Source organism: Pseudopodoces humilis, chromosome 4, assembly GCF_049639895.1.
Source record: "Pseudopodoces humilis isolate 2021_Gansu_Grassland_sample_001 chromosome 4, ASM4963989v1, whole genome shotgun sequence".
In the NCBI taxonomy this organism is placed as follows: domain Eukaryota; kingdom Metazoa; phylum Chordata; class Aves; order Passeriformes; family Paridae; genus Pseudopodoces; species Pseudopodoces humilis.
In genome coordinates, this window is record NC_142203.1 from 3,370 (window position 1) to 75,458 (window position 72,089).

At 42.5% G+C, this 72,089-nt stretch overlaps 1 protein-coding gene across 5 annotated transcripts; it reads left to right on the forward strand.

The window, feature by feature from the left end:
- Window positions 1–11,857: 11,857 nt before the first annotated feature.
- Window positions 11,858–34,631, forward strand: MELK (maternal embryonic leucine zipper kinase). 5 transcript variants are annotated; one of them, XM_014258237.2, is made up of 17 exons: window positions 11,858–11,879; window positions 12,159–12,260; window positions 12,549–12,634; window positions 13,046–13,162; window positions 13,682–13,825; window positions 15,228–15,296; window positions 16,351–16,443; window positions 17,520–17,618; window positions 19,931–19,999; window positions 20,540–20,638; window positions 21,587–21,673; window positions 22,977–23,105; window positions 26,492–26,717; window positions 28,401–28,494; window positions 28,920–29,088; window positions 33,068–33,171; window positions 34,273–34,631. In XM_014258237.2, the coding sequence occupies exons 2-17, from the start codon at window positions 12,197–12,199 to the stop codon at window positions 34,448–34,450; spliced, it is 1,827 nt and encodes a 608-aa protein (XP_014113712.1). In that variant the 5' UTR covers window positions 11,858–11,879; window positions 12,159–12,196; the 3' UTR covers window positions 34,451–34,631. The 5 variants fall into 5 exon arrangements, with proteins under 5 accessions (XP_014113712.1, XP_087910442.1, XP_087910440.1 ...); XM_088054314.1 differs by lacking the exon at window positions 11,858–11,879 and adding an exon at window positions 11,914–11,930; XM_014258238.2 differs by lacking the exon at window positions 11,858–11,879 and adding an exon at window positions 11,919–11,980.
- Window positions 34,632–72,089: the final 37,458 nt, after the last annotated feature.

The following is a 72,089-nucleotide window of genomic DNA, read 5'->3' on the forward strand; positions in this document are numbered from 1 at the left end:
CAAGATAAAAGTCTTCAGGAGCTCCTAAGGGAAGCTCAAAAAGTGTACATGAGGAGAGAAGATGAGAAGCAGAAATCGCAAGCTAGAATTTTAGTAACTGCGGTAAAAGAGGTCCAGAAACAAGAACAGATGCAGGGTAAGTTTAACTCACTACCCGGGAAAGGTCGAGGTTCTCACCGGGCAGCCCCGGCCCCATGGAGAGAACCCCCTGAATGCTACTACTGTAAACAGGTAGGACACATTCAGCGGAATTGTAAAACAAAAATTAAAAGATGAGAAAATTTTTCAGGAAGACTAGGGGTGTCAGGGGCTCTTTAATTTGGGGACCAGAACATCCAAGGAGCCCTTGATAAAGTTAAAAGTGGGACCCCAACGACAGGTGGTAAGTTTTCTTGTAGATACTGGGGCAGAGAGAAGTACTCTGCAGAAATTACCATACGGATGTGTGGCTAGCAGAGAAAAAGTTTTTGTAATCGGTGCAAAGGGAGACCCCTTTGAAGTACCTATAATAAAAGATGTGGAAATAGAATCTGAAAATAAAATTTGCTTAGGGAATTTGCTATTAGTAGAAGAAGCAGATTACAATTTGCTGGGAAGGGACATGATTGTCGCTTTAAGAATTAATATCTTGATTAGAAACTCTGAATTGGTGGTAAAAATATTTAAGTTGACTCCTAAGGATGAGGAGAAAATAAACCCTAAAGTATGGCATTCAAAAGGAGAGGTAGGAAAGCTAGATATCAAACCTATCAAAATAAAAATCGAGAACTCTGAGGACCCTATAAGAGTCAAACAATATCCCATCCCGATGGAAGGGAGAAGGGGGTTGAAACAAATAATTGATGAAGCCATCTTAATCAGTTCACCCGGTTTAGAATTAAAAACTACTTCTGCACAAAATCCTGCTCAGTTTTTATTCGGTGAACCTTTAGAGAAATTAGTTCATAACTGTTCTGAGATCGTGGAGCTGCAGACCAGAATAAGACCGGACTTAGAGGATCAGGAGTTAGAAGGGGGAGAGAAGTGGTTTGTAGATGGATCCTCGAGAATTATTGAGGGAAAAAGAAAATCGGGATATGCGATAATAAATGGTGCATCTGGGGAAGTTGTGGAATCTGGTCCTTTGAAAGCAAGTTGGTCTGCACAAGCTTGCGAGCTCTATGCTCTCCTAAGAGCCCTCCGGAGGTTGAAAGGGAGGAGAGGGACCATATACACAGACTCACGGTATGCTTTCGGTGTGGTACACACTTTTGGAAAAATTTGGGAAGAGAGGGGTCTAATAAATACCAAAGGAAAAGACCTAATTCATGGGGAAATAATCAGACAGATTCTAGAGGCAGTCCGGGGGCCAAGAGAAATATCAATTGTCCATGTAAAAGGACACCAGACAGGGTTGCAGTTTCAAACCCGAGGTAACAACCTAGCCGATAAAGAGGCAAAACGAGCAGCCCTGCTTACCGTAAGTATTCCTGAGGTGACTCCGGAGGAATCACCGGAAATTCCCATGCTCCCTTCAGAGAAAGAGATTGAAGAATTCAAAAAATAGGGGGAGTCATGAAACAAGGAAAATGGTGGTTACCTGATGGGAGGGAGCTGATCCCGAGGGGGGTGGCAAGGAGGGTGTTACAAAGACTACACAAACAGACCCATTGGGGAACTCGGGCGCTGGCAGATCAGTTCCTGAAATTTTTCGGATGCAAGGGGATTTTTGAAATTGCCAAACAAGAGGTACAGGGGTGTGTGGCTTGCCAAAAAATAAATAAATCCAACTCCAAACAAACTGTTTGGGGAGGGCGGGCGGCCTCTCTCATACAGACCATTTGAGAAGATCCAGGTGGACTTCACCGAATTACCAAAAATCGGGAGATATAAATTCTTATTAGTAATAGTTGATAAACTTACGCATTGGGTAGAAGCCTTTCCCAGGGCAAGGGCTACGGCCCAAACAGTATCAAAAATTTTATTAGAAGAAATCATCCCTAGGTATGGGATAGTGGACTGTATTGATTCGGATCAAGGAACTCATTTCACTTCAAAAATTATAAAACAAACTTCAGAAGCTCTGGGTATCAGATGGCAATACCACACTCCCTGGCATCCTCAGAGTTCAGGGCAAGTGGAAAGAATGAATCAGACACTTAAATCCCAATTGTCTAAACTCATAATAGAGACAAAAATGTCATGGATTAAGTGTCTCCCTCTTGCTTTACTAAATATAAGAACAATGCCCCATTCTGAAACGGGTCTGTCCCCTTTTGAAATGTTGTACGGAATGCCATACAAACATGGAATGCCGGTGGGACACCCCCAAGTGGAGGATGTACAAATACAACCATATCTCATTGCTATCAACAAAAATTTACAGGAACTGCGAAAACGAGGACTGATTCCCCAAAGCACCACTCTGGGATTCGCAATACACCAGATACAGCCTGGGGATAAAGTCCTCGTCAAAGCGTGGAAGGAGCTTCCCCTCAACCCCCATTGGGAAGGACCTTTCCTGGTTCTCCTGACCACAGACACAGCTGTCCGGACCGCAGAAAAAGGTTGGACGCACTCATCTCGGGTAAAAAAAGTAAAGGAATACAACACCCTCCAAGTGGAAAGTCACCACCCCTCCGGGAGAACTAAAGATCAGACTACAGCGTAACCACAAATGAACAGTAACGATCAGATAAGTTGTATTCACCCTGAGTGTAATTGTTTTCCGTTTATACATTTTAAGTGCGCCTATTGTAACCAGATTTGGGTAACCCACTGTTTGGGAGGGTACAAACCTAAAGGATTGTGCACAAAGTGTCTAGAAAAGGAACAGGATTTGACTAGCCGTCTCTTAATACTTGCCACCAGGGCGGGGTTGTTGGAACTCGACTCTCCTGAGTGGTTCCTACTTTTTCAAAAGGGGATAAGAGGGAAACTAGACTCCAAGGCAGAGGCTTTGGAAATCGAGTGCTGAAAGACAGTAAAAGTACCGTGCAGGACAGACACGATTAAGTCGTCTCGGTGGGCTACCTTTAAAAGAAGATACGCCATAAGAACTACAAGGGCCCCTGAAGAATATCCTTGCTGCCGGGAAGATGGTAATCCCCGCCGTATATTTTTATACGGGCGAAGGGCAAGGCAGAGGGATACACCGGTGGGGAATCCTGATGTTCCTGAATCTAGCCATGTGCTTGACCAAGGGAATGAGCCCCGAGGTGCCTCTGGGGGATCCTCCCCTAGAGAAATGTGAGCGGTGCCAGACCGCCACAGATGCCGGACGAATAATCGACTGTCCTCCAGAACAACAAAGGGGGTTTTGTATATCCAATGGCACTCAGTATAATCTATGTGAACTAAAGGGGGAGGTCTGGTGTTACCACCCAGCGGCGAGTCTTAAGGACGGGCAGTCTAAAACTCCTATGAAAAGAAAGACTGAAACTTCCCATTTCAGGTATAGGAGGGAAGTGGGAATGATTCCTCCAATTCCAATCTGCAGTCAATGTAACAAAACTGTCTGGATAGGGGGGAAAAGACAATCCACCTTTTTGGCATATTATGCGGTTAACCCTTTATGTTACAATAAAGCGAATTTGAAAATGTGTACCATGGGAGGGAAAGTATATTGGGAAGGTAGAAATTTAAAACATGAAGAAAAAGCTTTTTTTAATAATGAACCGATAATCCTTGATTTGTTAAAAAGTAGTGATGACCGGGTATGTTTGCAATTCAACCAAGTATTCTGCTTCTCCAGGGATGAGGAAGGGGTGGACCCTGAAAACAAAATAAAACAACTAACCCTAGAGTTAAAGAGGCGAGAAGCGGAAGCTCGGAAAAAGAGGCTAGAACAGGAGAGGCTTAACTCTCTTAGTGAGCATTATGAGCAATTAGAGAAACAATACAGCAATTGGGGGTTGCCAAACCCCAACCAGAATCTTTTCATAGATCTAATGCAAGAAATAGCCACAGAATTAGGTCTATCTGACTGTTGGATCTGTGGCGGGTTAAAATCAGCTGAAAGATGGCCTTGGAAGGGAGAGGGACTAACCCCAGAGCAACTCCTAAAATGGGAAGGCTCTAAAATATCAAAAACAAAACAAAGACCAGAGGGATGGGTTATAGACCAAAGAATAATCGGTACTGTCTGCATTAGCAGAGAGGGAAAAGAATTCACTGATTTAGTAGGCTATACCCCGTGTGTAAGCACACTCACGGTGAATTCGGAAAGCAAAACTAAAACCTGGCAACCTGAACCACCCGCGGGCTATTGGAGTCGCTCCCGGGGGAATAACTGTGAATGGATGGAAATAATTGGACTTTGCTGGTACAAAAACTCTGGGGCCAATCCCTTCCATGAGCTAATAGGATTGAAGGAATATTGGGATGATCCGGCAAAGTTGAACAAGGGTTGGGAAGCTCCTGATGGTATATATTGGATATGTGGAAAAAAGGCTTACAGCGAGCTACCCAGAAAATGGAAAGGATCCTGCACACTTGGAATAATTCGGCCCTTTTTCTTTACTCTACCTAAAACAGAGAGTAAATCATTGGGAGCCCCTCTCTTTGAGACATTAAACAGACAAAGGAGGGAATTAAAACAGGAAATACCAATAGCGGGAGGCAACCAGAAGTGGAACGAGGAAGAATGGCCTGCCGAAAGGATCATTCAATATTACGGGCCCGCTACTTGGGCAAATGATGGCAGCTGGGGTTACAGAACCCCCATTTATCTCCTCAACAGACTTATCAGATTGCAAGCGGTGGTAGAGATAGTTTCCAACCACACTTCAGAAGCCCTAGAACTCCTAGCCAAACAACATTCACAAATGAGAGCTTTTGTGTACCAAAACAGACTAGCTCTCGATTATTTGCTAGCCGAGGAGGGAGGAGTGTGTGGCAGATACAACGAATCCGAGTGTTGTATGGAAATAGACGATTACGGAGAAACAATAAAAGGATTGGCTGCTGAAATTAAAAAAGTAGCTCATGTGCCAGTCCAAAAATGGAATTCAATCCTACAAGCCTCCTGGTGAGACCAGATATTCGGGCAAGGGGCTTGGTGGAAGAAGCTAGTATTTTTCATCACTTGTTCAGTTGCCGGAATCATTTTCCTTCCCTGCTTAATTCCTTGCTTCATCAGACTAATTCACTCTGTTGTGCAAGGAATGCAGATTGCCACACTTCCAATCGATTCTGAGAAAGCACAAGGGAGACCTACTCCTCTCTCTAAACTAATGAAATTAGAGGAGGAAAAGGAAAACGAAAACGCGATGAAAGCCTTAAAGAATTTTGAAAATAAACATAACCTGGCACAAACATATAGTGAGAATTCGTTAACGGACTGGGAAGAAAATGAATGTGAGTAAAAAAATTATAGTCCTTCCCCTGCAGAATTAGATGAAATAACATGAATTTTTAATGTAATGGATTATTAGGCGGGGGACTGTGAGAAATGAACTTGTAAAAATTCGTAGAAATCTAAATAAATGTATATAACAATAATGATATAAAATATAAAGTACAGTATGGCCCACAAGCCCTTCCCAGATCTAGTCGCGAATTCCCACTCAAAGGATAACGATCCTAGCCGGCGCCCATCAACGAAAAAGAATAGACAGGACAAGGCTCATCAAGCTGACAGGGACAGGCTCGGTGCCCATCAACGGAAAAGAATAGACAGGACACGAATCATCAAGCTAACAAGGAGAGGCTCCGACGAGATACTCATCACCGGACCTGAACACCCTGCCTTGCAGGCTACCGTTGGGGGAAGCCATCAGGTAGACAAAAGAAAAAAATCCAGCCGAGATATCCATCAGCTCCAACCCGGATCCAACCATCCCATCCAGATGGCCTGAACCACAGTGAAATCAAGAAACACCCAGAACTTCTTTACATATGAGGAGACTCTGTCCGGACGTCCATTTGACTCTATTCTCCAACGCCAGGAAATCAATTCATACAACAATCAAGGACCGTTGGTGAATGGTGCCTGCCTGGAATTTGGCCTCAAGGCTAAAAATCCCTATAAAAACCCCGGACAGTCTACCCTCCTTCGTGGATTTGGGAACACCTATACCTTTGGGTATAGACCCCTGTCCACCCAGCGCTGCGCTGTTTGTTTTATTGTGGTTTTTCCTCATTGTTTATTTTTTTATAGAAATTGTTTTATAATAAATTGTTTTTATTTAACCCAAATCTGCCTTTGCATTTATAACATTCCCATCTCAGCCGAGAAAGCTGTCACGGAGTCCCTGGTTCTGTTTCCTTGCTAATGCTGTAGTTATTGTTGTTTGTTTGCTTTATTATAAATACTAGTAAAGAACTGTTATTCCTATCCCCAGATCTCTGCCTGAGAGCCCCTTGATTTCAGAATTATAATAATTCAGAGGGAAGGGGTCTACATTTTTTCATTCCAAGAGAGGCTCTCCTGCCCTCCCTAGCAGACACCTGTCTTCTAAAACCAAAACATCTAGTAAAGGTCATTTCTCAGCAGAACACCATACACAGCTCCAGACTCTCTTTCCCGCGCCACCTGCTAGCTGCCGCTGGACCAAGACTACTTGCTGAGCAGAGGACATGCCTGTACTCCTGGGCAGTCCTTTTCAGGACAGCTTCTTCAGCGTAGTCGTGGCACCCCTGCCATCTACACTGCCGCGGCAGAGTGGCAAGCAGGAAGGACTCCTCTCTGGAAGGACTCCTCTCTGATCATTTGAGAGCAGCCAACAGACTCAGCAAACAGACTCAGTAGTTGGTAAGGAAGAGCATGAAGAGATCGTTTCATCCCCAATCTTATTAGCATAGTGGTGTTAAGCTTTCTCAGTTATGGTACTGACACACCATAGAGCTCAATCCTCTGTAGATTCCTTCCAATTCACAATTCTGATTCTGCATGTCACAGGCACCACATGGGGATGGATGGCATCAGGGGTTGCAACAGGCTGGAGGGAGATCTGATGGGGGATAAGGGGGACCCTATAGGGCTTTTTGTAAAGTTTGTAACAGCCTGAGAGTAGGCTTTAAGGAAATGCGGGGTGCCAGCTAAGTTTGGGGGAACATAGGGGACTGGAGGAGCCATATGAGAACAAGAGGACTTATGGGGGAGGTAACAATGACCTTCAAGCTAAGTATGTCCCCTGGCATCACCATGTTCCCCATGTCTCTGACCATATCAAGGCCATTCCCTTGTTTTCCTTCATTTTCAGAAGCATGTCTCCACAGTGGTCCATCATAAACTGATGGGAGCTCAGCCACCAGGCCAGATGGTGGGTATCCCCCAATGCCACCCCCCAGCAGCTGCCACCCCAAATGTGTTTAGGTGCTATGGGGAAACAACTAACGTTCAAAAGGAGCAGGCAGGGAAGAGCATGGGGGTGTCCCAAAATGGGCGTTGTCAGGGTCCCAGGGTGAGTACAGGACTTGACTGGTGGTTAGAGTGCTGAACTGGGGGTGTCCCCAGGCAGGGTAGTGAGAATCTGAGGTTTCTCCCCCAGTGCATTGCAGCATGGGGTACATTAGATGCCACTCCATGGACTGTGGAATGGGGCATCATTCTGCCCATGGAGACTGAGGAAGGATTCAGAACACTGCCAGCTTGTGAAGTTTCTAGCACTGGGGATGCTGGGATATTTGGACTGCCTGGGAGCCAAAGGGCAGGGCCTGGATGCTTGCAGGGTCCAGAGCTGTGTGACAGAAGCTGGTCCAGAACTGATTTTGGATGCTGGCAACATCCAAGGCTGAGTGATAGCTGGAGGGTCTGGGGCTGCAGTGGGATCCAGAACTGCTGATAGGACCTGTAGTGGGAGGTTCATGTTTCATGCCCCTTTTTCACTTACATTTCCTGACTTTTTCTCTTCATATTTCCCAAAATTTTCCTCTATGTTTCTCACTATTTTCTCCTCACATGTCCCAATCTTTTCCCCTTACATTTTCTAGGCCTTTTTCTTGTTTCTCACACTTTTCTCCCACTTCCTACACTTTTCTTCCTTCACATTTCCCTCCCTTTTTTTACCTCATGTTTCCTGTCCTTTTACATTTATCTTTAAAATTACATTACAAGAGAAAATTACATTTTCTCTTTTAAATAACTGACAGACTGTAAAGTAGTGGCATGCTTCAGCCATCCTGACCTTGATTAACAGCTCTTCTCCCATGTGAAAGTCCATACCAAAAAATCAAGTACAGCCTGTGCTTGCAACAAGTATCTGTGCTTTGACTTACAACCCAGAAAACTGGGCTGTGAATGTGTGTGGAATGAATGATAAGAGCTAGAAACATCAGCTCTTGATTTTGTGTGGTTACTTTCTCTCTCCTACTGGTTTGGCTGTGTCATTGATCCTAAAACTTGTACACAGAAGAAACATACATCCTCAAGTGTGTTTAATAAAAATGATCCTGCTTGATGAAAAAGTGGTGGTGTGTTATTCTCAATCACTACACAAAGTTAAAAACTGGCTTCTGTATCCTTGTACAGATTGACCATCATGAAGCTTGTCTCAGGACTCTGCCAAGGCAGCCACCTCCATCCCATGCTTCCACTTTCTCACAGGTGGACCTGAGGCAGACCCAGGTGAACCACACGGAGATGCAGGCAGCACCGCAAGGCAGCCAGAGCCAGGTTTCATCTCTCTGTGGGAGCAGGGTGCCAGAGCTTCTGTGCTCAGAGAGCTCATAGGACACTGGGAACATCACATTAATGTATGGAGACCGGGGCAGAGAGGACTGAACATCTTCCCACCACCAGGAACTGCTGACAGGCAGGCAGGAGGAACAAGCAGGAGACAGAAGCAAGGACCACAGTCAGGCAGCCTCCACAGCTTCTCTTGCAGATGAACAGCCTGGTGCACAGTGTGTCACTGCCTTGTCCACACCAGAGTGACACAGGAAGAGACAGCCCACCTGCCAGCAATAAAGCAGCAGCACTCCTGCACACACACGCTACCTCCTCTGCCAGCAGAAGCCAGCAGCTGACTGCTTCTGCCAGGGGCAAGAGAAAGGCCATCACCACAGCCAGCAACAGCCAGCTACTGATTGTTCCCATTGCTCAAGGCACAGTGAGCAGGGCACAGCCACAGATGTTCAGAGCTTGAGGGCTGCACCACACCACCATGAAGCCCATGTTGCAGGTGCGAAGGACAAGTACCACATCCCTATGCGTGATCTCCCTCACAAGAATTATATGGGGAGCCGGAGACAAAGCCAGCAGTCCATTCCCTGGACAGAGATGTAGGGACATGGCACTGGACAGAGCAACACCATTAAAAGCAACCTCAAGCAGCAGGTCTCTGCTGGTGCACCACAAGACTGCAAAGGATCTGAATGTTGTGTACAAGACACACCTTTGCAGAAGGTGAAGATGAGAAGCCCAGCCTGTGCAGAGCGTAGACTGTCCCTGCTCAAGAAAGTCAGACAAATTTTCCAGGATTTTGAAAAAATCATTAGTCATCAGAGGATGCCAGAGCTTCTGGAACCAAATTTTCCAAACAATTGTGCTATCTGAGGAGGAGAAAGAGTAAGATGATAGATAGCAAGAGCTGTGACAAGGAAAGACATCAAGGACAAAGAGCTGTCCCAAAATGAAGACAAGACACCAAGAACTGGCTGAAAGGGAAGATAATGAGAAAGATCTGTCTCAAGGTGAATACTGGAGGGAAGGGGTTTGCCAAGTGGGAAGATTACAGTAATAAAGAGCTGTCATAATGGGAATATAAGGACAAAGATGTGTCCCAAGGGAAAGATGGGAATGACAGAAAGATATCCCAAGGCAAATACTGGAGAGACAAAGACATGTCCAAAAGGGAAAAGGACAATGACAAAAAACTTACCCAGCATGAAGACAACGAAGACATGCTCCATGATGAAAATCACTATGACAAAGGCATGTCCCAGTACGAAATTACAATGACAGAGATCTCCTACAGGAAAGACAAGGCCCCAACAGGAATAGGAAACCAAAAGCTCTCCCAAGGAGAAAACCACATAGACCAAGACCTGTCCCAAGAGAAGACAGCAGTGACAAAGAGCTCTCCCAGAGGGAAAATGACAATGAAAGGAAACTGTCTCATTGACAGGACAAGACCAAAACCTGTCCCAATTGGAAGATGATGTCAGCTACAGCATCTGGGACAACTCCTTGGGCCCAGTGAACAATAAGGATGCTCACACTGCTACCCAGAGGAAGCCTAGCTGTCTCAGCAGCATGATCACAGAGGTAGCAGGACAGTGACCTGAGCACTTCTTGCCCCAGTGGGTGCCACAGCCTCTGAGCCATCTCTGGGCAGAGCTCTTGAGGAAGGGAGCACCCTTACTGCTGAGGCACAAGACGCAGCAATAACAACAGCTTCTCTGGTCTTCAGTGTGAAAGTGACAGGTGCAGAGAGGTGGGCAGCTGCACTGCACAGCCCCTGCTCTCACCCAGTCCTTCACCTTGCTTATTGGAAGCACATGCCCACAGCAGGCAGTGGGCAGGAACAGTTGAAGGTATCAGTCCTGTTAGTGTCAAAGACCAAGGATGGAGGCTTTATCAAGGAGAAGGAAGGGTGGAAAGACTACATCAACTAAGATCTAAGAGAGATCTGTCCCTAGAGGAAATCTACAGTGCCCAAGACCTGTCCCAGAGGAAAGATGAAAGCGACAAAAAGCTGTCCCAAGAGAACAAGATCATGTACTTCTACAGAAAAGGGGCTCCCTGATCCTTCCCCATGAGAGGCATAGGCATTTTGCCTGTGCAGCGACATACCTGTCCAAGCCTTGCCTTGCCAGATGGAAGCCTATGCCTTCAGCAAGCCATGGACTCTTTGCCAGCAATGACCATCACACTTCAGGAGGGTACTCCAGGGTCTCCACAAGCTGTTCAGTGGCTCTGCATGGTAGCACAGGGATGGACAGATGATTTTAGCGCCCGTTCCCAAGGCCAGGCTAGCCCCTGGAGATATGGCTGGCCCCAAGCCTGTGCAGAGTCCTGAGGGAGGCTTGTTTTGCTGTGGAGATTTTGATAGCAGTTGATGATTTTGCATCCTGGTTTTCCCCCCGTGTTTCCTGCCCTCCTTCCCTCACATTTGCTATACTTCCCCCTCCCCCCCCCCCTTTCTTGCACTTTCCCCATACTGTTTCCTTGCCCTTTTTTCTCCTCAGATGTCCTGTCATTTTTCCCATCATGTTTCCCAATTTCTTCCCCTGATGTTTCTCACACTTTCATCCTCACGTTTCCTGCTCTTATTCCATTCCTGTTTCCCACTCTCTCCCCGCCACATCTCCTGACCTTTCTCCTCCCGTGTTTTCTTCTTACCCCGTCCCCCTCACATCTCCTGCCTCTTTAAATAGCTGGCAGACAGAAGTACAAACGGTCTTGTGTATCTTCGCATGTACCGACCAAAGCTGCAATACTGCATTAATGCACCTATTGTCTATTACTGGTCATCTAAACATATGCCTCACAATAGAGTCCCGCATGCCCCGCGCTGCTCCGGCCCGGAGAGACGCCGTGCCCCGGGTAGTCCGGCCCCAGAAGGCCCAGGGGCTGTGCTGGGAACGGCAGGCACGGCCGGTCGGGACTTCGACGGGATAGTCCAGCGCAGCGGCGGGGACAGCACCTCCTCGGAGCAACGGCCGCCATCCTGTGCCTGGCGCCAGCCGCTGCGGCGCGGACCCCGCTCCAGTCCCGAATGCTGGTCCCGGGTACGCGCTTTCTGGGAGAGACGGAGGGATCTTCTGTCTCCGTAGGGAATAGTCTCGGCTTAGGCCACTCCCGTTAGCAGGCAGCTGCCAGCAGAGACCTTCCCACTCCGGCAGCGCCCACTCCCTCCCTCCCGGCATGCCCTTGCTTTCCCCGCCCGTTCCGGTTGGTGGCGAGCGATGATTGGTTTTTCTAACCCAGCGGCTGGAAGCGGGGCATTTGAACGGTAACGGATTCTCTAGGCCGCTCCGCTGCGGGGTCGTTGCTTCGGGACGCGGTAACACTCGGGGAGGGAGGGGATCCTGGCGGAGAGCCCTAGGAAACAGGGTGGGGCCCGAGGGTCTTCTGGCCTCTGCGACTCAGGACCGCGGCGCTCCCGCGCCTGTTGCCAGGCAGCCGTGAGAGATCCGTGGGAGCAGCAGCCACTCCACCCTCACTGGGGGCTGCTGCTGAGTCGCTTCTTGTGCCCGAAAGCATGAGCGCAATCTGTGGTCTCCCCTTGCAGGTGCTGAGAAGAGCTGTCCGAGTACTGCGGGTCGCAGAATGGCTGGAGATGACTATGAGGAAATTCTCAAGTACTATCAATTACACGGAACAATCGGCACAGGTAGGCTCAGTCTGTGAATACAAACAAGTGTGTGTGATGTGTCTGCTCACCTCGATGTTTATCTGAGAGATTAACTATTACTTCAGAGTCTGTGGGTCATGTTTTCTTGGCGTATTCTGCAGGGTGCAACTGTGGAAGTGTAACTGGAAGGTGGTGGCAGCAATTGCTTCTTTCTCTAGCAATGATACTACATGCTGTGCATATGGTGTTTTCTTCAGAGCGACTGAGATGAGCGTGAGAAAGCTTGTCACCATGCAGAGCTTTATACTTCTCTGTTTCAAATTCTAGGTGGGTTTGCAAAGGTAAAACTTGCGCGACATCGTCTTACTGGTGAAAAAGTTGCAATAAAAATCATGGACAAGCTTGCTTTACAGGTAATCCAAAAGATACTTCAGAGCTGGTAATGTGCTGTTCCTGTGGAGTTTTCAGAGGCATGAGTGCGACCTGTCACTGTTGTAGATGCTGTAGACTTGAAAGAATTTTAATGGCACCACAAATCCTGTGTCATCATGGAGGGGGCAACGTTCTTTGGCTGTAAAACTCATGCAGTTACAGCTTTAAATAACTAAATAAACCACTGTAAGTCAAACAGAGTTCTGATGAGAATAGTAGCTTTATACAGGTGTTCCTTTGGGTTTTACTGACCAGTGTTTGAGGAGGGCAGGTGAGCAGTGACAGAGCTGGTGCTGATTTGAGTTTGAGCAGTTCTTATATGCAGGTTTACTGTGTTGTACAGACTGTCAAACTACTTTGCAATTTCATACCTTGCTGTTGTGATCTTTTAGGACGACTTGCCTCGTGTTAAATTAGAAATTGATGCTATGAAGGACTTGAATCACCAGCACATTTGCCGGTTGTATCAGGTGATTGAGACACCCAAGAAAATATTCATGGTTTTAGAGGTAAGGAATGGTGTTTCTGCTATGGTAAAGATCTCTGGGTTTAGCCGTAGCAGTAGATGGTAGCAGAGTCCAAATGAAACAATTCTTAGAAAAGCATCTCAATGATGAGTGTGTCCAAGGCGCTATAGTTTAAAAATCAAGCTGACAGTGTATTCTGTCTCATTGGAAAAGCCACTTTTCACTGTTTGTAATAAGCAAACTGACTAATTCCCACCTCACACTCCATAAAACATCACAAGCAGGGTATGTGGGACCTGAGAAGTGCCACCAAGTTGTCACATCTTTGGCAGTTTCTGTCACCTGTGCTGGTAGTGTGATATGGTTATGGCAAGCATTGGGCAGGAGTTGAGCTCTTGAGCTTGTTGGATCTCTTGCACCCTGGCCTGGGGCATGCCTGGGAGCTGCTGGGATTAAGTAGAGGGAAAGAAGGAGTGCCTTCTTGCTGCCAAGTGCTCTTGTTCATGTTTATATTTCATGACTATATCCCAAACTTATTCCATTTTTCCTGCTCTCATGCAGTACTGTCCTGGAGGAGAGCTGTTTGATTACATCATTTCTAAGGACCACCTTTCTGAGGAGGAAGCTCGCCTATTTTTTCGGCAGATTGTTTCAGCAATTGCTTATGTGCACAATCAGGGATATGCCCACAGGGATCTCAAACCAGTAAGTCTGAACAGTAGCCAGATTTGCACAAATAATAAAAATAATGAAGGCCCACTTTTATTTCTCTGAATGGAGACAGTGTGAGTTGTCTTCTCTGTTCTGTGCTTAGAGCTTTTTAGTTAATATTTGCTGAAAGAGTGTTACTTCTACTTATTGCTTTGCTCCTCAACTGAGCTGGATGTAGTTGTATTTGAGGAAGGAGCTTCCTCTGGAGGAGAAGCAGAATAGTACCACTCCAGTTGAGAGTGCAGCAGACATGGATTTGATTTTGACTGTTGGTTAGGCATTTTTGCTATCCCCTTTATTCCAGCTTGTACCTAGGGAGAGTTGTTATGGTTCCTCTCTATTGTGCAAACCATTCTGTTCTGACAATCAAAGGAAAATGTGACTCCCACAATGTAAACAAATGATCACTGGGCATGGAGAGGGATGTGCCACAAGACTGATCCTGTGGCTTTGCTGTCACTACAATAATTAAGCATGGGATTAGGGAATGGAAGCCTTGAGACTGTTTCTCCTAGAAGAGGTTAGAAGTTTGCATGTACAGAGACACTGATAACTGAGAAAAACAAATTCTTAGGGTAGCTAGAGACTTGAGAGGTTCATGGGATTGTGAGATAATTTGGTTGGGAAGTGAATTCTAGTGGCTTCTGCTTTTATCTCCTGTTTAAAACAGTGTCAGACCAAACTTCTTCATCCAGTCACATCTTGGACCTCTCCCATGAGGCACCATAATGTTGCTGGGAAACCTGTTAAGCTCTTTACTTCTTTTTTTCTGGGAAAGACTTTTTCATAGTACCAGTCTGAATGTCTGCTGATGCTTGTTGATTGTCATCATCCCACCATGTGCTTCTGTGGAGGGGCTGGTGCTGTCTCTCTGCCCCCACTGTAGGAATGAAAAGGCTGCCATGAGGTCTCCACTGAAGCTTTGTCACGTAGAGGCTGAAAAACCATCTCTCCTCACAGAAAAATGCTCCAGCACCCTGGACAGGCTGATGTCCATCAATGGAACTTACCTCAGGTGTCTTTTCTGTGGTAGAGGGTGGGCAGAAACTGAATGTGCTGTCCCACTGTGGTGAACAGAGGGCAAGTGGCTTCCCCCACTTTGCCAGCTCTGCTTCTTTTCACACCATCTGGGATATCACAGCCTGCCTTTTCTGCCAGGGCAGGCTGCTGCCTCACAGTTTTTACTTTCTGTCTAGCAGCACCCTGGGCCTCTCTGAGCAGTTGGAGCTTGTATTCCCTACCTGGAATAGGATATATTCTTTAGCAACAAACCAAAATCTCCAGAGGAGAGCTTTAGGGAAATTATGGCTGGCAATGGCAAGAAGAAATAGGGTGAAAGAAATGTGGTTTCTTGGATACCTGTCGTTATGTAAGAATGAATTACCTCTTTTACTAGGAAAATTTGCTGATTGACGAGGAACATAATCTGAAGCTGATAGACTTTGGACTTTGTGCAAAGCCAAAGGTAAGGATGTCAGTTGCTCTCATAGCAGAGCTTAATCAGCTACAGTGCCCACATAAAAAATGCAGGCGTAACTTCATGGTACAGTGCATAGCCTTGCCCTGAATTCAAGCTGTTGGTGCAGTTGTCCCACTGCTAATTGCTTTGTAGGGCCTTAACAGTGTGGGACAGTTTTACATTTTTTGAGCAGAATATCAGTTTTTCTCCTCTTACACTTCATCTTTAAGGCACAAATTGCCTTGTCTGTAGAGTATCTGCTCCCACAAAGGCTTGTACTGTAAAGTTTGTGTTGGTATCCATTTGCTTTCAATAATTTTCAATGGCATGTGGCATTTTCATAGGATTTGTCTATGTGTATGGAGATTGTGGATCAAATCAAATAGATTTCCCTTTATATTTACAGAGCCTTTGGCTCCACACAGTTGTACGGAGTTGTTTAACAAGTTTAAAGTTGGTTTCTACATTGCTGCTCTGCTTATCATTTTCACATATAAGATGGGTTCTGGGAAGGAGGAATTTAATTAGAAGAAGATCTTACTGATCCAAAGTCCTCAGTTTTAGCTGACTCAAGTTAAAGCACCTTCCAGGAAATCTTGGTGGTACAATGTCATCTCGCTCTGATCTGCTTAGAGCAAAGCCCAGGCTAAGGAATAACATGTTTTTAGTAAGGAAGCATTTTAGTGGCTCTTCATGAAGTTATTGCTTTAAATATTGATATAAATATCCAAGCAGCCTCATGTCCAGTAGCTCCTGGGTTTCTGATTCCCAAGTTCCATCTTGTCTTTCTGGTCACAAAGGGAAGTATTCCTCTCACAGGAGGAGCTGCAGAAAAGGCTGCCACAATAACATGTGAAGGAGCGGCTTGGGATCTGAACACATAGAATTCTCCTAGTCTTGGGCAGTTTTTGCCTGGTGAAGCTATATATTGTACTAAAGCCAAAAGTTAGGACACAGCATTGGAAAATTAAGCTTCTGAGGCCTCTAATATGTTGTTGCTAAGAGACACCATTTGTGTTAGACCCAATGCTTCTCTGTCATCAGTTTTGTCCTGTTCTAGGGTGGCCTTGATTACCATCTGAACACCTGCTGTGGAAGCCCAGCTTATGCAGCACCAGAGCTGATTCAAGGCAAAGCATACATTGGCTCAGAGGTGGGTGACAAAATTCTGTGTTAGGGTGGTTATTTGCCTGTGCACCATGTATTTAAAGATGGTGAAATTCAGATATACTCCCTTGGTGTCTTTTTTTGATGTCACATTGCCTCAGTGGCTCTCAGAAGCTTTGTGATTGAGAGCAATCACAGCCTAGAATAGCTCCTGACCACAGGTTCTGCACCTGGCATCTTCATCTCTGACTAATCCTTCACTGTCCCCAGGTGTTGCTCTACAAAAAAAAAACCTGCCTTCTACCACATTATTCCAAGCAGGAATTTGTACTGTTAATTATCCAAGTCTTGTTGCAAATTTCTGTGCAGTCTCAGTATCTTGAGTACTTTGCCTTTGAAATTTTGTATGAAAATGTGCTGTATGTCCTGTGCAGTGTAGTAAAATTAAAGAGAACAAAAACTGTGGCATTTATCCAGCTTTGATTCCCTGTCTAGATCATTAGGATCTGATACATGCCCTTGTCAATCAATCCATTCAAAATGCTGCAATTTCAATCTCCTCAAACTTCCCGTCTGTGCTGTTTGATGTAGTCTCTATTATCCTTTACTTCCTTTGCACCACTTTCCCTGACCTCTTAAGTCTTGCTTTTTCTTTGTTTTCCACAAAGTCAGTGCTTCTCAAACCTCCTTCATCTTTATGACTGAAGCGGGATTTGCAGTATGAGGTGCGTAGACCTTGTCATAGACCATGCCTATACTGAGAAGAAACAGTAGGGCTTTAAAGTGGATTGTAACTACTGACAGCTGTCATAATCACTAGTACTTTTGAATACAAAATCCCTTCAGATGAGTTTGCGTTCCTTTTTGTCAATGGAATCCTTCTAGGTTGAAAGTAATGTGGCAGTTTGGCAACCTAAGGAAAAGAGTAATGATTTTACTAGCACTCCAGTTTCAGTGAATTGAAAATTGTGTGCTTTCACTTGGACTACAAGAGTTCTGTCTAGAATTAAGGAACCTACTTTCTGCAAGTTGCATGTGGGCTTTGTCAAAAGGAGACAATGTGGTCAGTCTCTAAGCCATTTTGACAGATGAGGTTTGTGAGTTCTCACTTTTATTTCTTAGGCAGATATTTGGAGTATGGGAGTACTGCTGTATGCTCTGCTATGTGGCTTTCTCCCCTTTGATGATGATAATGTCATGGCTGTCTACAAGAAGATCATGGTAGGTGTTGATGATACTAGAATACATGAGACACAGAAATCACTAAACTTTATTGGACATTTTTGCTTTCTGATTTGAGCAAAAAAGGCTTATCTGCTAAATTATGTTATGCTTTGTTTCTCTTTTGATCAGTATTTTGTGGATTTCTGTTGTCCCTCAGCCTGTGTGGTACTCTAGCTTTGTCCTATGATATAGTAGAAAAGTGAGTTGCAGAAGAAGCATTTTCTTGCTAGTTGGCTGGACTTTTATATCTGAGTGTTTATCTTCTTGTCTTCTCCCTAAAAATACTATTCTTGAATGTCAGCCATTCTCATGTCTAGGAAAAGCAAGATTCTACATCTGCTGTTGTACCTTCCTCCTCCAATAAAAGTTGAATAAATAGTAAATAGTATAATTAAATCATTGGTTCTTTCCCTGTAAATGCCTCTTGATGTGGCTAAACAGCTGTTGTTCCTCATCACATGCACCTCCGCCAGTTGCTTCTGAGCTGCCATAGAAGTCTGTGCTGATAAAGCTTTCTCTGAGTGAGATGATGAACAACAGTGTAGAGTAATGGCTTTGGATTATTCTACCTCATTCTCCTCTCACCAAGAATCTCATATGCCTAAAAAAACATCCTTGAGGGTATTCAAGGACTACTTTGGCAGGGGGCAGCTTACACTGGTTTGCACAGGAAATGATTTCAGGGTGTGTAACAGTCTGAGCTCTATAAAGCACCTGATTATTTCATCAAACAGTGTGGATTTTTAATCTGGAATTGGAGCACACTTGACTACCTTGACAGAAGATCTCTAGGAAGCTTAGTCGAGTTGTTGGAGAGAACTTGAAAAAATAATAAAAAAAATTAAGCAAAGACTGTCTAATCCAAAGAGATTGTGTAAAGGTGCTGATTTCAGACAAGATGCCATTAAAATTGCATGACTTCCCAACTCGTATAGTCATGGAATATCTTGAGTTGGAAAAGAGCAAAATGGGTCATCAAGTTCACCTCCCTGCTTTTTGCAAGACTACCTATACTAAACCATGTAATTAAGAATGTTGTCCAAATAATGCTAGCAAGTCTTTATAGTTTCTCAGTAAAGTCGCTATAAAGTGGAAACAGCTGAGTCAATAGACTTTGAGCTGCTTTTCCCTGTTCCACATCTCTTAATTTGTGAATCCATGGCTTGGCTTTTTAACCGAGAATTTAAGAGAAATTAATCTGTGGTATAACTACTGTAAAAAGCAAATTACTTCTGGTATGACCTTATGCTCCTGGCAGATATCGCAGCCTATTTACCATCCAGTATTGCCCACAGTACCATAGATGAGAATTGCTATTTGTTATGTCATGTTCTGTAGCAATATACTAAAACCAAAATGTAGATTACCTATGTTACTTAGTTTCACAGTAAATCTGTGTCGTAAAGCAGCCTACAGAACTATTCCTAAAAAATTTACTAATAGTGTCTATAAAGATGTAACTTTACACAGATTAAATTCTTTAATCTGTGATGTTAAAGAAATACATACTATACTTAGAAATGTAGCTGCATATAATACCAACTGTGTTGTTATGAAGACATTTGTCTGTATAAAGAAAACTGTCATTACAAAATGATAGCTGTGTTACTTGACAATGACTTTTTACTGATTTTTATTTTTATATCACTTTTCATTCAGAAATAAATGATTCTCAGTGGTGAATTTGGTTTGGTTCCTAGCTACACCTCACATCTGGGAGTTGTTTTCAATTTTCTTCTAATCAAAAATTAAAGAAAAACAACAGTAAATAATTATCTTGAAAAAATCTCACTTGCTAGATCAGTAACATTTCTCCTGTCTACTGCATGAGACTGAAAGTTTAGCATTAGATGTAACCTATTCTAAAAAGAATATCATAATACTGAGGATGGTGTACTTTTAGTGTCTGAAAAGTAGTGATTTAAGGGAATCTTCACATTGCAAAGTGCTAATATCAGTCATTCATAATCCAGTATGCTTGCTCTTCTAGAACTTCAGTACTGAATTGATATGATGAGCCAAGGCAATGGAGAAAGGAGCAGGTTAGCTGCAAAAGTGGGTAGAGATGGAAGTGTCACATAAGCAGAGTGGATGAAAAGTGCAGCTGGTGATGCAAACATGGCATTTAACTTATTAATGCTCCTGGGTTTTAGTACTGATGGGTTTTGCAAGTCATACTTCAAACTAAGTTCACATTTTCCTCCTGTTCTTTTTTTTTTCACAAAGTATAGATGTCACTGTTGTCCAAGTAATTTAATAGTTTCTTTTGAGGTTCAGTGTTAATTCTAAATCCTCTTCTTCTTTTGCAGAGAGGAAAATACAGTACTCCAAACTGGCTCTCTCCAAGTAGTACACTGCTCCTTGACCAAATGCTGCAGGTAAATGTATTGCTTCTGTTCAATAGATGTATAATGTACTGTTGAATCGGCTCAAAACATTACATCAATGAAATATTTTAAAAACATTATGCGTTAAAATAAGAAGTTTAATTCTTACAAATTTTTGAAGAAAAGATTACCATTGTCTCCCGCCAAAAAATATTTGGGAAAATGTTTGATTACAAAAATAATTAGCAAAGTTTATATGATTTAACAAACTCTTCAAACAGCATGCTTTCGGTTGTTCTCAATGTGTTATAAAAACAAGGGCTGTTTTGTAGCCCAAATATACATTTGGGCTACAGCTAAGGAATCTAGCCAATGCTGCATATCCTTGAGAGATCTGCTGTACTGTAGGTTCTATAGTTGGTCTTCAACAGCTAAGGCCTTTGAGTGTGAGCTTCCTTTTAGTGAAGCTCTGAAACAGTATTGATTTCTAGTTTTGCCCCTAACCACCCTAACATTCTGTGTAGAAGATCAATTGTGTCTTCACTTTTTCTGCACAATTGAAGTATCACTTTGATTTTTATGGCCCACCAGGTCGACCCAAAGAAGCGGATTACAATCCAACACCTGTTAAGTCACCCTTGGCTCATGCAAGGATTTTCTGATGCCGTTCAGTGGCAAAGTAAATACCCCGTAAGTACTCTGATCAGATAGATACTAAAGCATTTCATGTAATATATATGCTGGTTTACTACCATACCCATAGTGCATGGTATTAAATTATTTGTTACAAGATGAACTTTGAGATAGTTGTGGTTCTTTCCTGATTCTTTTAGCTGTCAAAAATATTTCTTGTTCTTGATAGCTCTTGAGGAAAAATTTCAAATATGTTTTCATCATATTCTGCAGCTAAATTTGCAGAATAATTGAATTCTCATAAAAAAGTGAAGTACTTCCACATATGAATGACCAGCTCCTTCCCTTGGCTGCTTGATTAGTACTTTGTTTAGTGTGCAAATCATTCTGAAGGGCATGCTAGATGTGGTTATGGTTTATCTTGTTTGTAGTGCTCAACGAAAATTTGGATAAAAATTCAAATTTCATTGAAAGAATATTCATCCTGTCTCTCTGTCACTTGTTTTACTTGTGTGAGAGATAAAGGCAGTAAGGAGAAGAAAAAAACCAAAATAATCTGTGTGTCTGCAGAAAGTAGTTCTTGCACGTTGAGAGCCAATGCTTCCCATTGCCACCAGATGCCACTGTTATCCTTGGTAAAGAGCAATTCGACTATACTCGCACCATTAGTGCGAGCTGTCTCTGGTAGAGATGGGCATGGTTTGTATCTTTGCATATTTATAGGCAGATGAAAGTAAAAAATCTTACGTGCTTTTGGGTGGCTTATTTGAATTTTTAAGCTCTCACCTGTGAGGATCCAGGCTGTGAAGTTGTTGAAGTTGTATGACTTTTTCAGTCTGTTTCCTACAATGTTTAGCTGTGATGCTAAACATTTGAAATACAGGGTCTAAAATCCTCATTGATTATTGAGTCAGCCCACTAGGTTTCACAACAGTGTCACTGTCAGATATGGATTATGGGGCAAACTGAAAACCTCACACTTCAATATCCATTGTGTTCTTACAGCTGGGACAGCTTGATGAGGACTGTGTAACAGAGCTTTCTGTGTTTCATGAGCAGAACAAGGAGACTATATTACAATTAATAACAGAGGTAAGAAGTTTTTGTCAGTTATTTAGAGTAATTAAGTATAGTAATAGAGTAAATAAATTTAGTGTGTTATCAGACAACTACCTATATATCCCAAAGTATGACATCCTACATACATTTCAGATTTAAGGTGCCCCTGCAGAACTCTAGAATCTGGCTGTAGCTTGTAACTACAAGCTAATGGTTCAGAAATTCATATTTTTTTATTTCCTTTCCTCCTTTAATTGTGATCTTTATATTTCCTAAATCTTACTGTTATTTCCCACTGTGGTAAAATCCTTCTGAATCTCTGAAAGTCAGAAGACACTTGTAGAAATCCATAGCTGAACAAAAGATACTTATTGTTGGGTTATCTCTTTGCTTTGATATGGTTCAGTAACGAGTAGGAAAAGAAAAACTAAAATATCAGAACACCCAGGTAGTTTACAAAATACAGGGGCTTTTTGAGTTACTATTCACAGATCTTTAAAAATAGTATGTTTAGTCATTTTTGACTACAAATGGCGAAAGCTGGACTGAATACTTCTAGAAGAACTGTGCAAATGTTAGCAAAAGACTCAAAGCATGATGTATACTCCAGTTTTTACCTGAATCTAAAAATTCTTCATGAAAATGGAATTTTCTGCTTCTTTATACTTGTTAGCAGTGACAATAGTTCTGGGTTTTTTTAAGACACTTGGGTTTCCCACATCACTGTAGCAGAAACAGACTTTTAAAACGTGTGTGATACTTAGATTAGTGGAGTCTTTTCTTTAGTTACAGTAAATAACCAGAATAACCTGTCTACAAAGGGGTAAGTCCTTCCAAAAAAGTTTGTGACATTTGCATAGTCCTTTACTGGAAGACTTCTAATCCCTTGTAAGTTATTCAAACTAACGGCGTTATGCTGCAAACCTGTCAAAAGTGGTGTCTGTGTTCCTCACATGCAGAGTTGCTGAAAGTCATGCAAAAAGTTTCTTCTTGGAAAAGAGTGGGCAGGAATTGCTTCCAGAAAATTTATACTTCAGCTGAAGTATTAGATAAACCAAATTATTAGGTTTGCATTCGCTTCAACTGTATAGATCTTTACTTCCACATTTCCATGCTACTGCGTGAACTACCAACATAGTGCCTTTTTCTTGATCTCAGGCATATAATGCAGATCTCTTGGAGTCTGAAATTACACTTATGGGTAATTAGGGTCGCATATCAGACAGAAAAACTTGTAGAAATATAGAAATCCTCAGAAGGCTGAGCTTGACTTGTATTTGCAATGTTTCCAAAGAGGAGATTAAAATACTTTTTCTTTCTTCCTCCCTTTTCCCAGTGGAAATATGACCACATGTCAGCAACATATCTCTTGCTTCTATCCAAGAAGACTCGTGGCAAGAGCGTTCATTTAAGGTTTCCATGTCTAACAAAGCACGCCAGTACCATGATGTCAACAGGCCTTGAGGTAAACTTGAGTTCAGCAGGACAGAATCTTGCTTAAAATCCTGCTCTGAATTGACAAAGCTTTGCTGGAGAACACTGGTGCTCTAAACATTAGGAAGAGAGCATGCACCCGTGTTTAGCTCAACTGGTTAGAGCATGGTGCTAATAACACAGGGGTGGTTTGATTCTCGTATGCCCCATTCACTTAAGGGTTGAACTTAGTGATCTTTGGAGGGTCCCTTCCAACTCAGAATACTCTGAAGTACACAGCCAAAGTGTGTGTCTTGGGCATTAAAGAGTTCAGTCTTCTCATTAACATGAATTAGAGCTGGGCTGCTTCTGTGGACGGATTGGCTTTACTGGAATAGCCATCTGGGACAATTTGATGCATCAAGCACCATACAGAATTGCTAATGGTCTCAAATCCCCTGTTTTCTGGCCTGGGTGATTCTGGATCTTGTTCTGTGATGACTAACTGTACTCTGCGTTTGTTTCTATGTTTTTTTCCTACTTTGAGGGCTGCATTTGGTAAGGAAAATCTTCTGATATCTTGTAATGTATCACCTGGGCAGTGTCCTCTAAGATGACATAGGCACTATGGGAGCTGGTGATCAAATGAGAGGGAGTCATCCCTTTCTCATCTTGAGAACATCTTCCTAGAGAGGAAGCTGTTTACTTTGAGTAAAGGAAATGTGTTGCTGCTGTTTTTCTGGTGATTGGGATTCTGGAGTAGTTTTGTATATCTTAGGGGAATTTCTGTTCCTGTACTTTGCTAGTGATAGGGTCCTTCTGAATGTGGCTAGAGTTGCTAAACTCCTTGCAATGTTGTATATAATATGCAACTATATGTGATATCAGTGATGTTAGTCTATTCAACAAATTCCAAATCATTCTGTGCAAGACTATTATTTAGACTTTCTTAGCTGTTCCCCCTTGAGATAAAACATCTGTGAAATGGTCTGAGCATGCTGCTTTCTGTGTTAGAGGCAAGCACTCAGAATAAATACTGTATTTATCTGATTCAGTTGCATGTAAAATGTTTCAGTTCACCCATACATCTTTTTAGAGATGAGAATTCTAGGATTACTAGAGCTGCATAATTGATCATGAATTCTAAGTGTTGCTGAATATGCATAATGTGATTTCTGTGATCATAGTGGGTTAGCCTTCTACACTAATGATTAAGGTGGAGGTTCACTAGGTTCAGTTGTGCTAAACTGTGAAGCTACTTCATCTCTAGTGATGTCCAAGGTAAATTGGCAAATGCTACTAATTAATATATGCGTTGTGACTTTCCAGAGGATGGCGAAATTCATGTCTACACAATACAGAAATCTGTTAGTCCTCCTGCAGTGCTCAAACCACATTTATCTGCGTGTAGCTAGCTGGACCTAGTCTAATGTGAAGATGACCAAGCAAACAGAACCTTTTACTTAGCCAGTTCTGAATTCGGTGGCAGAAGCTTGCATGTAATGCTGCTTGACTTCAAGCAGTTCAACATAGAAGCATATTGCTAAATATTTACTATACTGCAAATTACATCTAGAACAGAGTAGCTGAAGTAACCTAATCATGCATTCATGTTTAATGGAATGTGATTTCAGCTACAGCTGAAAAAGGAGTATCAGGCTAGGAGTATCAGGCTCCTAGCTTCTTGTCATTAGCAACCCTCTGGTAAGGGCTTTTGAATAAGATATCATAGAAGTTCTGGAGCTTGTCAGACAGCTCTCTATTCCAGTAGTAATGAGAGATCTGCTCATTGTGATATCCTTGATCATGGGGCAACAGAAACTTACCTACCCAGCAGAACATAGGTTACTAAAATGTCATCCATTCCAGCTTTTTAAAATGGTGTCCATTTCAGCCAAAGACTGACAATTTAAAATGACTGTGTACAGTTTTGCTGTAATGGTATGGAATAAGTCATTGTGAAGAGTTTCGTGTAAGTTATAAAATGTGTTAGAAACTAAGGATGCTTTGATATCTCTATCTTGAAATAATTGATATATATCTGCTTGTATATGGTGTGAACCATGAAGATTAACAATTCTGGCTGAAGTTACAAATCCCTTGATTTAATAACTCACAACTTCTGGGGGTTGCAGAGCTAGCCATCAGATGAGGGGTTCCAAATGTTAGTTCCAATTACTGTTGTAGATTCAGTAGTCATATGTTTTGGATATGTGTTTACCTTTATCCAGCCCCCTTTTAAACGTTACTCCATTCTCTCTTTCCAGATTATTACTAGGACTTTTGGTAAAAAGAGATTGTGGTCCAAGTCTTGAATTCAAAGGTGGCTATTTTTGTGAGTTGCCTCTCTTCTTGACATGGGTCAAGAAAGATGATTTGACAATGGTGCTTTGAGAATAGTTTCACCTCTGCTTTTGATACAAATGACAAATCTGCAACAACAACATTATAGTCACATTATAAAACTTAGGTCACCATCATGGGTTCCATTATTAGGAACTTCTTCCATTATTAGGAAGATGTGGGTTAGGGTAAGGGTTAGAAGAAGATTTTGACTTTAATGGCAGTCTTTTCTGATGAAATCTTACTTATAAGTGTGGGGTGGAATCTCGGCTGAATATTTCTTTGCAATCTGAAAAAATGGTGATGTATGAAGATATGCCAGAGTGCAGTGGAGTGCCATGGGCATTTGTATTCATGGAATTTACAGATATAGCTTCACTGTTTGAAGAATCTCTATAAGAAAAAATTTGGATAAATACTCATGGAACAAAGCAGGTGTTTGATATTGTGTTCCCTAATCCAAAATATCTTATTTTCATTGTACATGAAAGTTATTGGATATGTAAATGTTTGGTAGACCCTAGCCTAGTGAAGTTACAAATGGAGTAAAGAAATGTTTTAAGAAATGTTTTAAATATATAGCTTAACATACATTGTGCCTTCCTCTAGCTGTAGGTAATTTGACTAAAACCTGAGCTTTTTTCATCTAGAAAATGAGTAAATCAAGATTTTAAAATCAACAGGAAAAAAATAAGGCACAACAAACAAGGTCTCAGACCTAGGCTAGAGCTGGACAAGTCTGAAGAAATGCAGCCTGTCTGTATTGGACAACAAAATCAAATGAAGCAATTAAAATTTTACAATTATGGCAAATGGAAATGCCTAGCTGTGTTTAGGTGAGCCAGTGAGGAATAGCCTTAAATGTGCAAGCTAAAGGATTTAGAAGAGCTGGTAAAGAAGTGGCAAATTACTTGCAAACCTTATGAGCAAGTTATAGAGGGAATAAGAAGTACTGAAGAGTTTTTAACTATTGCTCTAGAGTCAAGCATTTTATGGTATTTTTATCCTTTCAGAATTTCCTTGTCTGTAATGTTCCCGAATGTAATCAGAATACAGCAAAAGATGGCTTCTTTCTTTTTGTTACATCTCTTGTAGCATTCGAGGCCTGATGCCCAACTGGAGGATACAGAATTCATACTGTCAACTCCAGTGACAAGGAAAGTGGCATCAAAGAAGCATAAAAACAAAGAGAATGTTGAGACAGTGTCAACTTTAAGAAATGAAGTGCCCTTTGCACTTACTGCTCCTAAGAGTCCTTTTGCAAAGAGTCAGACTGAGACACAGGCACAAGCTGTTCCCCTTAGGGCACCTCCTTTCAAAGGTATGTAGAATGTAACTGATGAAAGCTTAGAACATAGATGTTACTTGGGAATCACTGAAACTCAAATATAAAAACAATGTTTCTTCATCCAATACATCTGTTTCTGGAATACTTAATTTTTTTTGCCCTATACACCCCCCAGGTTCTTCTAGAACATCTGGTAGGGTGCTGCAAGAGTTTTAACCATCCATCAGGGCATGTTACTTGTATGTTACTTACAAGAGTTGTTGCTGTTCACAATTATCATGTGTGAGGCCCCTTTTGGTACACCCTAACATGCAGCCCAGCACTGTGTCATTAAAGCTTGGTTCCACTTTTCCATGAATGTTCGGATTGCAGTTTTCTCAACACTCTGTTTTTCCTCTGTGATTATTATGAATGAAGATAAAAACATACTTTTAGTTAAATCCGCTTTAATTGCTGCTTCTAGGAGAAATCTAACTTCTGGATTTCTTATGGTTGCATATCAGCATTTTCACAGGGCAGTCCAGTATAGCAGTGAAAATGCTTCTGTTAACAACATGTAGGTTTTGCCACTATGCAACAGACCACAGAAATCTGTCTAAATTATGTCAGCTTTCCTGAGTTACCAGAATTTTCTGTTATCAGCCTGTCTAGTCATGTACATATCCCATATGTACATTATCATTTCTTTCAATGATTACCATAAAAGTTTTGGTGTTGATACTGTAAATTCTAACTCTATTCTTCAAATACTCCTATTGCAAAGGCTCCTTGCAATAGGAGACTCTTGTTTCAGGTGCTAGAGGAGCATTTTTCAGGAACAGTAAGTCTTTGCAAGCTGATTCGAGGAATAAGGGATTTTGAACATACTGCTATTTAATGAGACTTCATCAAGAATAGCAATACAAAGACTAGTTTATGAGTTTGCCTTAAGATTGTATGTGACAACTTGTAATGTCTGATGTCTGTGTATGTCTAAAATCAAAAGAGTTTCTCCCTGAAACAGGAAACACAGAAACATTCCTAGTTCATTTATTTAGTTACGTTTCTGAGGATTAAACAAAGAAAGCTAATTCTTCGATGCATTGAAAGATCTTTGATTCAGGAAATAGAAAAGTGGAACTGTGCAGAAATTTTGAGGTTATTTGTCTGGAGCTAGGTGCAATTCTGTAGAGGGCTAAAACTTTGAACGTTAAAATTTGGTTTAATTGTGGCAACTTATTTGCTGACTGTTTAACTTGGTGCTTTCTCCTGTGCCTTTAAAACCATGCTCTGCAGACACTGACTTTTTAGGCTTTTGTTGTGGCATGTAAATTGTGTATTAAACCATGATTATGTAATCTTACACTCTTCATATAAGGGAAATGGATCACTGAAGAATACAACTACTTGATGTAGTGGATTGCTCAGTATTTATTCATGGACCAGTGGCAGAGCAAGAAAGCATTTCTAGTCCTCAAACTTCTAGTGTTGAACTGCAAAGGTTACCATTACATTTTGACTTGTAGAGCCCGGGGGAAATCAATCACAGTTTTAATTTGTAGAGTAGAGGTAATTAAAATTAAAAATATACTTCATAATTTGCAAAATTTAGACCTGAGATAGAAAAGGGGGTCTGGTATTAGAACTAAGTTATTAATAATGAGAAATCATCACTGAAGAAAAGAAAATCCTTTTATGTAAAGACATACTTGGTTTGGCTTGGATGCTTTCTTTCAGAGAGTCAATTGACTGCAGTCACCCCAGTTAAGAAGCCCACTAACCCAACAAATGCGGATGAGTTGGCATCCGCTGAGATTCTTTGTGAAGGAAGGTAAGTGTCCAGTTATTTGTGTACATTCCTGATTTAGAGCAGGACTACATTAATCCATGTGCTTCCTGTGAAGCCCTGCTACAACAGCAAGCTGCTGTTCTTGGTAAAAACCTTTCAAAAACCTCTTTTTACAGTCACTAGAAAAAAATAAAGGTAGAGAAAAGTTTTAAAACTATGTAACTGCATATAATCTATTTTTCATAATGTAGATGCCTTCTTATTCCAGGTCTCCAAAGGACTGCAATTTCTAGATACATCTCTGGGTTTAAACTTGCAACAGACTTTCAAACAGAAACTCCTAATACATTGCACTTAATTTCACTTTTTGTTCTGTCATGTCTGCTAATATTTTAGAGACATCTTTGAAATAACTAGTTTTTTTAACACTGAGGGAAAAATAACAGATTAATTTGTTCATGTAACAGGTATCAGTCAGTGGAATTAGATCTCAACCTTGCACATGTGGATAGCAGCCAAAAGAAGAGAAAAGCCAAAATATTTGGAAGTCTCGAAAGAGGCCTAGATAAAGTGATCACAATGCTTACACCAAGCAAGAAGAAACGATACACTAGAGACTGCCCAAGAAAACTTAAGGTATGGTTGATGCAAAGATCCTATGTAAGAACAAGTATTATTATAGTATTGTTAGTATTATCATATTTAGTAATTATATTAATTATGTATTATTACCTGACAGTAATTATGATTGAAAACATCCAGTAGCTTCAGAAATGGTTATGTGAAAGCTTCTGTGACCTGTCTTGCCTAAATTCTACAGTAAAGTGGTCTTGCTGATAACAAGTTACCTGCCCAGTTATCCGTTAGTCTAGGTTCAGGTAACAGATCCAGGGAGATGTCATAGTTGTGGCTTCAGAACCATTCACCTACAATAGATACCACTGAGCAGGAGACACCTTGAGTCCTTGTGACCCACAAAAACAGTGCTCCAATTCAACTTCCACACTCCAACATTCAAACCAAAAAAACGTATGATGCTTTCAAGATTTTAGATGTCCACAGACAAGGTTACCATGAAAAGAAACATTGAGTATTTGCAGTGGGCAGCTCTCTTTTAAAGGGTACAGAGACACCCATCTGCTGGCCTGATAAAGAGTCACAAGAAGTTTGCTGCCTACCAGGTGCTAGGATCCTTGCTGTTGCTGAGATGCTACCCCAACTTCTCAAGAGCATGGACAGCTACCTGCTACTACCTTATCATGTGGGTAACAAATGATGCTGGAAGCCAAACAACAGACAGGATCAAGGAAGACTAATTAACTAATTGACTAATCAACTAATAAACTAATTAACATGTGGTGAGGCAGGTAAAACCAGTGGTGTCCAAGTCATCTTCTCATATTTAGAGACAAAAGGACAGCCAGAAGCAAGTGCATAGCGCAGATCAACATCTGGCTTCATGGCTGATGCCACTGAGTAGGTTTTGCCTTTTATAACAGTGGGTTGTACTTCAATGATTGTAGCCTGTTAAGCAGAGATGGGATGGATCCACCTGTCTAAAGCAGGCAAGAGAATCTTTGGCAGCCCCCTGACCAATTTGGAGAGACAGACTATAGAATGAAGGACTCAGGAGTGGGATTCAAAATGATGATGCTTGTGCCATTCCTTCCTCTTTGATTAGGTTATTGGTGATTAGGTCATACCAACCAGTGCAGTGAAAGATGTTTCTTGGCTGCCTATCAAGATGAGGGTCAAAGGGCAAACCATGCTGAGGGTGTGTATGGCTGTCACGATTGCTCTTACACCCCTTCTGTGCAAACAGCATGGGGAATAAACAAGAACTAGGAATCTCTGTGTGGTCACGGGGCCATGATCTCAATGCAATGATAGAACGTGGTGGGATAGCTCATGTGACTGAAATGCTGTTAAGGGTGGCCAAGTCAGTGTGATGAGGTAGTGGAGTTACTCATTATGTGAGAGACCAACTGTAATGTATTAAACTCTACCCAGGGTCAGATGAATGAGTTGAGGGTTTATAGGTGAGAATTTAAGGGAAAGGTTAAAATAGGTAACACTGTTGCAGGTGTTTATCCACCTGATCAGGCTGAGGAAGTTGATGAACCTTTCTGTGGACAGATGGAAGTAGCCTCATGATCACAGGCCCTGGTTCTCATGGGGGACTTCAACAACCCTGATATTTGTTGGAGAGACAACACATCACAGCACAGATAGTCCAGGAAGTTCCTCCAGATTATTGAAAGTAACTTTTTGACACGTATGGTGGAAGAGCCAACAAGGAAAGGTGTGTTGTTGGACCTTGTACTAACAAACCAGGATGGACTGAGTGGAGATGTGAAGGCTATAGAGATCTTCACTGTACTGACCATGAGATACTGGTGCATGGATCTGTGTGGTGGAAACAGAGTAATAACAGGACTAGAATCCTAAACTTCTAGAGAGTTAACTTCAAATATCTACTTAGAGGAATCCCATGGGATGGGGCTCTAGAAGAGAAGGAAATCCAAGAGAGGTGGTCAGTATTCATGCGTCACTTCCTCCAAGCTTAAATCCAGCATATCTCTGTGATGAAGAACTTAGGCACGGGGAGCATGAGATCTGTGTGAATGAGCAAGGAGCTTCTAGCAAACTTCAAAGGGAAGAAGGAAATTTATGTGATAAGGAGAAATGGACAGGCCATATAAGGAAGACTAGAAGCATTGTCAGAATATGCAGAAATGCAGCTAGGAAGGTCTAGTTGTCTAACTTGTCTCAGTCTTGAAGCTGGGGATCTGGATGATCCACTTGGAGGCTGTGATGTCATTCTAGTGGGAACTTGATAGGCTGGGAAGTTGGGCAGAGAGAAACCTAAGGAAGTTCAACAAGGGCAGCTAGAGGTCCTGCACCTGGGGAGGAATAACCCCAAATACTAGAACAATTTGGAAGTGACCTACAAGAGACCAGCTCTGTGGAGAAGGTCCTAGGGGTGCTGGTGGATGACAAGTTGACCATGAGCTGACAGAGTGTCCTGGGGGCCAGGAGGGTCAGTGGGATCCTGGAGTGCATCAGGAGGAGTATGGCCAACGGGTCAGGGAGGGGATCCTGCCCCTCTGCCCTGCCCAGATAAGGCCACATCCGGAATGCTGTGTTCAGTTCTGGGCTCCAGAGTTCAAGGAGGACAAGAAGTTGCTGTAGAGGGTCCAGCAGAGGCCATAAAGATGATTAAGAGGCTGGAGCATCTCTTATGAGGAGAGACTGGGAGTTGAGCCTGTTTAGTCTCACGAGAAGACTGAGAGGGGAATATCGTCAATCCATATAAATACCTCAAATGGTGGTACCAGGCTCTCTTCAATGGTGCCGTGTGATTGGATGAGGAGCAGTGGCCATTAAAATAAACCACAAGTTCAACCTCAGCATGAGGAAGAACTTTACATTGAGGGTGGCAATGAAACAAGCTGCCTAGGGTGGTTATGAAATCTCCTTCTTTGAAGACATTCTAAGCCCACCTGGATACATTCCTGTGAAACCTGCTTTAGGGGACCATGCCTTGACAAGTGGATTGGATTGCATGGTCTCCAGAGGTCCCTTCCAACTCTACTGATTGTGTATACATCACTCAAATACAACTGATATACTTAGGAAGTTATACAAGAAACAATTTCTACTTGAATATGTTGGCAAGATGTTTGAAAAATATAATTACCATGAAAGAGGGCAGGTTGTTTACCGAGCCATAAGCAGTACCAGTGATATGTCCCTTCAGCTGAAGGGGCCTATCCAAGGTCCCTACTAAGGTATCTAAGGTACTGACTACACTGAGACCTGTCTGTCAATCATGCATGTTCAGGACAAAGTGTTGGGCTACAAACCTGACCAGCTGATCAAACAGGAGTCTAGACTGTGCAAATATTCCAGGAACCTGAGCAACTGGAAGCTATATATTCTTTATCCAAATGTCTTCAGCCTCCTGCCTCAGTTTTTCTTGTCTATAGTGTATGCAAAATTCATGAGGCATGTCTAGAGACACTGGGTTGCAGTATGGCAAGACACTGTTACAGCACTTATGCCAAAGAGTTGCATAGATTTAAATCCAAATAAGGACCGCAAGAAGCACTCTTCAACTGACTTTGCACCTTCAACCTATGTAAATTTTTTAAGCTTTTTTTCAGTTTTGTCTTCTCTTGACTGCTTCTGTGACTTCAGAAACTAGATAGGATGTGTTGGGCACACATTGTCAAATGCTTCCTCCCAATACCTCGGGGTGTCTGTCAGTCGTTCAAGTGGTCACTTAGGACACAAGATTCTTATATTAAATACTAGATGTGATTAAAACCCCTTACAACAGTAAATTTAAAAATAGTGAGTAACCTCTTTTCTTTAAACATTAAAAGTTGCATGGGGCTATGCCTCTTTCTTGTTATCAGAAGCATTCTGTCTTAGCTTTAGGCCATTTCTTAACTCTGGACCATATAAAAGGATGGTAGTTTTGGGATGTTGAAGCATTGGTCACCATGGTTAACTGTTCTTTAGTGAAAGTTTTTTGCAATGTTGTCAGTTTTAGCACACAGATTTTTATTTTTTATTCCTTGAATTGTTTTAACAAGCTGACTGCTTTTAGGCACACTGTAACATTACAACCACTCATCTGCTGCATCCAGATGACCTGTTGAACGAAATAATCATTGTTCTTTCAAAGAAGCATGTGGAATATGTTCAGAAGGGGTAAGTGTAAACTATGAGGAGTTATATTTGTCTAAATGGTTGCTACTCCAGTCCTTAAAAAGCAAAGTATTTAAACTTAGTTTCTTGACCCCATTGTAAAATCTTTATAGAAAGCGTACAAAGCATTAAATGAATGTGTGCAATAAAACCTGCCCACATAGTGCGAAACTATGTTAAGTGTGTTCTATCAGAGCTCTTTCCCCAGCAGTTATAAACCAATAGTAGTAGGGGAACACTTAGGAAAAATTCACATCAGCCTGTCTCATGTGAAATTTTAAATACTAAAGGTTGTTTTAGGTATAGTCACATGACCAAATGGGACAATTTTGGAAGACAGGGTGAATACCTTTTAAGTCTCATTCTTGGCAGTTAAAAGTCATTGGCCTTTAGGCAAGAGGTCACTACATTTTAAAAAGTATACAGAAGCCACACACTTTTTTGTGGATTATTTGAATTCATACTGTGCATTAGCTACACTAAGATACTGATTGGTTAGATTGGTTCTTACTTTTGATCAAACTGAAAGACTATTTCCTGAGCTCCCAATGCATGAAATAACTATTGTGCTCACTTTTCAACATGCATTTTCTCAAGTTCTTGAGTATTTCAGTGACGGGTATTGGTAGAGCATCAACCTCTGATGCATTTCCAAACTCATAATATGGAAGGATGCTGGATTGCACAGCAGCACCTGCTCCCATTGTAATCATTCAAACTCTGAATGCAGTTTTTTCCTGTTTTCACACCAGCTGAGCTGCAACCAACAGAGAGGAGAGTGTTTTTGTCTAGGAAAAACATGGGAACTTTCCATCATTCCAGCTCTGATGGGGGCCTTTGGCTAGCACAGGTTCCTGTGGCAGGGTAGGACATTGGTGCTGCATATTGGTCCTAGGGCATAATAATAAATAGGGTGCCCTGAAACTACAGTATTCATAAAACTCTCAGCTTTGACTAAACTGTGGACTGTTTCACAATTGTTTTACAATATCCTGAACAGTAATGGGGCATTTTATTTAAATTACGTCTATTAATTTAAAATAGCATTGCAAAACAAATATGAAATGGTTCAATAACTATTCTGTTTTCCCTTTTGTTTTACAGTTATACCCTGAAATGTCAAACACGATCAGATTTTGGTAAAGTAACTATGGAGTTTGAGTTAGAGGTATGTCAGCTCACTAAGCCTGAAGCGGTGGGTATCCGGCGACAACGGCTTAAAGGTGATGCCTGGGTCTACAAGAGGCTGATAGAAGACATTTTATCTAGCTGCCAAGTGTGAGTGGCAGAGTCCTTTATCACAATGTTTTAGAAAGAATTACTTCTCTGAAAAGACCTTCCTCACAGTCACAGCTATATGTGAAAAATCTGTCATCTTGGGTTTTTAACCATCCTTCTTTGTACATATTCTTTCTGTATGTTCCTTTAATATTAGGTTTGTAATAAATGTTCTCCAACTGCAACTCTTCTGAAGCAAAATTCTGTAAGCCATTCCCCAGTTTACATACTTTTCACATATCTGGGTTAAAAAAGTGCTCCTTTTCATGTGCTGGAGCTTATTGTGGGATGTCTTCAGTTATCAAGTGCATGGTGCACAGTAATAGTCATTTGCATAATTCTCTTCCTGTCTCTGCTTAAGTAGGATTTATTGAGATCATTAACTAAGTCACAGCTGTGGTTCTCAGAGTTACACTATATGCTCAGTGTTGTACAAAATAGGACAGGCTTCAATAAATGTGAAGTCAAGAGTGCTAGGATTTAAACTGATCCCATATAAAGCATTGTGCTATCTCATTATGAAGCCTCAGTGATGCTTAACAAGCCTCTGCACTTTCTGATGCTCTTGTGTTAACGTGATGATAGGAGAATCTCTGAAGAACACCACCACCTTTGAACTGCTCTGAATGGAAAGGCAGTTGTCACCCAACTGTCTACAAGGAATTTAGTGACACCTTTATGAGAACTTAAGCACTAGAAATAAAACTTGAAATATTCAGAACAAAGCAAAAACATCTAAGAGATGGTTGGGGGGTTGCTATCATACCTTTAAAACAGATATATATCTCCCTATGCATGTGCTGGGTGTTGTGTGGAGTGCTTATTTCTGCCTTTAGTTGTGCTGTGGCAGAAACTACACCAGGCTAAGCCCAAGCAGCAGCAGTGGGAAGACACATTTTGAAGTGTTTCTCTATGTGATGACATTCAGAAATACCTAGACAAGTTGACAGTGTGCTGAAGCTTTTTCTTAAACAGCAGTCAACTGCCATATGCTGCACGTAAGCCCCACACGTAAGCCCATTAACTAAAGCCTAAGGCACATCCACCCAAGGGCTGGGTGAGAGAGCTAAGCATTGCTGGAAGCTTGCAGTGACAGACATGAGATCTGGCTGCTAATGAAAGCTGTCTTTTTGCTCTCGGTGACCATTATCTCAGGAACTGGAGTGTTATTTTGTCTGTATCAAGATAGAAGCATCCATAAATTTTGTTTCCAATGAAACCCAATGGTGGGTTGTCCAGTTGCTGCTTCATAGGCAAGTAAAGGAACAGGAATATTTTTAGCAGATTTCAAGAAAAAGTAAAAATGTTGGGAAGGAAGGAAAGCAAAGAGAGAAGTGCTGCTCCTTGAAATGTTTCTGGTCAAGAACATTTTATGTGCAGAAGGGACTAGTAGGACAATATGAACAATGACACAAAGCCACCTGAGAGATGGCAAGAGAGGTAGTGAGAGCCAGGAGCGTTTGGTCACATTGGCAAGAGGGTGTGGAACATGATCATGTTCACTTTGGAAAGGTTATCTAATCAAGGACCTTGTCAAACTGGGATACTAAGGTAAAGTGGGAAAGTCAGAAATTAAAATAAAGGGATGCAAATCTGACAGGCAGTCCTGCAAGGAAAGTAGGACTTGATGGTTATGATTCTCTTCAACCTGACACGTTATGATTCTAATATGTGACAGAAAGACAACAAAACAATCCTGTCAGTCGCAGCAAGTGCAGGGGCTCTGGGAAAAGTGCATTAATGCAGAACTTTGCACTTGGTCAGGCTGGAATCTTGAGGGTCTGGGGTGTTGAGAGTGCTGATGCAATGGTGCCAGCTGATGGGGAAATGCACAGAGGTCTCAGCCTGGTTCTGGCTATGTCCCCTCCGCAACCCAGGTGTGTACATGTACATGTATTCCCCAGAAAATGAGAAACTGGACCAGCAAGAAAGCGGAAGGCCTCAGGTCTGGGCAGGGGTGTCACACAGGCAGAGAGTAGGTGCTGGTTTTAAGGGGGACATAGAAGCCTGGAGTGTACCCATGGGCCAGTGTGCAAGTTCTGCATGCTTGCAGTGAGCACCACGCTGAATTAGATGGTGAGCAGAGGACCCATATGGAGTCGGTGAGTCAGGGTCCAGAATAGGTTCTGGGATACTCCTGACTATGCCTGTGCTGTAGTAGGCAACTATGCTCTTGACATCCATTAACTGCTAGTACTGAAGCGTGAATAGTGATGGCCATACCTTACAGGAGATCCCATATGTAGTGTATGACTGACACATGAATTAAAGATTTGTGCTGGTAAATGCAGAGCTAGCCTATTTTTCTAATAAATTTATACTTAAAGCTTCATCAGCACTTAAATACTTTCCCAGCATGCAACATTGAGTCTGCTAATTATCAGAAATTATCAGCTAAAACTGTTGGTGGAGCAGCCGAGGGCTGTAGCTGGTGTGTATCTGGAGTGCTGCAGTATCATGTGATCTCTGATTTTCCTTGCTTTCTTATTTAAACACAAATTTCATTTGGCTTTTGCCTGGAATTTTATCAGAATGAAGTAAGGATAGAAGATGGAAGGGCTGATAGAAGGAGGCATAAGGATAGCAGTTTTGCTAATGAGTATCATGACACAGTGTTTTAAATCACCAGTCACAGTCATAAAGTCTAGGGACTGAAGAATTGAAACATTTACTTGTTTTTGCCTTCCTTGAGTTTTAAATTCAGGAATGACTACAGATGTATCCCAGAATACCCAAACTGCCACTGCTCAAAAGCACATTCTCTGTGTGTAACTATCTTCCTGTGGTGACAAAACTGATGTTGCGAACAGACAAGAAGTAATTAGGATGTCTTGTTCATTTTTATTAAGCTAGAGATCACTGATTTGATTCACATTGTCTTACAAGCTCTGATGTGTGAAATAAGGTTCTTCTTCATAGGCTACCATCCTGACTTTTTTTACTAATATTCATTGCTGTGAGTGTATAACATTTGGTGATAGGAATTAGAAAACACACAAGAAACAGGAATTGTGTACCTTTTTTTTTAAGCCAAACTGCTGCTACTATATCACTAATTTTTTTAACTAACATTGCTGGAAATCTATTTCCACCTGACCTCAGGTGGAACTCGAAGATACAAACAAGGATTAACAGATAAAGGAGCTATGTGGGTGAGGAGAAGCATGGGTTTTGTGCCAAGCTTGCGGAAGCCTTTCCACAAACACAGGGCCAGGAAGTTTGTCTTGCTTGCCAGCGTTCATTCAGCCAGGTTGTATAATGTAATCTATACATTATATAATGTATAGTGGGTATCTGTCCGTCTTGAAAGCATACTCGCAATTGCTATTCCTAGAGACCTGTGCTAATGTCAATCCCTTGGAATTTCTTCTGGAATCTAAACTCAATTTATGTTCATTATTGTCCTGGTTTGGGCTAGGATGAAGTTAATTTCTTCCCAGGAGCTGGTACAATGACATGTTTTGGGTTTAGGAGGAGGATCACATTGTTAACACAGATTTTAGCTATTGTTGGACAGTGCTTAACCTAAGTCAAGGGCTTTTCAGCTTCTCATGCTCTGACAGTGAGCAGTCTAGGGGGCACAAGAGTTTGGGAGGGGGCACAGTGAAGATAGCCAAATCCAACTGACCCAAGAGATATCTCCAACCATAGGGTGCCATCATCAGCATTTAACACTGTGGGGATGTTGTGGCTTGATGCTGGCCAAATGCCAGGCATCCATGAAAGCCACTCAGTCACCTTCCCCTGCTGCAGCTGGGCAGAGGAGAGAAAATTTATTAAAGGGTTCATGAGTTGAGATAAGGACCAGGAGAAAATACTCCAAGGGCAAAACAGGCTCAATTTAGAACTATTAAGTGAATTTATTACTAATAAAATCAGAGCAGGAAAATGAGAAATAAAATAAACCCTTAAAAATATCTTCATCCCCCTAACACTTCCCTCCTTCCCACCCACAGTGAAGGGGCTGTGGATCTTCGTCAGTTTGTCACACAAGGTTTTGTTCTGCTTAGCAGGAAGAGAAGTCATTCCCCTCTGAGATCATGGTGTCCCTTCCCATGAGAGGCAGTTCTCTGAGAACTCCAGTGTGGTTCCAATCTCACAAGCAGCAGTCCTCCCAAAAGTGCTGCAGTGGGGGACACTCTTCCACAGGATGCAGTCCTCCAAACACAGGCTGTTCTAGTTTGGAGGCTCGAGCCCCCTCTCTCCATCAAGTTTCCCACTACATCACAGCCTCCCCTGGGCGTGTACCAGCTCTGGTGTGGGCATCTGTCACTGTCAGACACAAAATGATTCACACGTACACAGCTCGAAGTGTGGTGAAAAAATAAGTTTATTTGTTCTTTCAGTATGTATAGGTTTTCAACAATGACCAGGGATTGGATAGTCAGGTTACCACCTTCCCAACCACACTGGCCATGAGAAACGTCCATCAAAAGGCGTATCTTTAATGGAATGTATAAATACCTATGTTTGTAGTCACTTTCCTGGGAAAGTGGCTAGAAATTATGGAAACAGTATCGAAAGGTTTGATTCTCAGGGTGACAGGTGCCTCCCCCAAGAGCTGCAGGTGGATCTCTGCATCCCCTGTGGATCCCCATGGCCTGCAAAGGAATGTCAGCTCTAGCGCCTGGAGCACCTCCTCCCCCTCCTTCTCCACTGACCTTGATATCTCCATGTTGTTTCTCTCACATGTTCTCACCTCCTCTTCCCTATCTGGAATTAAAACAGTGCCACTTACCTTTGTTTTTGATTTCTTCTTACATATGTTATCATCATCTCTAATTGGCCCGGCCTTGGTCAGCAGCATGTCCATCCTCAGAGCTATCAGAAATAATTTCTGCTAGACATGGTGGAAGCTTCTAGCAGCTTCTCACAGGAGCCACCTCTGTGGCCCCCATGCTACCAAAAATCAGGCCATGCAAAACCAACATGGGAGGAGGAGAAGGGGAGGGACAGCACTGGTCTTCTTGAGCTGTGGGTTGTGCATGAAGGAGTCTTTCTGTCATGGGTTTGGCTGAGCACCTTCCTGCCCGTGGAAAGTGAGGAATTAATTCATTGATTTACCTTGTTTTTGTGCATTTTCATTGCCTATTAAACTGTCTTGATTTCAAGCCAAGGGTTTTAACTTTTCCCCTTCCATTTCTTTCCCAGATCTCACTGAGAGGAAGTGAGAAAGTGGCTGCATGGGGTTGAGTTGTCAGCTGTGATGAAACTATGACAACTGTGCATGAACCTTGTCCTGACATTACCATTATGCTTAATGATATGCTTATCATTATCTCTTGATGATGCTACCATTTGTCCAAGGATATGAGTAATTACAACTTACCAAAGTATGATTTGTAAGACTGAATTCACCAAACTCTAGGGCCTTATCTTGCCTCTCCATTTCATCATCCCAGTGTTGAGGTGATCTTGGTTCATCCTCTTTTAAAAGCAGGTGGTCCCTACTCTTGTAAGTCCCTGTATATATTTTATGCAGTAGCCACACTCTTTGTTCTTTTCCTACCAGAATTACTGCTCCTAGTATGTTGTGCTATGGATATTTATGTTCTTTCTGATGTACCTGTTCTAAGTTCCTCCTTTCTGTTCCTATCCAATCATCTTCACTTTTATGTCTTATCATGATAAGAAAGATACTTTTCTGTTGGTGACGCAGCGTTACTGGTAACTGAGATAAGTCTAGGGGTGAGAGCTAGATTCAGCTGTACACGGGGGTTCCTGAGCTTGAGGCTATCTAAGCAGCATCCATCAGCTCCATCCAGACCTGGAAGCCCTTGGCAACCAACCAGCAAGGAGGATGCAGTGCTAGAAGCAGCAAGGGAGATTTAAATGGCTCTAGGGAGCGCAAATGCAGAACCAGGAGAACAGGAGTGAGCAAATGGGGATATGACACATGCTGTCTATGGATGGTATTAGCAGGAAGGGCTGCTCTCCAGCTCTCCGGGAGCAGCCAATAGAGGCAGAAAATAGTCTGAGTAGTTGGTGAAGGACACAAATGGACCTTTTCAGCACCAGTCTTAACTGTGTATCCTCTCTCAGGTGTAGTTTTGGCATGCCACAGAGCTGCTGCAGTTTTGGCATCCCCCTGTAGCTGCTGAAGTCACTGCACCAGCCATGTCGGAGGCCTCCAGACAGTCAGACCTGCTGATGCTACATACAGCTCTCCAGGTCTCAGGTTATCAGGAGTGCTGGAGTCCCCTCTGTGAGGTTGAGGCTGAGGCTGGCAATCATTCCTTTTTCAGGTGTTGTCAATGTGCTGCATCACCAGATGAAGAAACAATGAGGGGGAAGTATTCACTATCCCACATGATCACAGTCTTCAAGAGAATGAGAGATTGATGAATTCTCAGAGGTACTAGAGTCTCAGGAGTCTTGAATTTCTGTTGTAATAGAAAGCCAGATGGATTCAGAACACTGTCACATAGCTAGTCAATTGTCTGTTGAACAAGAGTGCTGGAAGCTGGTCTCTGCCAATTCTAGGAGAAAAGCTCCTGAAAATGTGATGATGACCAGTACGACTGGCACTTTTCACAATAGATAGGAAGGCCTGGAACTAGAAAGACAATAGGCTGATAAGGTGGATGAAGGTACTTCTGGGGTAGAGTGGGGCCAACTAGGGCAATACAATCTACTTCTGTATCACACCCTCATTCATTAAGAGGAAAAGAATAGTTCTTATTACTCACTTCTAAGGGGGACAGAGGGTTTGATATGGAGCCTGGACTTCGAGTGAACTCAGAGAAGTCTACTGTTTTCCAGAAGGTCAAGTAAGGGAAATAATTGGAAAACTCTCCAGGCTGCTAAGGCTCTCTGATTTTTATCTGTTACTGGTTCTTCAAGTCAGCTGTGATGAGACAACAAAGAGAAGTCTGAGGGTAAAATGAATTTCAGGACCTAGGGATGATTGGTTGAAGGATCAGGACCATAGATAATGTTTTCCATGGTCCTTCTAGTACCAAGGAATAATATTCAAAGTAACTCTCCTGGGGTGACTTTATGATACTGGTATCCCCAGTTGCCTGATTTATGTTACATATTAAGTTTTGCACCTTTAAGACTGGCTCTGAGAGCAAAGAGGGGGAAGAAGAAGCTGCAGTTTGTGTTGAAGAAAAACATTACTCCCTAGCATCCTGCGCCTGGCCTGTGTTGTCTGCAGCACAGACAGACAGCAGGACAGAGCTTCTCTTTTATGGTTAGTTAATTTTAGCTAGCTGAGGCAGAGGAGTTCCGTTGGACTTTTTTTTCCTTTTTTCTTAGATTTGTTCAAACTTGCTCTGGACTGAAAAACACCAAGCCAAACCCCGGGAGCTCACACCTGAAGCCTGTCGGGGCCTGTGCCTTGGCACTTTCCAGTGCCAGAAGGACTGATAAAAACCTGAGCGGTTTTTTTATACCACATGAAAAGGACTTTTCTTCTTGGATTTGCCATCTCATCAAACAGCGAGAAGTTTTATTGTTTAAAATTATTCAATTTCTGGTTTATTCCACTTCTCTCCGAGTGGAAGAGGACCCACTTTGAGGGCTGTTTCAATATTGCTTTTCTGGGAGAACCCCATTTGAATGTCCTCTCCCAGATTTGCCCTAAACCAGGACAGTAACAATATTCAAAGGAACAGCAGATCAACACTGGACTTTGGGGCTGATGTCAGTAGAATAATGTTGGGTTTTTGACAATGAGATGGTCGAAAACACCTGATCTGCTAACACCCGACGGGATGCACCTCTCAGAGGTGAAAAGGTTTCTAGTATAGGAACTTGGAGGACTTGCTGATAAAGCTTTAAACTAGTTTGGAAGGGGGAAAGGACAAAACCAGTCTGGGTAGTGAGAGACAGTGGGATGATGCACCAAAACTTGAGGAACTGAGTGCTGGTAGGAGGTGTTGGCCACAACAGACCACAGCTGAAGTGCTTCTGTTCCAACACACACAGCAGGAAGGACAAACAAGAGGAGCTTGCATCCTTGGCCCAGTCCCAGTGATTTGACATCACTGAGTCATCAAAAGTGATGACCTTACTGGGATGAGTCCTGTGATTGAACTGCCCTATTGAACAGTTACAGACTCTTTAGGAAGAATAGGCAGGGCAGATGAGGGTGAGGGAGGCATTCTATGTAACAGAAGGGTTAGAATGTAGGGATGTTAAAATTGGCAGTGGCACAGTTGATAGCCTCTGGGTAAGAATCAAGGGCAGTGAAAGGATGCAGATATCTCTGTGGGAGTCTACTATAGAATTCCTGGCCCTGAGGATAACAATGGAACCAAGGGATGCATCCTTTCTTTGAGGAACAAAGGGACACGCCCAACTCAACCGCCCTTGTCCTTCTGGGATACTTCATCTGGGATATGTCAGAAAACAAGTGGGAGCATCACACAGTTGGTACAATCCAGTCCAGATTACTTAAACACCTGGATGACAACTTCTAGCTGACTAGGAAAAATGCCCTCCTTGATTTGTTGCCACCATAATTGGTGGCTATCTCTGCTACAGCAGCCACAAAATGATTGAGTTTAAAATCTCTGTTGCGAGGAGGAAAAGCGTCAGAAAATTTTCACCTTTGGACATGAGCAGAGCAGACTTTAGGCTGCTCAGGGAAATAGTGATCAAGATTCCTGGGAAAATTCTTCCAAAGGTGCTGGGGTCCATTAGTGTGGGTCACTTTTTAGGCATCACTTCCTAAGGGCACAGGAAGAGGCAATACCAAAATGTTGAAGGTCAGAAACAGATGAGACAGAAGGCTGGCTTGGCGGAGCAGGGATCTTCTTTTGGAGGTAAAGCAGAAAAGGAAGGTGTGTGCCCAGCAGGAGGTTGGGGGACATAGCAGGAGCACAGAGATGGTGCTCTGCAGGAAGAAAATTTTTGCAGCCAAACCTTAACTGGAGTTGAGACTTGCCAGAACTGTGGGGAACAATAAGAAGAGGGTTTAAAAATACATCAGCAAAAAGCAGTGTAGAAATGACATTGGTCCATTCCAGAATGAGGGTGGTCACCTCACAAATAGGGAGTTTGACAAGACAGGGACATTAATGGTTTCCTTACCTCTTTTCAGCATGGGCTAAGGGAGTCCCAGTGCCCTAAGCTGAATGACTGTGGCTTGAGAATGATAAACGCACAGTTGATCCTGAAGTTGTAGGGATCTGCTGCACCAGCTGGATCCCTATAAATCTATGGGGCATGATGGGATTCATCTGAGAATACTCAAAGAACTGGCTAATGTCCCTGTGAGTCTTCTCTCAATATTTGAACAATCTTGGAAATCTGGAGAGGTCCCAGTTGAGTGGAAGCTGTCATAAAGCACAAGATGGATGACCCTGCAGTGCCTGATAAGGTTATGGAGAAGATTATTCTAGGAGGTATTGAAAAACACCTGAAGGACTACAGAGGTATAAGTCACAGCCAACATGGTTTCATGAGAGTTAAGTCCTGCTTATCAAATCTGATTCCTTTCCTTGACAATGTAACCCACCTAGATGATCCAGAAAAGCCAATAGAAATTATCTTTTTTGATTTCAGTAAAGTTTCTGATACTGCGTAAAGAGACTTAAAGAGCACAATTTCCTCAAACACTAAAATCCCTGAAGACTGTCTACTGTAGCAAACTGCAACTATTCATCTGTGACCACCAAAACCTCCCACCATTGCCCCTCCCTCTTTCTATTCCACCCCAAATATGCCTCCTGGATTCCTGGAATTCGGACCTTGAGTTAGACCACCTAAAGGGAACTTGAGATAAGGTGACACTACTGTCCATTTATCTCAGGCCTAAGGAAAAGTAAACAAGTCTTTGGGAGACTGTATCCACAATGAAAGTGCACTCAGCAGCTATGGTAAAAATCATCTCTGACAGGTCTTCTAGGGAGATACCATAGCCCACTGATTAAAGACTACAACCCCACTGAAATAAAAAAAGGGAAAAACTGAGCATGAGACTAATTAGCATTGGAAGAGAAAGAATCCTTTAACCAATAGAATAAGAGAACTGTAATCAATGAGCATTAATTTCTTTGTTGCTAAAATGTATAAACGGTGAGAAGTTTTAAGCCCTACTGCTAAGAAGCCCAGGGTGAACAGGACTGATGGGATGCTGTCTGGATCCACAGGGATGGTGACTGTCTTTCTACTTCATCTGTCTCTTTCTCTCACTCTCTTTCTCTGCCCCCTTTCCTTTTTTTTTTTTTTTTTTCTTTTACCTCTCTCTACCTCACATTTACAGTTAAAATCCATACTACTGGCTGGTGTTGCTTGCACCTTAATATGGGTAGAGGCATCTTTCTGTGACAACGAGATGGTAACACATTGCCTCTCACAGGGTCCTTCTAGACAACTCAGCCCACAGCTGGATAAACACATCATGCAGTGGGTAAGCAGCTGGCTTGTAGGTCAGGCACAAAGTGAATGATGTAACATCATGCTGGTGACAGGCCACTAGTGTGGTTCTGCAGGGTTCCATCCTTGGCCCAGTTCTCTTCAACATCTTCATAAAAAACTTGGATGTAGGTCTCAAAGGTATGCAAAGTAAGTTTGCAGATGATTCAGTTTAGAGGCTCCCCAAGAAACTGGTCACAGTACCAAGCCTGACTGAGTTCAAGAAGCATTTGGACAATGCTCTCAGGCACATGGTGTGATTCTTGGGACTGTCCTGTGCAGGGCCAGGTGTTGGATTTTGATCATCCTAGTTGGTCCCTTCCAACTTAGAATACTCTATGTATCACTGGGATTGTGTCCAGAAAAAGGCAATGGAGCTGCGGAGAAGTCTGGAGCAACAATCCAATGAGGACCAGCTGAGGGAGCTGAAGGGGTTCAACGTGGAGAAAAAGAGGTTTGGTGGGGACCTTGTTTTCCACAACTCCCAGACAGGTTATAGCAAGGCAGGGGTTGTGCTCTTCTGTCGCCCTGAAAACTCAGCTTCTGAGTTTGATGACATGGTTTTCTAAAGACTTTCCCAGGACAGTAACTGTAAACATAGATATGTGTACATTCTTTCTGTTACATGTCTTGTGATGGGCATCTCTCATGGCCAGTGCAGTGAGAAAGTGTTATCCTGACCATCCAATCCCTGGCCGTGGTCAGAAGCCTATAAATCCTGGGAGGAAAAATAAACTTCCTCTTCTTTTCACCGCACCTCGACCTGTGTCCGTGTGATCTATTCATCTTCAGTGGCAACATTCTTCCCCAGTCAACTAACTGTAGAATCAGAGGAAATGGCCTCAAGTGGCAACAGGGGAGTTTTGGATGGATATTAGAGAAAATTTCTTCACTGAAGGGGTTGTCAAGTCCTGGCATAGGCTGCCCAGGATAGTCTTGAAGTCACCATCCCTGGAAGTGTTCCAAAGGTGTGTGGGGATGTCGTAGTATGTTTATTCAGTTCTGTTAAAATTGTTATTATTTTGTCTGTTTGGTATGTTCCTGGTTCTCCCCCATTTACTGCTTTGGTTGGTTCTATTTGTCTGTTATGTAAACCCCTCCCAGTTTTCCTGAATGTTCCCTGTCAATCACCTTTACCCTGCCCCATCTCCCCATCCATCATTGTAAACCCCACCTCTCCTTCCAGCTCCTTCCATGTATATCATCCCTTCCTCGACATGTTATTGGTTGTTATGTTATGTTCCTGCCTTCTTTGTATCCCCATTGGTCCCTGACATTGTAACCTCCTCCCCTTACCCCTCCCCCTGTGAGCTCCCATTGGTCCCTGGACTGTGCCCGCCCCTGAGATAAACCCAGTGCACAGAGGTGGTCTGGACTCTCTTAGGTCCTGATTTCTCCCAGCCCTTGTGCTCATCCCCTCCCCTGAATAAACCTGTTCCTGGGAAGTACAGCTGAGTGAGTCTCCTCCTTCCTTTTACCATCACCCACGATGCCTGATTTGGCAGAGCCTGGCAGGATTTGGTGCTCTGAAGGTTCTGCAGTGGGATCACCTTTCCCCTGCAGTTCCCCACTCCTGGGGACTGCCCGTGCCGGAGTGGCACCGTAGAGCTAGCCTGGAGCTCCGGTGCGGCCAAAAGCAGCGTCATGGGTATAGCACTTGGGGACATGGGTTAGTGGTGAACGCAGTGATGCTGCATTAACCTTTTATTTATTTGATCTTAGAGGTCTTTTCCAACGTTAATGATTCTGTAATTCTGTAACCTTTACTTACTATGCAAATTTCTGTAGTGGCTCCTAGAGTTTGTGTCTAGGCCACTAATAAATATACTTAGCAAGAGAAGTCCCAGACCAATTACTGAAGAACCTACCAGAAAAGGAAGGTGTGTGCCCAGCAGGAGGTTGGGGGACATGGCAGGAATACATAGATAGTGCTCTGCAGGAAGAAAATTTTTGCGGCCAAACCTTAACCGTACCCTCTTCAGCAGATGATCTTTCATCTTTTTTACTTCCTTATCTATTCATGGAGTAACCTCTGTCCTGCTAATCATGTTTACTATCTATTGCAGTATGATGTGCCTTTTGCCTTTTTGTTACAGATCACTAAGAAAACCAGTTCACAAAGGAGGACCGGAGTAATTTTAATATCTTAACAAACTGTGTGACATATTGGTTTTATTTTGAGGAACAGACAACAGGGAACCCTTCCTGGTTTACACCTATAGCTCATCAGTTCACGTGTTTCAATTATTTTTCTATTCAAAGCTTGATGTGCAAATCCCTTTTAAAGACTGCTTTAAAATTATAACAAGGAAGATATATTTCATAGTGATTGTCACTCATGTTGCTTTTCTTTGTCTCTTTTCACAGAACTTGTCTAGCTGGATGGCATTACAGAAGAGTAGATAGGTAGATAGTTCAGGTGCAAGGGTCAGAAGAACTCAAATGAGAAATTGCAGCTGGTTTGCTTTAAGAAGGAAACATCTGCGTAATCTGAGTAGACAAAAACAATTAAATTTTGAGAAGGGAAAATTAAAATACATTTGCATATTGAAGTTAAGCTAATTATTGGGTCCATGGAGTGAGCTTTGGTGTAGATGCAATGCAAAGGAAAACCACATGTTTGGCTATCCAGGCTTGGTCAGGGTTGAGGCTATTAGTCTGATTGCTAACCTTTTGCTTTACTAACTTAAAGTCAGTATAGTAACTAAGGGAATTACAATACTGACATGTGTAATTTATGAAAACAGCAAGTTGAAAAAACAACTAGAAATGGTGTATGGAAAGCTCTTCCAATGTCTAAATGCAGCCAATTTTTGTTGGGAGAGGTGGGAAATAAAATTTTAGTTGTTTCATTAAAATATAATTGGCAGTAGCTGCTGATCCTTAAAGCCTTATGTTCCAGGTGTTTGAGAGATATAATAGCAAACAGTCTTCAAAAAAGTTTTGCATTAAACTCTTCTGTCCATGAAGTCTGCTGAATGTTTGAGAGATGTTTCCCATGACCTCAGAACAGCTCTTTACATTCATATCTGACAGTTGCCATCCATCTTATATGGCACTGTGCAAAAGGAAACACCCCACTAACAAGTCTCTAGCTGGGGCTGACAGGTATGGGGGCATTCACAGACAGGATGTTCCTTTACATTTCTGAGCACAGGAGCAGGAGGGAGATTCTTCCTTTTAAGAGTGAAGGTAACTGCACTGCTCAGAGCAGCAGGTCAAGTATTTCCCCCACAGCTGACATCCTTATATGCAGCACTGGGAGTCAGAAGAGCTCCAAGTTTTTAGTGTTTCTCTGGAATCCAGGTACAGACCTGGTGAGCAAAGCAGGCTAAACACATTGTCCTGTTCTTTATGAAAACTGCCTAGCATGTCCAGCACGGCAGGTAGTGGTACCAGATCCCAAGAACCGTCTGAATTGTAAAAGCCATCCAGGCTCACCTGAAGGCTGTCTTTGGCTTGATCAATGGGTACATTTTGATTAATCATATCTTAGTGTTTAAGTAGACTTGAATAAAGCAACACAGTAAAAAACTCTATTTCTAAACTCATGTTTTGCAGTGATTAAAACTTAAAGCTCAATCACTAAGCTAAATTCTGAAAACTTAGAGAGTAAGCCAACTTTCCCTACTTCTGGGATATTGGACAGACCATAATGATTTTTTTTGCATATACTAGGTGAAAGTGGAATGACGGTACATTTCAATAGCACCATTGTAGTTTGTTAAAAAAGTGTGCATCATTCACACAAGCACTTGCCAGGTTAGCAAAATCTGGCAGACTTTTATTTATTTTGATCAGCCAGCTCTGGTTAAACCATGTAGACTTGGACACCCTGTGAACTGTTTCTTTGGTTTAATATAAGGGCTATGCTATACTCATCTACTGCCATTTTTTGGTTTTATCATATTAGTGCTGTGCCAAAGAAATGATTCCATTTCCAATATTTAGTTCTTTATGTGCTACTAACTAGCTTTGCTACATTCCCTAGAGAAAACTCTATTAAAACTCTTAATGTGACACCACATATTTTTAGTATTCTAGAAAATAGTTGCAATTTTAATTTAAATTGAAATGACTGTGTAATGGCTGGACAAATCACTCTCAAATGCTTAGAGCTCTTAATTGTAATTCTCCATTGTTTCTATGAATAAATTTTCTTTTTAAGCACTTGTTCTGAAATACTTCTTTTTTTTTTTAATATACTATATTCATTTAATAGGTTTTTTATGGTTAACAACTTTATGATTAAACTTAAATGTTAACTATAAAAGGTGTAAATTATATGCTTAATCAAGTATTGGGAAAATAAACTGTCTTTATATATTGAGATGACAATAATTCAAGTACCTTCTCTTTGAGGAAGGAAAGGGAAGGGGGAAAATATCCTACTGGGGGTAATGGGCAGAATTCATTGTGTTTCTGCATCAGAGAAGCAATAATCATAATGAGAAGTTCTTCAGCCCTTCCTACTGCCTTGAGTCATCACCACAAGAAAACAACCCTTTACCCAGCATCTCAGAAAGAAAACAAGTAGTTTGTATGTTGCATCAACAACATTCTGATTTGTTTTGGGCTGTGTTGCAGTCTGTTTATTGTATTTTGTCAAAGTTCAAAATGTTTGTTGGTTTGTTCCTTTTCCCCTCAGGTTAAATGTATTGGTTTCTCCCAGTTGTTATCCCTCCCTCATCTTGTCCATCAAGGCAAACTCCTCCCTTTATTCTTGAAAGTTCCTTGTCTTGTACAAACTCCAGGTGAAAAATCCCAAATTCTGCCAAAATGCTGCTTCCACCAGAGGCCCATGGCCAATTTTGACTGATTCCACTAAGATGGCAGGAAGAGAAAGACAGAAAATAATCATGAGCATCTGTAAGGCAGTGCTAATAAAATGTAATAGGCAGTAGCTATACTGGTATAATAAGAAAATAATTAGTCTAAAATGTACTTAATATGTATGTAAGAGGCCATGCTTCAGCAGCCTTCCATGATTTCACCACAGGACCTGCGTTACTTCAGTCCAGCTCTGCTTAGGCTGTATAGTTACTTCTTGCAACAACCCAATCTTTTAGCTCACAAATGGCTCCATTACCCCAGCCCTGCCCTACTCCTCTAACAATCATTGTAAACCCCACTCTATCTTCCAGATCCTTCCCTGTCAATCATTTGTCCCTTGAGGCCCCACTGCTTAGTGTATCTTGCTCCCGCCCTCTATATATCCCTATTGGTTTTGAAGTTTCAATCCCCTCCCCTTACTCCTCCCCTCAGGATTCCCTATTGGCCCACTGTTTGTACCCTCCCTTAGAGATTGGGCTATACTTAACCCCTTACGCAGCAGTGCTTGGGGCTCTCTCAGACGTTACCTCTTCCAGAGTGTGTTCCTCATTTCCCTGTCCTTAATAAACAGTTGCTGGGAACTTCACTCTGGAGAGACTCCTCTACTTTTTTACCTCCACTCCTGGCGCCGTGCACCACAGAAGTTGGGGCAGCCCAAGTCTCTGGGGGTTTCACTGAAAGAAAAGCCAACTCCCCAGTGATTCCCCACTCTTGGTGCTCACCTGTGCTGGAGGGAGAGCAGCAACACCATAGAGGTAACCAGAGCTCCGGTGCAGTGCAGCGTCAGGACAGAAGTGGGGGGGACAGCTCTTACCTCCTGGGAGCTGGCAGCTGTCTCAGTCCAAGACCTTCATGAAAAGCGGTTATGAAGTCTCACCTCATCTTCCAAAGTCCATCTAAGACATATAGCTGCCAAGTCATGTCCTTGGTATTAGCTCTTGGGGTATTAGCTATCATAATTGGTCACAGACCTGGAGATGCGGGCTGTGGCCTTTCTCTACTCTCAGTACTACTCTTCTACCATAGCGAATCTTCCTTCCACACAGCCTGCCTCACAGTCTTGTGGCCCTTCTTACCTGTATCACCTTCTTTCTCCTTCTCCCTGCCTGTTCCACCAGTTCCTCCTTTCTATCAGAACTCTTGTACCATCTCAGTTTGTGACTGCTCTTAGGTCTTTCGTCTCCCACTCAAAGCCTTTCTGTGAAGGATGCTCTTGGCCTGCTTTCCCCATTACATTCCCTCATTACATCCCCAAATCTCTCCAGAGCCTTGGCTGCTTCTCACAGATTTCAGTTTTCCAAGTTTCCCCGTCCACTCCCCTCATATAGGCTTGAGTCTTCCAAAGTGATTGCCACTTTTCCTGAAGACAGTACAAGAAAAGTGAGTTAACGACCATCCTTTCTAGGACAAAATTCTCCCTTTTATCTGCTGGTAAAAAGAGAAAAATCTGTCTTGGACAAACTGTTGGCTTCAACAGCAAGATGAGGTTGAACCTTCAGAATACATCACAATCCCAAGGAAGAATTATGAGTCATAAGAAACTCTGTAAAGAAAACTAAATACCCCAAGATATCCTACAGGAGACAATTTCTGTGTCACACTGCTGATGCCAAGCAATATTCACAGAATTAAAAAAACATTTGGGTTGGAAGGAGCCTTAAATGGCCATCTAGTCCAACCACTTTGCAATAAGCAAGGACATCTTCAAAAGCTTTATTTTGTGATATAGGTCACCATGCTTATAAAACCATGTGTGTACACCTGTCTATCCCACATCAGGAGGGAGTTTACTCACATGTGTGGGAGAGGAGATGTTCATTTCAGGGGATTTGGACAAAATTACCTTTAATATCACTTCACCTCAAACTTTCAGTGATTCTATGATTTTATGAATGCCAGTGGAACTGGCAAGCTGAGGTACAGTAGCAGGCTTGGGACCTCCAGGGCTGGAACCTTTCTTGACCTCTACTAGTCCTTTCCCTGGAGTGCAGGAGCTGGACGTCCCTGCAAATATCTGGCCAGAGAAAGGATTCCCCACATTTGAACTCACTGAAGGTCCTCAAGAGACAGTGCACTCATGGGGCTCAGGAAACACCAGGGAAGTTCTAAGGGGTTTCATGAGGCTGACGAGCAGTATAGGAAGCAAGCACAGAGACTGACATGACTAGGTAAAGTTGGCCCTGAGAAGAAAAAGCAATAACCTTTTTCCCTAAAAGATAAATAAGTCAGATTTATCTTCTAAAATAGCAATTGTGAAAATCAAATTTTCATTTGCAATTTGAAATTCCACATCAGACACAGTTGTCTTGAAAACCTATAGCTATCTGGGAAAGGAAGAAGCAGAGGAAGATATTCAGCCTTTCTCCGGTGTTTATTTTCAGGGTTTCAGCTTCACAGGCCTGCTGGGAAAATGTAACTCAGTTGCTGGATGTGTTGACCACGAGTGCTGGCAAAGGGAAATTTAGCCAGGATAAAGCAGAGTTACAAAGTGGGAAACAGTAAAGTGGCTTCCTGCTGTTGATAGCAGCATCTTCATTTTGAAACATGGAGATCTGCATTCAAATCTTCTAAACTCTGTATCAGTGTACAGCAATACTTTACAGCCTCCTTATGCAAGTGTTCAGGATAATACAGGTTTTCTTTTAAATAAAAGCTCAGCAGCTAGGAACGCATCCATTTTTAGTTAATTGCATAGTAATAGATATTCAATTTTGTTTAAGTTGTGGGATAAAAGAGAGTTTTAACATTGGGAACCTGTTCAGTTCACACGTACAGAAAAAATCTGCAAAGCAAAAACCAGCAGGATACCTGTGATGTGTGAATTCTGAAAGGCCAACTGTAAACCTGTATGTTTCTAGTGGAACCTGCTCATATCAGACACTTTAGACACTGACTGTGACCAGATCTGAGACTAAATAGATCTAGACTTCTCTGGAAAGTTCAGACAAAGAAGGTGTCTTGCCAAGGCTTGTGACTCAACAGGAGGGACTGTGACTCAATGATACTGTAATCCATTGCAATAGATGACTTATTATTGTTATGAGTTGTTATTTAGATAGTGTAGTTTAGATTTGCCAATTTCGTTTCTCAGCCAATGCATTAAATAAATGTTGTGGTTTTAAAGAAGCAACTAAAAAATCACTAGAAAACTTACTTATTTCTTGCTGTGAGATATGGATTAGAACAAGAGCAAAACAGGCTTAAAACTTAAAAGGAATAAAGAATGTTTATTAACAAAACTACAAGAATAAGAAACCAGAATAAAACTTCCAGAACTCCTTTTTCCTCACTACCCAACCATTCCCTCATTCACATGACAACATAGAGACAAAAAAGCTTTGGTGGTTAAAACAGTCCCAACTTTGCTAGTCTCTTCATCAGTCTTTGTAGAGAAAAAGTTCTCTTCTGCTAATCTATGGAGTTTTTCACAAGAAAACCATTTTCCTGTGGTTTTCTATTTCTCATGCCAGCCGTCTGGAAAACTCTGTCATCAGTTCTCTCCTCCCATTTCACATTACTCTGAGGTGTCTTATAGGTCATGAGTCAAGTGGTGTCATTTTAAGGATGAGTTATTTAAAGGCAAAAGTTCTCTTCATCTGTCTCTGTGAGCCTCTCTGGAAACAGAAGTTTTCTCTTTGCTTCTTAAAGCCACAAATTTTCAACAACTCTCACTTCTCTGTTTCTGTTCCAGCATCATATAAGATCACAACTACTTCACCATTTGCTTAAATCTACACTTTGAAAATACTCTATTCCCCCCAAAATACTCTTTCATGAATTAAAGGAGTTTTTCAGAACACTATTGTCCATCTCTGTAGTTTTAGCAGAAGAATATTTCAGCTTATTAAAGTATCTCCTTATTTTTTTCTCCATCTGAAGCTTAATTCCTTTCTTTACTGTCTTTGATAGTTTATGTTGTCTCTTTACCTGTTGATCACTCTCTTCCTCTCTTTCTCTGGAAAAAAAAAGGATTAATCTGCAAGTCTTATCTGGGTAGTGAAAGAGTTAAAGTCCTGCCCAGATTTTGTAGATGGTTCTGTGATCTCTGCCGGAGCAGGGGCTGGAGCTGTCTGTGATGGAAGATTTTTCCATGGCTGCTCTGGAAACTGTAGGTTCTGTCTCAGCCCGCAGCAGGTCAATGGCTTTCTCTCTCCTTACTTAGCAGTCTCTGGTGAAACTCAGCAGTGGCAAAAACTGCAGCCAAGCCAGGGACTGGCCTGGCCCAGCCAGAGCCCAGGAGAAGACCCCCCAGGCTCCATCTCCTGGCCGGGAGCCGCGGCAGGCCCAGCCCAGCCCCTTCCCGGGCCGCATGGTCTGGGCAGGGGATGGGAGCCAGCTAGAGCTCTGTTGCCTTTCACAGCCAGAAACAAAGAGACAAAGAAATTCTTGGCCTTATGTCTTAAGGTGGTGTTCACAGGTTGATCTCACTTTTCAATGGTCAAAACTATTGTCAATTCTCAGAAATGGCCAGGAGAAAAACTCCCATCAGCCTCTAGCAGCCTTAACTTCCTTAGGTGTTTCTCTTTGTTTTCTTAAATGCCAATCCGTAACACTTTTCTTGAGAGAAGTTAATCTATTCTTCATGTGTATGGTTTCACTTAGCAAAGGTCATACAGAAAAAGCTAATTTCTTCTTAAAAAAAAAAACCAAGAACTTTTACAACACACACACACATACGCATCTCCTCCACCAAGATGTAAAAAGGATGTCCACTGATTTTTTGGTGTATCAAACGGATTGGATTAAACTTGTTTTCAAGGATTGTGTAAGGTAAATTCATTATATCAATTAAGTAGGGCTCAGGTGGTCTTGGGCAGGTCACAATGGTCTCTGGGTTGCTGCTGGCATGGCAAGGTTTATTAAAATGATAAAGTTACAAGAGTAGATGATCCTGCTTATTATGTACAGAACATAAAAGAAAAAAAAAGGTTAATCAAAAAGTCATAATCATAGAAATTAACACAAGCTCATCCTGAAAAGCAATTACTTTTTATTCTATTAAATGTAAACAAACAAACAAAAATCCCTTGCAAATACATCCCCTTTGGTGATTTTAATGTATTAAAACATTTTATGTTAATTTAATCATAGAAAGGATCTTTAAGAATACACCTTGTAAATAATTAGTATAACTCCATTTAACAGCCGTGTGCTAAACCTGTCCCCATGGATTGCAAGCACTGTGTTCTATTTTCTGGAACCAGAGCTCTGAATATCACTTCAGATGCAATTCCTCCAATCTCAGCATTGAGCCCTCTGATGAAGGGACTCAGCCAGGCTCTTGTCGCTTTTGAAGTTATGAGGGATTTGCATTTTCCCTAAGGTTTTGAACATTTAACGAGGGAAAACATGCCTCTCTGCATGCGTTGTCTGCTCCTGACCAGTTGGCTAACACTGCCTCCAAGGTGTGAGAGATGTTACTGTTTATGCCCATGCAAATGGTGTATAATGGTCTTTTGGTTCTAGGAGGTATATGCAGAGCAGAGAGGATTTGAGCTCCATTCTTTTGATAGGGAGATATGGTCTGTTCGGGATAGCCCACCTTTCCAGACAGGTCAGCTGTTGGGAAAGACAAAGATCTGGAACCTTTCTGGGTATCTTAGGATTGAAAAATGATCCTTCTCCTTACAGCTATCATTTGGCACCAATGGACGACAGGGCACATACACATAGACCATATAAAATATAAAACTAGAAGCCCAGCAAGGGGCTGCACTGAACTGCTGACTTACACTGTCATTCAGTTTGTATTTTTCTGTGCAAATCAAGACTTCATCCTCATAGTGTGATACCTCAGTTTAGCTGACTACTACAAATGCAACTCCAGCTCTTAAATCCTTCTCTTGTGAGTTTTTTTTTTTTTTCTCTGACTAGATGCCAGCAAGCCAGAGAAGAACCTCATGAAGTTCAAAACAGTGAAAAGCCAAGTGCTGACCATGGGGAGGGATGACCCTGAAACCCAGCTGGAGAGCAGATGGCACAATAATGTTAAGTGTCCTGGTGAACACAAAGTTGACCATGAATCAGCAAAGAAGGCAATGGCATCCTGGGCAAGAATGTCTCCAGAAGTCTGAGGTAGGTGAGCTTTCTGTATACTCAGTGCTGGTAAGACACATCTGGAGTATTGTGTCCAGTGCTCGTCCTCCCACAGCCACAAAGACTCTCCTATGAGGACGGGCTGAGAGAGTTGTGACTATTCAGCTTGGAGAAGAGCAGACTCAGGAGGATCTTATCCATGTGTACACATAAGTGATGGAAGGAATGATGATGAGGAAGCCAGGCTCTCTTCAGTGGTTCCCAGTGACAGAAGCAGAGACTATGGGCACTCGTAAGCACAGGAGATTCCTTCTGAATGTCATTATTCTTATTATTACTGTATCATAATATGATAACCCTTCTTCACTGTGAAGGTGACTGAGCATTGTCCCACTGGCGTCTCCATCTTTGGTAATGTCTAAAACCCAACTGGGCACAGTCCTGGCGGCTCTGCTTGAGCAAGTAGTTGGAGTGGATGATCTCCATGGTCCCTTCCAACCCCCAACATTCTGAGATTCTGCCCTAATTTTTTATGGGAGGATCAGTTTATAGAAACTTTTGCTATTTTCTACCAGAGAAGTAAGTATGAAGAATTTCTAAGGCAATGGAAAAACCCTGATGTAGATGTAGGTGAGTCTGCTGACAGAAAATATATGTGGGCAATATTTAGTAGCTCTATGAAATCAGTGTTTTTTCCCCTCTCAAAACAGAGTACTGCTAACTGTCATGAAAAACATGAAGATCTGCGACAGAACCCAAGCGGCTCCAGGTCTGGTGTTTCTGGGCACAAATGTCTATGTTGGAAAAATGGGACTACTTACCTGTGTTGTATATTGTTATTCTGGCCCTTATTTGGACCTTATTTGGACCTCCCTGACATTTTCAGGGAGGTCTAGGTGTAAAATTGTTTCTGTCCTCTGGCTGAGCTTGTCAAAGCAAGAATGCCCATTTCTTCCCAATGCTGTGAATGCACTCATTTTTTTTTCCCCATTCTGCTGGTAAATGGAGGCTTGTTTTCTGTTGCAGGTAGGTATATTGGCATAGAACAGTGGATGTGTCCTAAGCTGAGGGTTTTTTTTCCCTAGAAGTATTCTGTAAGTTCCAAGAAACTAAATGATTGTTCCGCTCTGGCACAGATAACTACGCACGAGGAGGCATGCACTTCAGTTACTACTATTACCACGTGCAGCTGCTGAAATCTTTCAAAAGCAGACCAAAAAGCCCTTACAAAAGAGGCCTCAGTTCAGGATGACACCCTACACTGGTAGAGGACATATGAAATCTGCATTCATGTGTGTCTGGTGACATATATAAAGAATTCTGTATTTGTTACTCAGTCAGCAATCCCCATAAAAATAAAACGTAATAGAATTCAGAACAATTAAGCTAGATTTGGAAGACTGCAATCTTCTAAGCTTGTGGTACATGCAGAAAGGAGGAGCTGGTCAATCACAGTCAAAAGGTTAAGCCTTGTGTCTGAATCCCTGACAATACCAATGTGAATTTTTTTAGACAGAGATTAAATTAAATTGGTTCTAATGGAATCGAAAGAGGAAAAAAAACAAAACAAAAGGCATACACCTAACAAGCCTGAAGTGCACAGTGTTATGGATAGAGATGTCCTTGGCTTTTAAAACTGTTCTAGAAGAGGGATATAATTATCTGGTAAAAGCTATTGGTTATCATTTTCTATTAGTTCTATAGGACACTTCCATTATGGAAGGTCACTTTTCTCCAGTTACTATATCCCATTTTGTACAGCAGCGTACTCACAAGATGTGACATTTGCTATTCTGCAAAATAAATTACAATTCTTGTCCTGTGGAAGCAACTAAAAATAGGCAAGAGAGTAGACACCTTGCAGCATATGCCATCTCTAAGTGCAGGTAAAAACCCCAACATTTTAGGATGGAGTTTGAGCACTCGTGCACAGCCAGTACCATCTGACTTGCTGATGCATGTTTTTATCTTGTGAGGGGGCCATGGCTCCATGGTTATTAAATACCAGTTTCCAAGAATTGTAGCAGCTTTGTTCTCTTTTATAGCAGTGGCAACAGGAGGCAAAATTATTTGAGTTTATTTTGATGAAACGTGGCATTTGGTTGGCTGATTGCTTCCATGAAGAAGTAATTTCTTAGAATAGCTGTTATGACTCAGCAGTGGTATGCATATGCCAAGGGCACCTTGAAGGCAAATGTGTGGTATGACTTGGCTCCACCTCGCGCCTGACTTCCATGTATTGTTGCCCAGATTCAGTGCTGAGGTCCACACCACAGTCCCATTTTGCAGACCTGAAGACTTTTGTCAGGAGTTTTCAACTTCCTAGTCCTTACTTCCAGCAAAAGCACTACAAATACTAATCAGTAGTAAGCAGGTAGTTGAAGGACTTTCCCTAACATCTGTGTCTTTTTTTCATGTGTCTTTGCCTAGAAAGCGTTAGAGTAAATAAGTAAAAAGAGGAAATGTCATCTCGCTTGCATGGAATATTTGCTAGGAAGTGCTCACAGATATTTAATTATCTTTGAAGAGGAAGTTTCTCACCTTTGGTCTTCTTTCTTTGTCATGTCTGTGTCTCCCGCCCCTGCCATGTTTGAGCCTGGATATCTTTGAAGCTGTGCTGCTGGGCCCATGCCTTTTGTGAGCCCTTGTACAATATCACTGTGCTGCACACAGTAGATACTAATAGCTGACTTATTACAGATGAATAAAAACTTGCATTAATAGTTAAAAGTAGGGTATTAAACCTGCTCTTTACTCAGGAGTGATTGACGGCTTCTATTACACGCCATTAGATATTTTATTCTTGTTAAATGAAGATCAGGCAACTTTGTAAAGTATTTTTAGTTCCCCCTGGTCTTATTGGCTCCATCTATTTTCAGGGATGTTCTGTAAATGGCCACATATGGCTTTGTGTCTTTAGGAGTGATGACTGTACAGCTGGCTTTCATTGCCCACCAATTTACCAGAGCCCCCTTTATTGTAAGCCTGACAGCACCAGGGAGCTTTGTAGAACTAACAAAATATATCTATTTTCTAATTGTCTATTTATCCCCTTCCATGGATTGGTGGGCCTCTCATCTGAAAGCAAAGTGGGGACAGCCTTGAACAATGATCCTTGTCAGGGCAGTTGCTCACTTTAAATTAGGGTCTCATTGCTAAATAACTAATTTAGTCCTGCTATCAGACTGAAAAAGTGTGTATTCAGTGCAAAGTGCCAACAGGGGAATTGATTATGTCTCCTCTTACTGTGCATGATAAAAGTGCCAGGCCGGCAGGCAGTAGGTGGCTCCCCAGAGGCCAACAGCTTCCTAGCATGTAGGGTCCATGCCAGACAACCAGGCAAGGAGACCAGGATGAGGCCAGGCTCTGGGAGTCTTGCCATGAGCCTCAGGTGCCCAGGATCCCAACTTCATATGTTAGAATGAGAGAGGATCACTGCTACTGTCTCTGATCTGAAGTTGGACCAGGAGGGAGATGGGGAATAGAGGTTGCTTGGGAACCAGAGCAGAGAAAGACTGTGGGGGCTGGCAGCCCCAGTGTTGGTCCCAGATTTTGTCCCCTTGAAGCAATTTTCCCAATGTCCTGGCAAGTCTGCAGACTTTTTCCCGTCCACATCCTAAGAGAAGAACAGCAGCAACCTGCACTAACTGCAGTCTCTTCAGTGTGCCCAGGCTGCCCTTGTCCATCAGGTTCACTCCTATCCAACTGTGGCTGCACCAGGATTTGTCACCACAGAAGAGCAGAGCACACAATCTGAGCACCATAGAAACCTTTTTCCCAGCTATAGGACAGGTCTGGACTTGCTCCAGAGCATTCTATAGGATGGAGTACCCCTCTGAAAGCTGCTTGCTGGGTGACTGAGTGAAATGGTGTGTCAGCAGCAAAGGGTTTAAGATCTGTTCCTGATCAATTTAGTATCAAGAGACGGAATACCCGTGGTTATTCATATTCAGAGACAAACATCAGAAACTGTCTTGCACTGTTGACTTGAGCCACCCTCCCCACAGGCAGGAATTTTTCCTAATACAAAATATAAATTTACCCTCTTTTAATTTAAAACCATTACCCCTTTTCCTATTGTAATAGGCCCTTGTTAAAAAGATGAGAATCTCTCTATCCCTCCCCGAAAATATTTGGTTTGGAAATAAATTTGGCAGAACTACCTTCTGTGAAAACCTCTCTTCCTTTCAAGAGCCACATTATGCAGGATCAGAGAAGAATTCAGAGTATTTCCCCTTTAAAACAGGTCAATCTCAATCTGGTGGAGTCTCAGCATTGTGGAGGGACTGCAAGGGTCCCCAAGACAATGTCTTTGACACTGTTGACAGGTGCATGGACATCAGGCATGGGACAGCTGTGGTAGTGCTGTTTGAGCTGCAGAGCACCACACTGCACCTGCAGCTAGGGGGAAGGTAGCAGGGGAAACTTAAGGTTTGTCAGTGGCAGACACTTTCATCACTCACTGTGACACACCACAGGAGATGTGGTCTGAGCAACATGTGACAATACATGGCAAAATTGTTGGCTCCCCATCAGCCACCCATCACTGCCTCTGCTCAGCCCAGAGCACACAGGCTGTGTGTGATGCTCCTGGGAAGAGGAGATCACTGTTTTTCAGAATGTGTTCCAATGGTAATAAGCTATCACATACTAACATGGAGATTTGTTGCAGTTCACAACCGCAGGATCATGTCTAGGGAAGTTACAGTTACTGGGACCCAGCAAGGAATACCAACGAGACGGGCCTCTGTTCATTAAACCATTTTTTCAGCATGGGAACAAACTCGGATCCAGAGACAGAAAACTCTGAGAAAAGGCAGGGTGAGGGGTTTTGAGGGACAGAACCTTTGAAGGTCTCCACCTATGAGTGTGGAGTTTAGGGTTAGGGACCACTAGAAACACAACAAGGGAGAAGCCCCCAGGGGCTCAAACCCAATCAGAACTCCTGGGCCACTCCTCCCAAGAGGTCTGGGGTGGAATAACTTCATCCAGGACTCACACTGCTTATCCTCCAAAGCAGGAGGTCAAAATTCATACTAGCTTGGCTTACAGCCATGACTCTCACTTTAACAATGCTTATCTGATACTAAATCTTTGCCTCCCTAAGGCACCTCACAACAGAGATTGTCATCTGCTCAGATTGCTAAGTGGTTAATGAATGCTCACTTGTAGAGTTTTAAGAATGCCTGCTTCCATCCAAAGCTTTTATATACTTAGTATTTAAAACCTACAACTAGACTGATATGAGTAAAAAATTCTTTGCTGTGAGGATGGTCAGGCACTGGCAGTACAAATTCATATGTGTATAGAGTGTATAGAGGGCCATTAGACAAAGATAGCTATCTGCTAGCAACCTCTTATAAGGATTCTAATTCCTTCCACAAATTAGCATGGAGACAGTAATAACTTCAAGGGACTATTGCCCTAGGCTGGACCTATGCAAGTGTCCAATGTTCAACCAAATCCAAGGCTTTGTCCTATTACTGCTCTCTAAGGCATTCTGCACCACATTCCTGTGAATAATTAGAGTCATCATCAAGTGTATCCTGTGAACCTCAACCTCGGGTGCACATTTTCCCTGTCACCAAGCTATGATGGCTTCATGGATCTGAGGTGTACAAGGCTATTTTGATCCCAAAACAGAGTTCAAACCTCAGTATTGGAGCAGGTTTTGCTGCCACCAGGTTATTCTTCCGAATGCCAAACTCATACTGGAATGTAACAAAAGATGTGGATTTGCTTTGCTTTTGTACCAAAATTCACAGGAGATCTGGGAGTGGAATACTAACTGGATTTACCTTCTACAAAATAATAGGGGTGGTATATGGAACCATAGAATGGCCTAGATTGGAAGGGACCTTTAAATCTCACTTACTCCAACCCCCCTGCCATGGACAGGTGCGACAGCAAAACATTAGCATGTCACAACAGAAATCTCCAAGAGATAATTCCCTTGAAAGAGTTTTCAAAACATGACTGTACAGCTTCAACCAGACATACAGAAATTTGACTTTGTAGTCACTTTAAGTCTTCTTAGGAAGACAACTATAGCGAAGTCAAAATGCTGCAACTGATCAGCTGAATGCTCTTTTCCAAATATTGTGATCAATTTGCACATGCCATCATTTTAATGGGCACTGCTACTCACCAGGTGAAGCTGCTGTGCTTATACTTAGAGAGACACAGTCTCACCAAGATACCATCATGGCCAAAGTACTGTGGACTTTGTGTATCATGATGCTTTCCACATCCCAGAAGATGGAAATGCATTCTCATTTTTAATGTGTTTTACATTGAACACAAGGTAAATAGGGAAAACAGGCAGTACCCAAATCGTTTATTCATGTCTCAATTAAGATTTTGAATTAAAGCATGATCTCTTCCACCATTATGTTTTTCCCATGCAAAAATATGGCACATGGGAAATAATGGAAAAATCCAATTTTTCCTCCTTGATGTTTACCTTAGAGTGCTATGTGTAAGGATGCATAGAAATTATACAACAGATGTGTTAATTTTAAAGCTGAAATAACATAAGTGGTGTGAGCACATCCTCTTGCTCACAATTATCACAGCAACAAGGCAGCTAAAGGGTCCAAGAAGCAAAGGATCCTGAATTTTAAATTTAGGCAGAGCTGTGCAGAGTGTGCACAAAGGCCTTGTGCCTGAGCTACAAGATCCGAGTTTGTTGCTCTGAACTGGTGAAAACTTGAAATAACACAATGACAGTCAGTACTTGGCTTTTGCATTTCTTCTCTAAGTATCTGAAGTATTTGAAGCAGAAGATTGCAAAGTGGTAAGCAGAAAAAATGTACTCTATTTATTGCTCTCTGTTTCCCCCGTCTTTCTCCTGGCAGCAGTAGTCAGAGCATGGCAGCTATGCTGGGGTCACTCCCAGTGTCCTCCTTCCAGCTGCAGAATTCACCCTCAAGCAGCTCCCAAAGATCTGCAGTTTTTTTTCAAGCCATGGACAAAAAATCCTAAACCAAAACCAAACCACAAGGAAAAAAAAAAAAAAAAAAAAAAAAAAAAAAGGTAAAAGAAACCTTTACCTGAGCACCAAGTGAACTACCAGCAAAACAAACACACCCTGTCCTCAGCTGTGAGGGAGCCAGAGCCTGTGTGGGCAGCTTTTTTAAAAACACTGTGCAAAAGCCATCTTCCCCCAGCCAAGGTTCCCAACTGCTGGGTCTTAAAGATACAGTAATAGTTTTCAGGCATCAGATGATTTTGGGAATACCTTATCATTATGAATGACTCCAAGGCAGCACTGCAAAGTCTGTGGGTGACAGCACACACAGAGACATCTTCCAGTAAAGAACCCAGCTGTCCTGACATGATTGTGCATTAGGGGAAGCTTTTATTGGGCTGGCTCTGTTGGGAAAGAAATAGAAAGGCCTTTAAGGGAAGAGCAGATCTCTAGCTACCAAGACTGCTTGTCCATATTTTTATATTATTTGTATAATCTAATCACACACATTTCATTCCTTCTGAGTTTTTCCAAGCGTATCATGAATGTTCTGGACATTTGAACAGACAAAAAGTTTCTGTTACCTTGTTGATGCCAGGTTGCTGGAAAGTTCTGCCAAGCCTAACATAGATCCAGAATTTTCCCCTGCTGGCTGCCCAGTGAAAAAAACCCTTGAAATCTCAAGTATTCTATATCAACTAAGACTGAGACTCTGCATTCATTAATATTTTTATTTAAACAACAAAGAATATTGGAGTTTATGGTTCTTCTATTGTAGTGGCTGAGGCAAAAGGCACAGCAGCTTTACAGCCTGGAAGATATAAATTTGTTTTTCTGCATTCATCTCTTCTGAGGCTGCCTTCCCTTAGCTCTCCAAAGGTGAATCCAGAAAAATAATTAAAATTGTGGGTTTTTTATATGTCCTCTATAAGCACTATAGATCCCACAATCTGCTTCAGTCTTCTGGTTTATTCAGGTAGTGTCCTTTATGAGATGATTGCCAGTATATGTAGACATACTGAGGCAGAATTCCATCCTGAAAACCTGAAAATAGAGAATTCTGCCATGGCTGAATTCCAAAGTTGTGGAGTATGCAGTTTCCCCAACAGATGCCCATCACTGAGTTCCTGCAGCCTGGAGAGCCAGCTAGCAGTACGCGCAGGTGAGGAGCAGAAGCAGCAGCATAGGGCTGATGTCCCAGAGCCCAGGGACAACAGTTGCCCATTTGCTTAATCCCTCCAACAAAGGCATCATAGGTGTTTTCAGCAGCAGAGTGAGGATACAGTGATACACTGTCGTGTTTCCTTTCCTCAGGCTCATCCCTTAAAGTGGCAGATAAGCACCTTCCATTCTATTTGCTGGCAGGGATGCCTCTCTTCTCAAAGCAGGGCTTGTTTTTTCACTTGAATATGTAATAGTCACCTCCACCTGGGTGACAGGCACCTCCCATGACTCTCCGGGACAACATGACAACAGCAGAGCTGCAATTTTAATAGACTCCAAGTAGTTTTCACAGAGCAAAGCCTTAAAAACTCCCAAAGGAGAGATCATCAAGCAGAATGGTCCCACGAGCTGAGTTTATTAGCAGGCAGGACAGAGAGGTTGATGAGCCCATGTGGCTGAGCAGACAAGCTGTCAGACAGGACTCCTAATCCAATCAGTTACCTGTCGGAGGGGACTGGTCTGTGGTTTCTGACTGCAGCACCTCTGGGGAGCACTGTGCTGTGGCCCCTCACACTGGCTGCCATCCCAGCTAGGGGCCAGGGTTTCTGGGCATCCCCACCCTCTGGAGGAGAAAGCACAGTTAAAACCACACTTGGACCCTCCCTCCATGTGAAAGACACCACTGGGGTGTACAGGTTAGAGCATGCTCAGGTTCCCTGGGAAGCCTTTGTACAGGCACAATTAAACATTTTGGTGTTTTTTGCTTCCTTTTCACCTTGCAACAACCTGGTTAGGGTTGGGGGGGCGCATAAATACTTTTAAAATAAACATATAATAATATATGAAAAATATGAAATAGCATGAGAATTGTGTGGCTAGTGTTATAAATGCAATGGCAAAATAGGGTTAATATAAAAAGCGATTTATTATAAAACAATTTCAATCAAAAACAACGAGAGAAAAAACCACAATAAAATAAATCAGCGCAGCGCTGGGTGGACAGGGAGACGTCTATACCCAGAGGTACAGATTTACCCAAATCCACGAAGTAGGCACTGCAGTCCGGGGTTCTTATAGGGGTCAGTGGAGCAGAGTCCTTTCACATGCAAGAGGCTCTGAGTGTCCTCCAATTGCATTTCCCGGAATGGAGTGGCCAGTTTGGGTGCAGAGGAGATGGATATCTTGACAGAGCCACTCTCATTGTCTGGTTTGATTGCTTGTGTCCTGCTTTTTATTTTGTGTTGATAAGCGTTGCTGCCGGTCGTTACTGCCCGACTCGGGAAGGTATCTCTGGATTATTTTACATTTTGCATCTTTACAGTATTACAAATATAACATATAATTCTTTATTCTCTTTCACGAATTTTTATCCAATGTTATATTTATCACACTAGCATGCCTGCAGCATGGCTGCTCTGCATGGCAGGGGCTGAGGACTCTGGGTGGTTTTACTGATGTGGAAGACTGCAGCACAGCAGGTACATGAGAGCACTGAGGTGAAGAAGCTCCCCCAAGCACTGGGACACCCAGTCCCAGGCTGTTTTGGGGTAGAGAAGCTCCCTATGCCTCTCCACTACCAGCCACAGAAGCTAGCTGTGCACCTCAAAACCATCCACTGCATGGTGTGCAGGGTGGGAAGATCAGGCTGGGTGGGCAGTACCCGAGCAGCAAACTGAGACCTATTCTGCGAATGACAACAGGGAGGATGGGGTATGGGCTTTGAATGAAAAGAGGTGTCCCCTTGCCAGTCCAAGAGTTGTAGAGTAAATACAATCATTAAATTGAACAAAATTTAGAAAAAAAAATACACAATAATAAAACGTTTATCTAGAACATACTACATAGCTTGGAAAAAAGCATTGTTTTCCTTAGAATGAAACCTAATTTTTCCTTCAAATAAATGTAAAACCTACATCACTTTATACAGCTTCTGTTCAATCACAAATTGAATGTCTGATTGTGTTTATTTCCTGAAAAGGTCAGAAGTCCTGTGTATACCAAAAGTGGTTGCTCAGTGATTTGTGAATGATCATTTCCAGCACTTAATTCCGGGACCTTTAAAGAAAAACACACGTGATTATATTTTATGCCTGTATTTCTTTATGGTTCTAGCAAATGTAAACAGGATTAATGACTCTCTCCTTGCTGCAGAGCCTGCCAGGAACATGTAGTGGCATTCTCCTTTTCTCTTCTAGTGGCTAGAATCAGCTTTTAATCAAGGAAACAATTTTTAAAGTGACTGCACTAATATTTGCATTTACACCAAAAATATTTTCCTGTTTGAACTCCTCTGAAAAGCAACACCACCAGGCTTTTTCAGAGGTTTGTGATGCAATGCAGTGGGCTGATGACAAGAATATAGTTTGCCTGCCATTTCTGTCTGATGGTTGTAAAGAAGCTTGTCAGTCTCTGCAAAAATAGAAAGCAACTTACTGGGATTGTTCTTTTTCTGATCCCCTGTATTATATCCAAGGATATCCTGTACTAGAAGTGGGTGGTTTTTCAAGTACATATTTAAGTAATGAAGTTGACTAATATAGAAATATAAATCTGAGAAAACAGTGACACATATCAGATTAACAGTACTTCTGACTAAATGAAGTGACAACAGCAAAATATTCAGCACTGCAAGAGGCAAAACTGAATGTATAGGCTGTATAGGAAGTTCTACTGAACTCAAGTGAAAATGTAATTCTGAAAAGTGCTACAGATATCTAAAAACGCTGTAATGTACTGTAGTAGCCTGGGCTACTCCTCTTGTAATTCCAAGATTCAGAGAGAATGGACTTGTAACGTGTTGGACGGTGCCACTTCTGCCTCTGCTCCTGCAGATACTCCCTGGTTTTCTGTTTGTGTCTACATCTCACAGAGAAAATTTTGGTAAACAAACTTGCAATCTTTGACACACTGTCCAAGATCTTGCTCCTCTCACATTTGTGTACATTACATTTAATGGATTTTGATGAGATTTTAGAGTGGCACAGGTGTTGTGTGTGGGACTGTACAGGACATCGTTATGCACTAATCCTCCCCACCCACCAGGTACCCCATAGCTGATTGCTCATACCCCCCATCACATTCCCACTGGGGAGAAGAATCAGAAAGAAACAGTGAACTTTGTGAGTTAGTAATAATGTAGTAATCAAAAAAAAACTAGAATATAATACTAGTAATACTAATACTAATTATAATATTAATAACTAAAAGGAGAGCAAATGAGAGAGGATTAGAACCCAAAAGAAAAAAGTGATGCTAAATACAATTGTTGATCTCACATTTTCTGATGCCCAGCCTGTCCCCAAAGCAGTAATCATTGACTCCTGGACAATATTCACCTATTTGTAGATACAAGGTAGGATGCTCTATGCTATAGAATGTCCCTTTGGCCAGTTTAGGTCAGCTGTCCTGGCCATGTTCTCTCACAGCTACTTGTGCACCTTCTCACTGACAGAGCATGGGACACCAGAAAGTGATTTAGAGTAAGCACTACTGAGCATCTGCCCAATATCAGGGTGTTATCAACAACATTTTTCTCGTACAAAATCCAAAACATAACACTGCATCAGCTACTGGGAGGAAGAGTAAGTCTATTCCAGACAAAAACAGTACAGAGACACAGCTTGGATTTGTATGGAAATCTGTTTGATTTGTCTTTGATTTCCTGAAAGAAATGCTTCTGCATCCAGTGTGCCAGTGATACAGTGTTCTCCAGGTCACCTAGGCAACTGCTGCACACAGTACTCTCAGACACTGCTGCCACGGGGATAAGGGGTGTTGAACTGCCCCAATGAGCATGGGAAGTGCTAATGTACAGTGCTCCACACGCTCTCATGCTGCAGCAGTGTTTGCGAGCAGTTGCGACCTCTGTTCCTAAATCCTGGAAGGGATTTTGTAGCCCAGCATCCCTTTTTTTATTATGTTGGCTTGCGTAGTGCTGCTCTGTCCCTTGGACAATCTTTCAGTCAGCTACAGTACACTCCCACGGCTCCTCTGAGGGCCAGACAGAGGATGAGAGCACCACAGCCCATCATGTTCATGGGGACAGAGGGACCACAGTTCAGCATGGCCTGATGCAAAACACAGAGCAGTAACAGGAATACCTAGCTTTACTGGTCTGAGTGTTTATAATTAAATCCTCAGCTACACACTACTTAGTATTTTTCTTTTGCCAATGGTGTTTCTTTGCTCTGATTAAGGAGCCCAAATTTGAAGACAATTAAGGCAGCACAGCTTTGCTGTACATAGGTTGCAACACCTGTAGACTTGCAGACAATTTTCAGGACATAGGTGTGCTTTTTACTGTGTCAGATACCTTCTCATCAGTTTTTTAGTTTTTATTTCTGCATTGTCAAAATCTTTACCACACTGGGGAGGGGGGACATGGGGCAGAAGACTAATCACAGCTTCCCAAGGAACTCTTCACCTATGACTCAAGATTGGCTTTTTTGGGTTTCTATCATTTTGTGGATTGAGAACATTAACTCCTTAATCCATCAGAAATGCTTAGCAAGACACACTTTGTTCTGTCCTCTGTCCTGAGCCAGGCAATGCCGTTGCTTAGGACAGGTAAATTTAGATGAAATTCTGCTGTGTTTTGTATCAGATGTAAGACTCCCATGAATTAAAAAATGAGAAATAGGTATCCATGCTGCCTATCTGCATGGTTGTAGACCTAGTGCTGTCTGGGAGGACCATGGTGGACCTTAATTAACAGCATCTGCCTGTGTGCTGCCTAAATCTTGCATTTTGTGTAGAAGGACACTCTTTAGTTGTACCCCAGCAACAGACTTTTGATTTGTTATATTGTGAGGTACATATAAAGTGCAAGTAATTTCTTACTGTCTACCTGGATTTGAGGATTGTGTTACAAAACCTTAATTTTTTTTTTTTAAATGTGGTGTTCAGGGGTAAAAAAGGAGAAATTTAAACACTTAAAATTTAAACAATTTAAATTTTTCCATAAATTGCAAAGACATAAGGTAAGAAAGCCAGATATGTTTTAGTTACGTCCTGAAATGGTTAAACTTCAATGGAAGAAAGAAGATAATTAAAAGGAAGTAATTTTAAAGGAGTGCTTTAGACATAGTGTGATATTGCTATAGAGAAGCATACTGTCATATTTCAGTATAAAGCAGCATATTGTCATATTTTACATTGAGAGGGACCAATCTGATTTTTGTTTTGCCTCAACATATGTTACATATGAGGTGAAGGATTCCGATCGGGTCTATAAATGTGCTTGCAGCCCTGTCTCCAGGGGTCAGCCAATCAGGGGAGAGAAAGCTTCCACGATCGGGTGGGAGCAACTCCCCACTGGCCGGCAGAGCAGAATCCCAGACGCCTGGGAAAAAATTCCCAGGAAATTGGCCTGTGGGAGGAGCTCTAGCAGATAGAAGCAGTTAACTGCGACTCAACTAGGACCATTTTGCTTAGGGTTTCTTTGAGGGATCAGGGGCGTACACAGAGGGTCAGCTTGGCCCTCCACCTCCCCTCAGCTTTTCCTCCCTGTGGTCCTGCTTCCCTGTCCTCACTTCTACCCCGCTCCACAGTTTCTGGAAAGCAGCTCGTCGTTGCAACAACCTGGTGCTCTGCTGCTTCCCAGACAGAGCAGGCACTACCTACACCCAGCCATGACTGCCACCACCGCCGTGTTTCTCACGTTGCAGCCACAGCCACTGCCACCCACAGCCACAGTGCCCCGACCCTGAAAATCCTCAGCTGCTTCAACATCCAAAGCCATGGCAGCCTGCTCTTTGCCAATGGCAGAGACACACAACATGCTGCTACTTGAAAATTGTGCCCAGCCACTCACAAAAGCCTCACACACCCACTGTGTCTTGCAGCACGCACAGTCTGTGCTATGTGCTGAGGTGACGCTGACAGAGCATTTGGGATTCTTGCAGTAATGTTGTCCCTGATTTATGTTTCTCTGTCTCTCTGTTCTCTCTCTGCTCTCCTTAATACTCCCTTTGACTCTTACCAATAAACAATTCTCAGATGTAATATTACTGCATTTGTGCTTTTTTTTCATCTGAGAAATCTATAAAAAGAATCCTTTCCAGCTCCATTTTTACAACGGGACAAGACATACATGATGCTAAAGCTACAGACTTTTACATAACGCAGAGAGACTTTTGTAATTAATACACAAGGTATAAGCTGTTAGAAAAACAGGCACTGAGAAAAGGAGAATATTCCCTTTTTTCTTCCCCTTTCCTTTTCTTTATAGAGCAACTGAAGTATGCAGGTCTGTGGGATTTAGGGCCCTTGGGATGTTTTCAGGCAGGCAAGAAGTCCACTCAGTGGGGACAGGTTCTTGGGCTCCAAATAGGATGCAGAAGTCCCCCAAAGTACACCAACAGTGCAGAAAGTGGGGAGTGAGGAGGTACATGTTGCTGTCAATTGCATTGCTACTGGACAGCAGGGTGAGGAGCTGCATGCTTGCTGCCATGGGTAAGTACCCCACGTATTTTCAAGTCCACCCACCTTCAACTTCTGAATTCACCTGTTGTCACCCTAGCAGTTGGTGGTGGTCAGAAATGGCATGGAGTCTACCTACAAGCAAAGGAGATATATGGATGGAATGTCCTCAGATACCTGTGAAAGAAGGAGAGGGTTGTTTTCTGTGGAGTTAGCATCTGATCTGACACAATATATGTCACCACTAGTGTGGGAGATGCACACAATGCAGGTTAACACATAACACTGGTGTTACCTGTCAAAGACATCAAGCCTTTGGTACACTTCTCAAGATATCTAAAGATCCAATGAGCGCTCTTTTAGTGCCCACAGGAGAGTTTAGTCTGAGTCAAGTTCTTAAGGCATTTTGCTACAAGGTGTTCTGCCCCTCCACTGACTAAGCCTACAGGCATCGACTAAACACCCCAGCTGGGGTAGGGAGGAAACCCCAAAATGAAGCAGCTTTCCAGAGAGGCCTTGACAGGACTCATTACAGATATTAGCATTTGAACATCTTTGCAAATCTAATCCAAACTACTCAGCTGCTGAAAATAAATTTTGGGATATTTTAAAGCTCCATGTTTGTCTTGGTTTGAAAGACAGGGCCTGTTAAGGAAGGCAGAAGCTTTCCTTGGAATGGAAAATATGATCACTTTTCTTTGAATTATTATAATTTTGAAATTTTGAGGCTTTCAGGCAAAGGTATGAGAAAAGGCATAACAGTTCTTTACCAGTATGCCTATGGGTCACAGAGGCAAACAAAAAACAACAGCAGCACCAACAAAGAAAAGCAGACCCCCAGTCCCAGCCCTCTCTCGGCAGCAGGCACTTTCCCCTTGGGTGCAGTTCTGGGCACGGCCGGCAGGGGCGCTGCTGGCTCCCAGCCGGGCAGGGGAGTGCGATGATTCCCCCACACCTGCAAGGGGCACTGTGGCGCAAGTGTCAGCTGTCTTGCTTCATGCAATAATGGCGAAGGCAGCTGGCAGAAAGGGATGGAGAAGGGGCTTCCTTTACAAACTCACAGGGGGAGCCAATTTTAGTGTCCCCTCTGAACAGCAAAAGGAGCTGTAGCAGGAACCTTAGAATAGCAAGCTGGAAAGGCAGGGATGAGCAAAGTCCCAGAGTGGTAAATGAGATCTATCAGACACTCCACAGCTGTGTCTGGAAGCCTGGAACCCTCCCAGCAAGAAGGGATTGTATGACTACAGTGTAGTGAACAACACAGAGCAGTGGCAGAGGAACGACAGAGGGACTGGGCAGCAACAGCCTGGCTCCACAACACCACAGAGAGGAGAAAGGGGCTCATGGATCCCAGGCATGGCACCTGCAGATGGTGAAAGGCTCCTTTGGTGAGGTCAGGTGTTAATAAGATCCCAGTGCAATGGCTGCTCTAACGAGCAGAGCTCCACTCATGGTAGAAGGCAGCAGAGAACAGAACCCTGCTGTGGGTTCTTCCCACAGTGACCGCAGCCTCCTTCCCCTCCAAAGGTGTGGGGGGGAGGGCAGGGGAAGAGAGGGAGGGGAGAGAGAGAGGGAGAGAGATAGCAGCTGCTCCAGCCCCTTTTTCTCTCAGTCCCGTTCTCATGGAATCTCTGCCCCTTGGAGAGAAATCCTCAGATAAGAGAAGTGCAGCCTGATGCCCTCCTCCCCTGAGGTTGGCAACTTCTTTTCTCTCTCTTAAGTACCCAGTCCTTATTGTTCTGTAGCAACAAAATGGGGGAAAATGAGAAAGAAAAACAAAAGGAAAAACCCGTACCTCCAAAAATCTTACATGCTGTTCTAGAAAACTGGGGTGGGACCCTTAAAAAGGTGTGGC

Coding starts and splice junctions, on each gene's coding strand:
- MELK (XM_014258237.2), top strand. CDS start 12,197: ATGGCTGGAGATGACTATGAGGAAATTCTCAAGTACTATCAATTACAC. Junction 15,297..16,350: donor GACTTTGTGCAAAGCCAAAG/GTAAGGATGTCA, acceptor GTCCTGTTCTAG/GGTGGCCTTGATTACCATCT. Junction 16,444..17,519: donor AAGCATACATTGGCTCAGAG/GTGGGTGACAAA, acceptor TTTATTTCTTAG/GCAGATATTTGGAGTATGGG.